At 32.5% G+C, this 72,089-nt stretch overlaps 2 protein-coding genes across 2 annotated transcripts; one reads left to right on the top strand and one right to left on the bottom strand.

Moving 5' to 3' along the window:
- Positions 1-18,549: 18,549 nt before the first annotated feature.
- LOC134701159 (uncharacterized) lies at positions 18,550-22,208 on the bottom strand. Its single transcript, XM_063562302.1, has 2 exons — positions 21,987-22,208; positions 18,550-20,608 (listed from the first exon to the last, which is right to left on the bottom strand). Exons 1-2 carry the CDS (start codon positions 22,206-22,208, stop codon positions 19,115-19,117), a joined length of 1,716 nt encoding a protein of 571 aa, XP_063418372.1. The 3' UTR covers positions 18,550-19,114.
- Positions 22,209-23,525: 1,317 nt separating this feature from the next.
- LOC134701158 (uncharacterized) lies at positions 23,526-24,368 on the top strand. Its single transcript, XM_063562301.1, has one exon. The coding sequence runs from the start codon at positions 23,526-23,528 to the stop codon at positions 24,366-24,368; it is 843 nt and encodes a 280-aa protein (XP_063418371.1).
- The last annotated feature ends 47,721 nt before the right edge of the window (positions 24,369-72,089 follow it).

The following is a 72,089-nucleotide window of genomic DNA, read 5'->3' as shown; positions in this document are numbered from 1 at the left end:
GGTACCCTCAAGACACAAATAAAATCCATGTAACACACTCGTCAATGAGACTGTACCCTAAAGACACGAATAAAATCCATGTAACATACTCGTCAATGAGACTGTTCCCTAAAGACACAAATAAAATCCATGTAACATACTCGTCAATGAGACGGTATCGTAAAGACACAAATAAAATCCATGTAACATACTCGGTATTTAGGATACCGTCTCATTGACGAGTATGTTACATGGATTTTATTTGTGTCTTTAGGGTACCGTCTCATTGACGAGTGTGTTACATGAGTTGTATATGTGTCTTTAGGGTACAGTCTCATTGACCAGTATATTACATGTACACATTTTACCAGTACCCTTCAGACACAAATAAAATCCATGTAACATACTCGCCAATGAGATGGTACCCTTAAGACACAAATAAAATCCATGTAACACACTCGTCAATGAGACGGTACCCTAAAGACACAAATAAAATCCATGTAACATACTCGTCAACGAGACGGTACCCTTAAGACACAAATAAAATCCATGTAACACACTCGTCAATGAGACGGTATCATAAAGACACAAATAAAATCCATGTAACACACTCCTCAATGAGACGGTACCCTTAAGACACAAATAAAGTCCATGTAACACACTCTTCAATGAGACGGTACCCTAAAGACACAAATAAAATCCATGTAATATACTCGTGAATGAGACTGTACCCTTAAGACACAAATAAAATCCATGTAACACACTCCTCAATGAGACGGTATCGTAAAGACACAAATAAAATCCATGTAACATACTCGGTATTTAGGATACCGTCTCATTGACGAGTTTGTTACATGGATTGTATTTGTGTCTTTAGGGTACCGTCTCATTGACGAATGTGTTACATGGGTTGTATATGTGTCTTTAGGGTACAGTCTCATTGACCAGTATATTACATGTACACATTTTACCAGTACCCTTAAGACACAAATAAAATCCATGTAACATACTCGCCAATGAGACGGTACCCTTAAGACACAAATAAAATCCATGTAACACACTCGTCAATGAGACGGTACCCTAAAGACACAAATAAAATCCATGTAACATACTCGTCAACGAGACGGTACCCTTAAGACACAAATAAAATCCATGTAACACACTCGTCAATGAGACGGTATCATAAAGACACAAATAAAATCCATGTAACACACTCCTCAATGAGACGGTACCCTTAAGACACAAATAAAGTCCATGTAACACACTCGTCAATGAGACGGTACCCTAAAGACACAAATAAAATCCATGTAATATACTCGTGAATGAGACTGTACCCTTAAGACACAAATAAAATCCATGTAACACACTCCTCAATGAGACGGTACCCTTCAGACACAAATAAAATCCATGTAACACACTCGTCAATGAGACGGTACCCTAAAGACACAAATAAAATCCATGTAACATACTCGTCAATGAGACGGTACCTTTAAGACACAAATAAAATATATGTAACATACTCGTCAACGAGACGGTATCCTAATGACACAAATACAATCCATGTAACATACTCGTCAATGAGACGGTACCTTAAAGACACAAATAAAATCCATGTAACACACTCGTCAACGAGTCTATACCCTAAAGACACAAATAAACTCAAAAGTGGCAACAATCAATAAGACAGTACATTTACTAAATGAATGTAATGTTGCACATCCAACAATGCTTTGTCGGAGAGTTCAAACACAATCCGTTTTGAAAGTAGTTAAAGTTTCTTCTTATTCTATAAAAATTAATAGGCAACTAATGTACTCTTTCATTCATTTTAGAATCATTTTCAAAATTATTCTTATACGATTGGTTCGAAAAGGGTTAAATTCCTATAGAATTAGACACTATAGAACTAATGAATTTCAAAAATTGACTTAAGGATGTTTGCTTGTCATATTTTGGATTTTTGTCAGATTTTCGAAATCCTCTGGTTTTATCCATTAAATGCTTTACAATTTTTTGCCAATGGACCCCCATTTTTCTTTTTATAAATCTTTTACATGTATAATAGTTATAAGCTATTTGTAAAAGTCTTATGAATTCTCATTTATTTTTCAATAGTTTTTGAGAACTTTAACTGGTCAATGATAAAGCTTTGACAAATCAAGATAGAACATTTTCCCGCCCAAATTCCTATGGCTAATATCTCGAAAAACAAGCACATTGACCCCTATATTTTTTTTGCTATTTTGATTCCTCAATTAATCCTCTATCAGTATATATACTAGTGTTATGGAAAGCTATTTATTTTGAAACTGAATTAAATCTAATTGTAAAATTATATTTTTAAAATAGCTGCAAATTTCAGAAAATATAGATTATAAGAACGCATTCCTCCTGAAACTTTGTCTTTTTTTTGGAGGAACACAATTTATTCAAAAGTTGCAATTGGCTCAGAACTATCTTTCCGTATAAATTATGAGTACTATTATTTTGATGCCTTGATTCTATTGTTTTTTGTTAATTATTTTTCTGGCTCATATCTATCTTTTGATTAAAGACATGTAACTAATTATTAAAGATTGTTTTCATGGTGTGCTTTTACACCACTGTCCTAGTATAGTGAAATGTCGAATAATCACAAATTCTATACCCAATCACATACGTTATGTGCCTGTCCTAATTTAGGGGCCTGTAGTTCTGTGGTTGTCGTTAGTTCGTGTCTATCATATTGTTTGTCGTAAACTGTTTGCGTACTAATAAGGCATTTGGTCTTCTCGTTTGAATGTTTCAAATTTCTTATTTTTCAGGAGAACATTTTACACAAGCTATAAATACACCAGAAGGGATTTATATTACAGAAAAACAAAATAATATTCATAACCTTTAACCCCTGTTTATTATGCTTTCATGTAACAATTAATTAAAAAGACATGAATATGTGAAATATTAGCTGTTTGTGGGTGTTTGATTTCCACTGTTGTCTTGTTAGAAACATGATTAAAAAAAGACAATAATGTGACTGTCAAATATCAGATTTTGTCAATGATTTTCATTGCTGTCCATATTTGGAAAGTAATTGTGACATTCACCAATATGTCGAACATCTGACGTCTGGCAGTTAATGGCTGCCGCCAAATCTGTAGGAATCTCTGTGTGGTACACGGATACATTTAATACCTGAAATATGTATAAACAGTATCTTAATTGTTTACAAATCTATACATTTAAAATGAAATATATTGAGATTAAATAATCTGAATAAATCTGAATTTTCATTTAAAAGAATACATTTTATTTGTTTTTAAAATTGGCATTTTTTAATATGGGGATATAACTCTGATATATTACATTTTCTGAAGGAATCGACATATAATTTTGCAATTTTGTATTTTAGCCGGGGAAAACGTGCGGCACCCTATCTTTTCTTTTGATATTCTCAAAGCTCTTTTATCTTCTTGTATTTCATCTTACAATTATATCATTTAGTTAAGCGTTTTATCATATAATGGTGTTTTTTCTTGTATAAACCATACAAAATGTATCAATTTGTCAACCAGTAGCTCCAGAAAATGCCCGATAACCTATCATTTGTATTATATTTTTGAACATATCACAATATTATACTTCGTTTTGGCAAAGTATAAACAAATTCTATCATTTTTAATGTATACTTCTATACCACCTTAAGATAAAATATATTGAAGAACTTCACAGAATAATAGAAGAATATGCTCTCGCTCAATCTTTTTGGAATTTTGTTTGTTACAAAACTGAGGATTTTCTTATTCCAGGGGTATATTTCCTTAGCTGTATTTGGCACAAGTTTTGGAATCTTGTGTCCTCAATGCTCTTCAACTTGTTGGATCTGAGCGTCACTGATGAGTCTTATTTAGACGAAACATGCATCTGGCGTATTAAGGATGTTTTCTCCTCTATTTTAATGAATTTTTGCCATTAAAAATATTTGCCCACTAACCCCTAATTTTCTTTTCATAATTTTATTACATAAAGTTTAATAAGCAACATTTTAAATCTTATAAAATCCTTGTTATTATTTCATATTTTTTTAAACAAAATAGAGAGATTTATATCCCGCCAAATTTTCTACTACTTATATCTCAAAAATGAGCACACGGACACTCCATTTTTGTCTGCTTTTTCAGTTTCTTTATTCATATATTATCGAGTTAAAAAAGTGTATTTTCACATTTAGTTCCCTGAATATATTTATATTCAGAATTACTTATCATATGGGCACACTGATCATGCTGATACTTGACTCTGTAGTTAATCTTTAAATCTATATGAAACCTGAAGATGAAATAAATCAATTATAACACACCGCCCCTTTTAATTTGAAATCCATTTAAAATTTCTATACAACGTCGATGTTCGTCATACAATGGTTTTGATGTAGACAAAGAACATCTTGATATTTTATATTGAAGACAAACAAATTCAAATGTGAAAAATTGTTTTGAAAAGCATCACTAAGGAGATCGGGTAAGTTATAAAACTATAACACTTAATGCAAACATTACGCTTCAATATGTAAATATTCTCATATATCCTATGTACACATCTTCATCCAGCCTGTTTAAGTCTTTTTGACAGCTTCCAAGAAATGGACAACTATAAATATTGATAGGAAATAATTGGAAGCTTGTTTTTAAATGTGTTATACCATAATTTTGTTGATAGATTAAAATTAAAATAGAATTACTGAGACAGTAAGGTCCCTTTTAATTCAGGCGCCATTAATTTGACGTTCAGTGAACTTTGATTTCAGCACTTATACACCAATGTCTCTAAAGCTTCATGGTTGTAGCATTCTCACTGACGTAATATCAACAAAGCATATCGGACGCGCGGAATTGATCAATTGTTTACTTTTTATATTATTTTACTGTCCGTATTTATCAAACTTGCACTGTAAAACCGTTAATGTCCGGTTATTCTATAAAAGGAGACTTAAAATATCGATCACAAACATTGGTCATACTAACAATTTCCATTTGTTGTATTGCGATTAGTATAAGTTGAATGGGATAAATTTTCTACGAAATTGTATATGAAGACATCCAACTTGGCGATAAAGAAAAAAATGTCCTCTAACTGAGTCAATCGAAAACTCTCAGCCACATCTAGTTCTTTATTTTCATTTAACCAACTTTACATAAGTGCAATGTTGTCTCTGATTTTTGGTCGGACGATAATCTTCTTTCCAGTTGTGTATTTAAACCATGCTATTGGAATCTATGTAAGATATATATTATTGTTTAATATACGAATGTAAAAATTACATATTCAAACCAGTTCATAGAATTTATTTTCTTTGTGAAAATAAAACATACCTGAGATTGAAAGCTGTGAGAATTCAATTTCATGTAAATTTATTGATAGATTGAATGATTGCCGTAAAGTATAACCTTCATCGATAATTATAGAAATTGTTTAAAAAATAAGTAATACCTTTCAGAGCAAAAGTTGATCTTAGCCATATATTTTTTGTCGGGATCGTGGCATTCAAATAACTCAATGTTCGCTTTGAAAGTTCCATACACAAAATTGTAACAGTACATCTTGTTGTCTCCATAATAATGGATAAATATTTCTGAATGTTTAAAAGAAAAAGGATTGGATTAGGCAAAAATTAAAGTTGCTCCAAACAGATGTTTTACTGGTTTGTTATCAGATTAAATAAACAGGTTTTGGTCTACACATTTCTCATGTTAAAGGATACACACAATTGTTGGTTGTATGTTCCAGTGTTTTGCAAAAGTTAGTGATCAGTCTAAAAAAGGTATGAGCCTTAAAGAAAAATACCGAACTCCATGATAAATTCTTGTTACTTCCTGACTTTGAAGTTTACCTCTTTTGTTTTTCTTCATGTAAATTCCCAGACAAGATCTTCATATAAATCAACAAGGTTTAAATCTAAAAAGAGCTCTTGATTGGAGGTTTTGCAATGTAACGACTTTTTTTTCAATTTTAATGGAACCTGAAAAAATATTATCATAGAGAAATATAATCAAAACAACCAACAATTATCAGCAAGACGAGATCTTCAAATAGGTCTACTGATCAGATTTGTCAATTTATTCTTCTTGTTGGAGAAATTGCTCTTTAAAGACGTTTTTACCCATAGTGAATACTCTGCTCCTTTTTTTTTGGAAACCATTAAAGATAGATAGTCACTTTGAATAGTAACAATTATCAGCAAACTGAGATCTATAAGTAAGTAAAATTTTGTCGAATTTGTTAATATTTTTTTTACAGGTGTGATTTCCCTTAAAGAATTTATTTTACCCTTCGTATTTTTTTGGACTAAAACTTAATAAGAAGATATTAATAAAAGAGGAACATGTAATAAAAAAGGGTCTCAGCAATACAGGATTTTTTTTATGAATCTTATCCTAATCCACGATGTTGTAGAGCGTCCATTGTTGAAGATACCGATAAGCTTTTAGTTTCAATCTGATACAAATTTGAAGTTGAATGTGTGTGTATTCAATGCTTATATGGATAATGCAAACATAATACAGAACATTACTAACACATTTTAAAAGTCTCGTATTTTAAAAGTCTCATACTTTAAACGAGGTCGTGTTAACTGAAGGATATGATATTATCGTATAACTTTGCTCTCTAATTGACAAAATAAACGTCAAAAATATAAAATGGACGATATTTAATATCAACCAAACAAGGCATTTAAAAGTCACCGAAAATATTAATTCAACAATAGTCTGTAAAATACATTAAGATTAAAATCGTCAAGAATTTACAAACTTAAGGTAAAATAACAGACCAAATATACTTTTACTACTGATTGATACTTTAGATACTTTATCAATCCAACATGTTTTTATTTTTGACACTTTTGTTATGTGATGCGATTCTTGTTGACGACTTTTTGGTTTGATTGTTAATGATTATACGACATTGAGGAGGGACAGCAAAAGTTTTAGAACAAATTCGGTCGCGTCGTTATCGATACAAAGTTGAAAAAAAACAACAAATATATATAAACAAGTTTAAATTGAAAACATCGTTCAAACCTATGATTGCGCTAGATAAAAACTGCAATGTTTATACGTGTTCATGTAAACATTTTTTTTAGTATTTAATTAATATTAAGATCCATTTTGTTACCACTTGTGATCAATTAATTTGGCAATCGTCAATGGCAGTCAGCAGGGTTTAAGAACATCAGGTGTTCGACCTACTAGTCAAATGCGTTTTTTCACATTTTTGGTCTCATGGAAAATATAAAATGATCACTACAATAAATGTTCTTTTGTATAGTTTATTTTTACATAGACATAGGAAGATGTGATATGAGTGTCAATGATATATATAGCTCGATTTTTCAAAACCATATGCTTACCTTCCATTTTTGGCATCACAATATTGTGGTTCTATGACATAGACAAACAATAATATGTCTATTGTATGAACTGCTCTATGCGTTTCTTTGTAAAAAAACGTAAATATTAATCCTGATGTGTAATATTCGAAAGATAAAACGTGTATATCAATTGCAACGAAATTATTATGTTTTTAATTTTGTCACAGAAATTATGTATTTTATCAAATTAAAAAATCCTTCACTCTACATTTCGGTACTGTTCATAATTTAGAGATGATAAGTAATACAGTTAACAATTAAAAAACAATTGTTCAGAGAACAATTGAAGGTCTTTCCACATCAATTTTCAAAATAATTGAAAAGGAGCTTGTTCCTGTTTACTATAAGTCAAAATTTGCATTAAATCCTAAGTTCCTTTATACTGATGCGAAGAAAATGCGAAAAATAAGTGGTTATTATATACTTATTTATTCATGTATAACAATCCGTTGCGTAGAGTTACAATTGTTTAGAAAGAATTTATTGAATAGTTATATCATGCAAGATTAATTGTGAAATGTTCCTTAAAAAGAAAAAAGAGCTACAAATGTGAACATATTAATGGAGTTAGTTGACATTCTTGAATTTTCAGAATGCTGAACTACAACTGTTCTATATCTTCAGCATTATCTATAATTCTTAAAAAAAAAAAAAAAAAAAAAAGAGATTGGAAATTAACTTACAATGTAAGCTGATTTAGTTCATTACAGTTCCAATATATAAAACACCACTCAAAATTTTAATTAGAAGGAGTCGTCTCCTTTTTCATTCTTACCCTCAAGGGATACTGGTCACTTTTTCTTCTTCTGACAGTAAAACAGTCCCTTAAACAGAGCGTTCTTTTGACTGTGTTGGAAATATCAAATACACATCCACCTCCAGCCAATAATCCGGTGCATTACGGATTCCATATGTGGCCTGTTGCTAGGTAAAATATTTGTCTATATCCACAATATCCTCATTTACAAGTAACCCTATTGTATTCATTTCTTATTTGTTCTTGTCGTGAACATGCATGCTCCCGGATTCAACCTTTGTGTGCATGCTCAAAGGTCAAGAGTTCTAAATAGATCGGCTAAATCGGATGTTAACAATAGGTGTTGAAAGAGACATGGAAGGTGTAGGTGCTTCTAGTACATACTATTATGTGTTGCTAACCGATTACAAGGTTCAGAGCATTGGAGTTTAAATACGATTGTAAAATTGAGAATGGAAATGGGGAATGTGTCAAAAAGACAACCCGACCCAATGAGCAAAAGTGCTTTTTTTTATCCATTGCTTATCTGGGATTTACATTTATTTTTTATGCTTAAATGTTGTTTTGAAAATTATCAGTTTTTGAATACTCCATCTTTGTTGTTATATACAAACAGCAAAATAGTTTTGTCTTAAGTTTGTAGTGGAATTTTTTGATCAAAATCATTTCTTTTATAAAATAAGGATATGATAGACTTAGGTATAAAGGTACAAACGTTAAGTGAAAATGTATTTCGAGGGGCATGTAGTAAAATGGTAAGTATTGTCTTCTCGGTAAAGTACAATGTATGTCTGAGGCGGATCAATAAGGGTCTCTACAAATTATAGTCACTGTGGTAAATAGGAATTAAATAATAATCACTTCCAGTCTAGTTTTCGTACTGTACACATCCTATTTTCAATCGGCATAAAGAATGTCAAATTTAGTAATTTGTTAAGGAATTTTTGTGATGATAAATGTATAATATATACATAAAGTATGAATCGTGTGTCTAGATTTTGGATTATATAAATTGCCAACATATTATTTGTATATATAAAAAACGAAGATGTGGTATGATTGCCAATAAGACAAATCTCCACAAGAGACCAACAATGACACAGAAATTAATAACTATAGGTCACCATACGGCCTTCAACAATAAGCACAACTCATACCGCATAGTAACAAAAGGTCCGGAAATGTAAATGTAAAACAATCCAAACGACGAAACTAACGGCCTCATTTATGTACAAATATGTAACACATAAACAAACGACAACAATAGTATTATAGGCTACTGACTTTGAACAGGCATAAGTGAGAGGGTTAGCGCTATAGAACCAGGTTTAATCCACCATTTTCTACATTTGAAAATGTCTGTACCAAGTCAGGAATATGACAGTTCTTGTCCATAAGTTTTTTATGCGTTTTGTTATTTCATTTTGCCATGTGATTATGGACTTTCCGAATTGATTTTCCTCTAAGTTCAATATTTTTGTGATTTTACTTTATACATACAGAATGTTTCGGGTTTGTTTAAACATGTTAGTGGGATTCCACCCCCCCCCCCCCCCCTAACATGGAACAATTATATAACAGTATAACATAAGACCGAACTATAAAATCAGTTGAAAAAGGCTTTACTCATCAGATGGACAAAAATGCATGCAGATGTGGTAGTTGTAGTTGCATATCTTTGACATGCAATTTTCAAATGATGTCCTTTGAATCTCGTGGCTGTGACAATATTTGGATTTTCCTGTTTGACCACGAAGCAGTGTTAAGCGTGTGTTAGATGTTGATATTTTGAAATATGATAGACGTTGTACACATGTCATGTCGTTGTTTCTCTTATTGTTAAAAGATCTACAGCTAAGAAGACACAAGCAGTGAACTAGTCAATAAACTTAAGTTGATAATTGAATTATTTATTTTATATAATTACTTATTGAACAAACCTTGTGAAGGTATATACGTATACAGAAGATAAAATGAATTGCACGTTCATTGGTTTCAATATAATTAACTCCTGCACATATTCAACACCAGTTTTTTTAGATGATATGATCTCATTAATTTTAAAGTCCATAACTCTAAATATATCGTTTCATATTCAAACAGTTGGACTTCTGTAGATGAAGATGAGATAACAAATTCCCACGATTATAACCAAGCTGATGAATAATTTATAGAGCTATTTTACACTTTTCAAATAGTTTATAATAACATTAAAATACAGACACTATTCTTATATAGAGATATCTGAGATATGACACTTTGTCATGCCTGAACACAAAGGAAAGTGTTGATGTATGCAATGTATGTGGTTAAATGTCTTGTCAATTTATTCAGGATAACCCAACACGATAAAAACACACCTGTTTATCTCGTTTAAGTATTCTATTTATACCGACTGATTAAATGTCGGTTAACAATTTATGTTAGGACAACTAATATTAAAGACTCTGTCAAATATACTGAGTGCCAATGAAAACGCAACACTTGGTTTTTCAAAAATAAAATTTATATTAGAAATGATAATCTTTCAAAATAAATTGTTCTTGAATATTAACAATTCTAACAATAGATCGATATCAAACAAAAATGTCTCATTGTCATCTTTCAGACGCTATTGGTAGACGAACCATCCAATGTCGAATCATCAACTTACAGTCCTAACAAAACATGTTACAATCCCGCTGTGCAGCGCAATCTCGATAGCGCCGTAGAACTAATCATTCCGAACGCTTAATGTGATCTCGAGGAATGTTGTTCCCCTTGTTTCCTATATCAAACTCAAGCTGACTTTAGGATATTGGTGGTGGTTTTCATCGTCTAAACCATGTCCAATCTGATGCAAAATTTGATCTATCGGACCAAAATCGGGAGAAACACGTGACTTTTGGCCAAGATGGGTGCCACATGTCTATGAAACCACCACTGACGGTTTTTGGTACACAATGAATGATTTTTGGTCTACAGAATTCGATATTTACGCCTTACGGCCGTTTAGATGTCACTAAAAAAGACTTTGGTGCTTTTTAACAATTTCTGCACAATGGTGCTTTACTGAAATTGCTCCAAAGGATCTACTGTGACCACCATTGAACTCTCGTGACCTTTGTACACCAATCAGAGTCAATATCGAATATGTTTAAGACCAAATGTATCGGTCTTGCTGAGCGTTTCTTGCTTTTTGTACCCCGGGATGTCGCTTATCATTAATTGATCATTTTGGTTGAATTTGTTGATGATTTTGGTTATTGTAGAGGCAACAACTTCAGTCTTCTCGTAATTGTATGCAGTGATAGGCTTCAATGGATCATGCCCAAAACTGCATGTTGCTGGTTGTCAGAAAGTCCTGGCATTTACTCAAATGTTTATTGCAGTTTCCTTACAATAAGGGCGGGAAAATTCATGACATTAGCCAAGCTTTAAATGACAAAATCGTGAAAATGGTGCTTATGTTGAAAAGCGGTGAACTCGGTTTATATCCGTTCAAAATAGTCCTTACTTCGCATTTGTTCCAAAAATCACTCAACCGTAAAGTTGTCGTCAATTGTCTCAAAAGTCATTTTAAACCAACTATACAAAGTTCAAAAATATAAATAAAATAAAAATTGAAAGATTTTTTTTGAAAAACAAAAGTGTTGCGTTTTCATTGGCACTCAGTATATAAGTATTATAAGGTTATTAGAGGATTAAATGCCTTTTCAGATGCATTAGGACAAAAGTCTTTGGAACTCTTACGATAAGTTTGTGGTCATTTGGTCATTTGGTTCTGTTTAAACTCGAATAAATTCAATTAAAATGCGTCTAATCCTTTTTTTTATGGCAAATGTTTAGGGAACAAACATTAAACTTGAAAAGGCAGTCGGTTAAAGAGCTCTTAAGAGCTCATGTTCTTTGTTATTATGTATATATGAAACCCGACTTTAAATAAAGATTACTTTACTTTACTTTACTTTACTTTAGGGGTTATGCTATTTTTCCTGAAAAAAAAATATTCTGATTCCCAAATTGATGAATAAAAAATCTGTTCAAGCATAGGACAAACAAAATATTTTGAATCCAGATCTTTACCAAAAATGATTTTATCTTTCAGATATGCAAAATAAATTCAACTTTTATATATATCTAAAAAATATTAAAACTTCCCAAACCGCACATGTCAGTCTGTACACGGTATTTTTTTAGGTGATAATAAGGCCGTATTTGCCCATTTGTTATGATAAAACTTAATACTAGTGTTCAATTTTGTCTAAATAATTTTAATTGATAGCGTAAAGTGCTTCAGTAATAAAAATCTGACTCGAATAGAAAAACATTTGTATTTCTGATGATCTTGTTTCACCTCAGTTTTGTACTATTAAATTCAGAGTCGGTTTTAAGTCATTTCTTGCATATAATTTTTTTGTTACATGTACATGATGTACATTTGTAGCTTACTTTTCAAGTTCTTATATGACAGCAAAATAAAATTGAGAATGGAAATGGGAAATACAAGCATGTCAAAAATTTGCTTTCGAGTAATGCTTAATCATGTCATAGTTGTTTTCAAGAAGACACATTTGGTATCAGACAATAACTTGAGTATAAGTTAATGGATCTCCATGAAATTTTTCTAGGAGGTTCAATACACAAAAGGAAGATTAAAATTGATTCTAAGGTTAAAGTGCAACATAATTGGGGGTATTTTTTCTTCTTCAAAATTTTGAGTTTTTCTCCTACTGATTTGGGAGGAGATGCACTCAAAATAGGGTGTTTTAAATAATTTATCTGTAATTTGTGTATTTTTCTTATGATATGTACTTCTTGATAATGCCGATGTGAGTATCATGATAAAGAAAATATATTTGGAAAGTATATATTCACAATACATGCGTCAGTGCGATGCAAAAGGATCTTCTTTCCCTTTAATTCCAAATATTGCACATGATTTTTATTTCTCACAGAAGATTTGGTAAATAAAACACTTGTCATCGTTTGACACTTTCAGTAATAAAAATTTAGTAACCTGTTTTATAAATGTTTCACTGATTGTGTAAAAAATTTAACAGAAAATGTACAAAACACTTGATAAAATTGCATTATCTGCAGAATTATCGATAACTTTCCTCACAATACATTCACAAGGACATATAACTAACATATTGCATTGAAGGATCTAGGGGGGAGTTTTTATTCATACATACATGTTTACTGGCATGGCTGGTGCTGTTTCAAGTTGTCTTCTTTTTCCATTTCTTGAGAAGTATTTGTTTAACCTGTTCAGCCACTAAGTGTTACAATTCTTATATAGACATAACACATAAATAGTGACCAAAAAGGTACTGCTTTCACATGAGAAAAGCTATAAAAAAATGTACAATATTTTTGTAGGACTTACTATCATATGAAATTAAGGAGATATGTAGTTAGAGACTTCTGCTGAATAGAAATATGTGGATTCACCTGATACCTGTTTTCAAATTAGTCCGCTATTGAAGTTTAAAGGATCCCAAATTAAAATATGTTTGATTTCAACTGACATAAAAAAGTTGGTGTTTTTACATGGTTAATTTACATATGTGGTCGGATCAGGCGATGCGTGGCGACACATTTTATTGCCTTTAGTTTTGTACTTTTTTTTGGTTTTGGTCATTAAAATAAATTTGTAGTTCTGTTTTGAAGTTGCTAACATAAGAATACCAAAATTGCACCTAAACTGTCAGTTTTTTTACCCACTTTTTTTATGTACCAGACAAAAGTTTATTCTGTGTTTATTTTGTAGACTTTCCTTGTTTACAATATAGTTACACCAATTAAGTTTTGAGTGTATGTAGAGTCATTGAAAAATGGGTTTGAAATTACATCCAAACAATCAATGATACTGTAATGAGGTCAGTACCCAAATTCAATACATCATTACATGTATGGTTAATTTCACATCCGTAAAAATGAGATATAAACAGAGATTTTGTTTTATTTCTTCAAATATTTCGAACAATTAACATTATTTCATGCTTTAACTATTACGTTTTGAAGAAAAGGATGCTGGTAACAAATTTAATTTGCTCATTTTAAAAAGATGATAATAAGATAACTTCACATGGTGAAAGAAAACTTGTGAGATTTTTGCAGTTTTTTTTGGTTGAAAAGGTGCAATTTGGTTACTGAGTACAATTGTGTACTGTGATGTTATATAACCATAAGTGTGTATTGCTAAATAGTTTGAAATGTGAACATGATATACAAATGTAGTGATAAAAGAGTGAAAATGTTTTGATTTGACAGGTTTAAACTGATGCATAAAATATGCAGGCGACTATTCTGCTGTAGCTAGAATTTTAGGATGTACCCCAAACACTTCCAAGTAACATGCCCTGTATATACCTATCAAAGTCATGATATTCTCATGGGTTATCATAAGAACTCCATCTTCCCATAAAATCCAAATTTGGACAATATGGGAGCATACATTATATACAGTAGTCAGTTCTAAATGTACTACTCAGACTCAAGTCTCCTTTTATGATTAAACTTGAGAGAGAGAAAACAAAACAGTATCCATCTCCTGGGACTGTATACATATGTAAGGTGTGATATAATCAATAAAATTTGAATGATTTTTTGAGAGTTTGCCAAAGGAAGTACAGAATTAGAAGATTGTGAATAATTTGAATATTTTTTTATGTTTTAAACTTTTAAGTTTTAAATTAGTCTGTGGGCTACCATAGGTTGTTAAGTTTTGAATTAGTCTGTAGGCTACCATAGGATCCAGAGGGGGGACTCCCCCTTTTCTTGGGAAACATTGTTGACTACATAAAGAATAACTGAAGCATGACTAGAGCGCCCCGTCAGCAGGCCCTCCTTATGAAAAATCGGACCACAGACACTTGATTCTGTGTCAATGTGGGGGTTTACTTTCCATACCAGTACAGTAAACCCCACATAATTTGACAGAACCAAGTGCCTTTGCACCGAAGTTTTATAAAACAAATCCGAAATGTATTGCCTGCAGAGGTTTTTTCTGTGTTCCCATGGCTGGACGGAACTTTTACGCTAAATATGTTATCGTTTACTATGATTTTGTGACTTTTAAATGAAGTACCTGTGATTATGTAGGTTATTTGTTTTGACCTCACTGATAATGGAATGTTGAAGTAGACGAAACGTGACGTCAGATGTTGTTGTCCGAACTTCGGTAATGTCCGTGGTACAATAAAATTTAAATAAGCTACACAAGTTACCAAAATTTCTGAATTCTTGTTTTATCAAACAAATAAAAATTCATGTTGTATTTAACATCGAAATTATTCCGATCTGTCCCGTTTTTTTAAGATCGCGTTAAAACGTTAAATTCGGCCGCCATTAAAAAAAATAATCGTAAAGATTTTACGAGAGTGACGAAACTTTTCAGATGGGTCGTGTAGAGAGAGTTATCGTTCTTTTTTCCAAAACGATGCTTCTACCATAAGTGCCAGCTAAAGCTAGCATATTAATTATTTGTACACGTCTGTATATGTGGTTATGTCGTTAAATTATGGGCGCATCATCTTATATCATGTGGTTCGTTCGGTTTTTTTTTTCATTATATGATGTCGAAATATCGTTATATGATGTGCTTTCATCGTTGTTATGGTCAATGAACATGAATATTTGATTCTAAATTTCATTTTCAGATGGGAAGCAAAAAAATGTATTTCATTAAAAATAAGGGAAATAATAAAACAAACTATGAAATAAAAAAATATGTTTGTCTTGAGCACAAGGAACACACGTGCTCCTGCACACACTATAGATGAAGAATCAGTGCCTAACTATTCTGATTAAAATTCAATATATGTCTGAAACTTAACTTAATTGTTGGTGTGCATACTAATATTTCATCGTATTTTCTCTATATCAATGAATAATCGTTTTCTGAATGAACATGTATGAGGGAACGGTTCCGATTACATGGATTAGTTGAAAGTCAAAACATCGATTAAAACACAGTGTTTGATGTCAAATGTGCTATTTTTAATTAATTAAAAATATATAATTGGCGACTGGGAATAAAAGAAATAGACTTTATTATTTATACTATTCGAATTATTTCGGTTCTTAACATACAGCTAATGATACAACTTGTTATGAATTTTATAACATAACAATGCATTTTGATTGGTTCTTTTATATACTTGTGATTTAAAGAATTTCAAGTTTTTCATTCTGCCGTCGATAGCCGAAAACTAGTGTTGTGTTTTCCGTTAAAAGTTCATCCTGTGAGGCATGGCAACTTCTTTTGATTTATTTGAGCTTTGAAACTTTTGTATCTTTATTTTTCGTAAGTACTTATTTTGTTGACTAATTTTCCTTTTGTGTTTTAATTTTTGTATCAAGTCGTTTGTTGGCAAGAATTTATACAAATTTGTTTTAAGTTACCCTGTCTTACACAGGAGGCTTACCATGCTTAACACGAAATAAAGCTAGAAAAAATTATAAACCGTTAAGTGAATTTGATTTTGATCAGGACGTACTCGATGTTTCGGATCCAACTTCTGACATTTTTGATCACGAAACTTCACCTGACGATGAAGTAGATTGGTTGGAACATCGGATCCACAATTTAGAGATAAGTATTTCGGAAAAAGAAAGAAAACTTGAAAAATCTGATTTTGAAAAACAAGGGGCTATCCCTAAAACGCGTTTAAAAAATAGGGAGTCGTGTAAACTAATTGATCCGGTCAAGGAGAAAGGTGCAGGTGAGAAGTCGAACAATCCGCACAAGCCACAGTCGAGTGCACCTAAAGTGAAATCTACTGTAATACCCGGTAAAAAAACTAAGTCAGCGAAAACAAGGGACTCCAAGGAATCCAAAAGTGTTAAAAGGAAGGGTGAGATCAATTTAGAAAAATTAAGAAAAAAGGAAAGTGTTGACAAAATTAGTAGAGAAACAATTATCAGATATTTTAAAAAAGAATAATTTAAGAGGGAATGCCACGAAACATCAAGCTTGGGCCTGAAACTTGAAAAAAAATTTCCCTTGTTTTTCTATTCTAAATTTACCATCTTATTTGTACTAATCAGTTTTTTGGCATTTGAATAATTTAAAGTCACATTTATTAATGATTTCAGAAGTTTCCATGGAAACGGCTTATAATACCAAAATAAACTCATTTTCTATGATTTTCATGTATATTTTATTTGCATTTTCTACTACTGAACACATTTCAATTTATAAGTAGAGTAATGTAATATAAACAAAGTTTCTAAACTAACATACTTTAGAAAAAATAGTTTTGGTTATTGGGTTGCTATGGTAACCAATATTTGAGACATTTTTGAAAATAACAAAATTCTAAAATAGCCCTCTTACATAAAATTGAATATTTCAACTCTGCAACAAAATAGGCAAAAAATGTATGTTGCATACAAATGACCAAGAGTATCTTTATCAAAATAAAAAATAAAAAAGAGAAGCCTTTTTATAAAAATATTGGGAAAATCGTGTTAAAAAATCACATTTTTGCTTAATTTTCATTTTTACAAATTTTGAATGCTTAAGCTAAATTCATTTGCAGAATAATCTTTTTTATAGGATTAGTTGTAATAGAAAGAAAATAACTTGCATAAAAAAGACAATATAGCTGAAAAAGTCCTTAGCAACCAGTTTTACACCATAGCAACCCCCCCCCCTTTTTCAATAAAAATGCAAACAATTTTTTTTTGTTGCATTCAAACTTTTTACAAAAAAAGAAACATGATAAATGATTTAATTGAAAAATAATTTCTCCCTAGCAACCATCTATACAGTTGTATGCCTTAGCAACAAATTCAGTTCCATAACAACTATATTAAAAATAATGTTTTTGTCTTGGAAGAAAATGGTAATGTATTGCAAAAAACATAACACATTTGCCTAAGATCTACATTAAAACATAGCAACCTGTTTTTTGTATACAACATTAAAAATTTGTGTCCATAACAGTGGTTACATAAGATTTAAGCTGCTTCAGATCAAAATCTAGACATCTGTTAACCTTTCCTACATTTTCCATGCACATTCAAGAACTTTATGACTTAAAATAAGAACCACATAAAAAGCCAAAACTCGTCTTTTTATCTGTATTTGAAAGTTTTAATTCAATCAAAATCTTATACATGTCCATTTTTTTAACTGCACTTGCATATGTTGGAGTTTTATCAACAAATGTGTATAGAGCATAACACTGAGAAGAAATAGTCACAAATTTTCTAATGCATTAGCGTCTCAGGGGCGGATGCAGGAATTTTCGAAAGGGGGGGTGTTACCCAGGGCAAATGGGGGGAGGGGGGGGTGTGCAAAACATATGTCCCTATACAAATGCATTGATCGGCAGAAATAAAGGGGGGGGGCGCACCCCCGGAACCCCCCCTCTGGATCCGCCACTGCGTCTATAATCAAAATATGTTTTTCTATTCTACAGACAACAGTTATCTTACATTAATGAACATTTTTGAATTTCCTATATTTTTTATAGTAAAATTATAAAGGATACAAGAAAACTACAAGATTGTTTTACATTGTCTTATCGGGGCCTTTTATAGCTGACTATGCGGTATGGGTTTTGCTCATTGTTGAAGGCCGTACGGTGACCTAAAGTTGCTAAAATTTGAGTCATTTTGGTCTTTTGTGGATAGTTGTCTCATTGGCAATCATACCACATCTTCTTTTGTATATACACATCATATATGTGTGTGCATTATTAAAGGTGTATAATTTTTCATGAATGAAATCTTGAAACTCTTTATTTAAGTGAATAATAAAGTCAAAAGGGGCTATTGCTCCACCAGCAAACATCAATCTAGACAATGTCATTTATTTTGATGAGATTAAGTCAAAGTAAACTTGATTTATCATTCAACTTTTAGACAGATGAACAGAACTACAGTATATATGTATCTTTTGATGTATATATATGGTATTTGCCTAAAATCTTGAATAACTTCTTAATCTGAAAAATACATGTATCAATATACTATTAATTCATATTTATTGTCAGGCTTCTGGCATCAATTATATTGTTTTCATACTCTTCAGCAACAAAGTCTTCACTTTCATAACTGTTTTGTGCTGATTTTCTTTTTTCTAGTGATAGTCTGCTGAAAAAGCTCGAAATCTGTGATGGAGTCAGGAATAAATCTTGAGAAAACCTTCTCTTCCCATTTTTTTTTATTGTTCTCATCATAACTGATACCTCCTCGGGGTCATACTTATGTCCTGTCATTTCCCCCTTTTGGAACATTTTTTTCAAAAACCCAATCTGTTCACTGGAAAATCTCTTAACAGAACGTTTGTTTTTTAAGGCCCATCCTCTAACTAAGGTAGAACATTCAGCTGAAGGATTAACTGAGCTTCTTACAAGCATAGATTGCTTGGTATCTATTTGCCTAACATACTCGACCTTAGATTTGTCTGACAGGGATTTCAGTTCTGTCTTGCATTGATGGTCACCTTTATCAAGATGGTTACTCAAATTTCCATATCTCATGAAAGTGAGGAGGCAATGCGGTTCCGGACAGGTGAAGATGAAAGAGCTATTGTCTGCAATTTGAGTATTGGTATCATTGTTGTTGCTCATTCTGTTGGATACAGCAGGATTTATATCTTCAGTACATGCAGTAGCAGCTATTGGTTTAGGAACCTTTACAACGTCATCTGTAGAATTTGATTTCAGAATTGTAACAGATGGGAAATTGTCATAGATATGAGCAGATGTGTTTAGGATCTTTACGCCATTTCCAATCTGGTATTGCTTAAAAGCCAATACATAATCAGCATGATATTGAAAATTGTTTAAAGTTGTAATATCTTTAATTTTCACTGCCTTTTTTACAATAATTCCACATGGTGGTGTTGCTGTAACAACTTGAACATTCTTAATGTTAGATTTGATGACAGCACTCAAAAATTCATTTGAAGTAGTGACATTATTCCCTTCATTTACATAATTTCTAATGGACCCTTTGATATGTGCAGCTCTCCTATCACATATACTTCTTCCACCTTGTGGGTCAGCGAAATCCACTTGTACAACCTTTAAAGCACTCACTTCATTCAGAAGAGGAATACAAAAAATTGCCTCCACACTATGAAAGCAACCAGCATTGTCTGATCTTATAAATGCTTTGGTCAAATTTTGGTTTTTCTCTTTTAATTTTAACACGGAATCTTTCAAAACTGCATTGGATGTTACAGCATCCTGACTGGCATTGTCAAATATATGGACAATAGTGTGACTGTGTAAAACACTATCAATTATGTATGTGCCAACTGTTATGTGCCAATTCATTCCTCTTTTGGCAAGCCACTTTGATTGTGATTCCCTGTACATCATGGGAAGAAGCTTCATTGCCCAATCCCTCTCTATAACTACTTCCCCATCTGATAAATTCTCTATAACATGACTTCGAGCTCTATCTTGATTAACTGATCTCAGTAAGTGCTTTTTCCATTCTTCCAACGCCTTTACACTCTGAAAATTTTTTTACATATACAGTCATTTGAATATAAGGTCATTGCTAGAAAATATAAACATTAGTTCTGCTTGTTCACATTTCGAAATCGTGCAGAAAAAATATTGCTAACGAAGAATACTACTTTCTCTAAAGGTAATATTATACAAGATAAATATTTAAAACAATTAAATTAAGATCTGCTCTCAAAAAATTATACCACCTGGTTGCTCATTATTATAAAAATATTACAAATTATTTCTGACATTTGGTTTTTGGTGGAATTATGTTGTTTTCATTATTTTCATTTTTTGTGTTAGATGTTGATAGCTGTTATCCTCTGATTTTCTGAGTATTTGTTTATGAAATGAATAGATGTTTTTGACATCAGATAATAATTTAATTTTGGATGTAACACGTCTTCTGATTGGTTGATGTTATTTTGTTATGAGCCCATAGACATAATTTAGTCATGTGACCATGACGTCATCAACGTTTTTTCATGGTTTTCTACGGTTTAAAATGGAATTTAGAATTAAATTATAAGAAATGACTAATATTTTTTCTGTCTATTCGAAATGACATAAAAAAACTGTGGTGTACACTGTTAAATAACCCGCTACGCTCGTTATTCAGTGTGCACCAAATTTTTTATGTTATTTCTTCATAGACAGAAAAAATACTACAGTTATTCCTTTAATAAACCTAAGCTTTATGAGGCAAAAGTGGGGGAAATTAAGAGATATAATGGTATTGAATTAAATGTTTTGAGGACGTTCCAGTAGTTTTACTGTCCCTAATTTAGTAGCAGTGACATGTAGGTACACAGATATTTTCTAATGCAAACCAAATACATAATTCAATTTCAATCATTATTTTAGTGTAAAAGTTTCATTAAAGAAAGTCAGCTATTTTAGTTACAGTAACAAGAAGATAGAAAGTTTACATTTACTATTATCCAATCAGAATCATCTATACCAATAATTGCATTAGAATATCCATAAGACACCAACCGATGTCAGATATAAGATTTATTTGACAATGGATAATTGTCTGATTTCTGATTTATTCCCCAAACAGAGAAATGTAAAATACTTATTGCATCCTTGGATCAAATAAAATAGTATATGTAGTTTCAGTTACTTATATATATATATATAAAAAAAAATGTGTTAGCAAAGTACTGGCATGACTGGTAGGGGTTTTACTTCTTCCTTTGGTATTTTTTAACCTTGAATCTATGGGAGCAACATTCAGACTTTAACACTGCTTCATGATTTGCATGCTGACGTCATATAGCAGATTTAAAACTGAACCAAATATTTTCATACTAAGGCAAAGAACTTAAATTCCCAAATTTGGTTTTCGTAAACATAAATGTTGACATTTTCTAAATACCTGAGACAAAGAATATTGAATGTCATCTTTCTGGTCTTCACTTTCAAACTCCACTTCTCCTGCAGCCTGTTTGATTCCTTCAATTACATGATACAAATCATTACAATTTGCACATGCAGCATCATGGGAGTGTGAACATGCTACACTGTACTCTCCACTGTCAGAGGAGAGAGCAAACTGACAACAATGGTCTGGTATATCAGTTTCAAGTGATATATGCATCTGAAATGAAAATATTTTTTTTTTATCAACAAGTAAATATGTCTATTTTTTATCAAGTAAATATGCCTTACTATTTAGAATTTAGTTTTCTCATTTTTGATTTAGTTGATTCTAGTGAAATTGCTCAAGATAGTTCTACTAGTGAGAATGATGTTTCTTTGCATATACGTAAACGTAAAAACAAATCTTTGAAAAAGAACAGTTCAAAAGTTCCTTTACAATATTCTGATTCCGATTCGGAAGACAGTATTTATGTCCCGAAGGTTAAATCGGCTAAGGCCAAAAAGTCGGGTAGCTCAAGGGTGACAAAACACAAGTCAAGAGTAATATCAGAGTCATCTGATAGTTCTGATTCTGATTCATTCGAGTCTAGTACTGATGATGATACTTCTAGTACATCAGGTAAAGATTCGTCATGTAAAAAAAAATCACTTAAAAAGCGAAAGGTTAAATCTGCTATAGTTGCTAAAGCAAGCGATGACGTGCAGTATCCACAAACTTCGCCCAATACTACACTTCCGTACGAATATATAAATAAATCTGTTTCATTTCAAGATTTAGATTTAAAGCTGATTGTTGCAGGGGAATTAGAAATAATTGGGTCAAGCAAAGTTAAAGCTAACGAGAGAAATACTAGATTGTCTCTTTTGAAAAAAAATGTATATTACAGTTCCATTTATCAGTGGAAATCTTTACTCGACTTCTACGCTGCATTTTTGAGACAAATTGAAATGGGTGTTAAAACCTGGAAAGATACTCCTGATAATTTGGAAGTTCCTCTTTTGTCTAAATATGTTAATCAAGAGTTCGATAAGAAGCATTCTTTTGGGGCCAAAAAAGAGACTAAGACACATACTTTATGGTATTGTTCGTTATTTCAGAAAAATAAATGTTCAAAAACATCACCACATAAAATTCTGATTAGAGGTGTAGAACGTGAGGTTAATCATTTTTGTGCCACTTGTTATAGATTAGACAAAATTAAAAGTCATCATCCTGAATGTTCTTCCTCATGTCCTCATCATAATGAATGACTTAATCAACATGTTCTGTTACCTAATTTTCAAAAGACATTATGGGGTTCTAGACATTCACTTAAATGTAATCTTTGTTGTAAAAGTAATTTGGGTATAGATGATATGCAAAATTTTGTATCTATTCATAACATTTTTAAAAAATCTGGATTGTACAATTTTCAAGGTTGTAGAATTCCAATTTACTCTAAAATTAATATTCTTTTTTTGAGAAGTTTGTTACAGAATTATAGTGACGCTCAGGTTTGTGACTTTTTGGAGTATGGATGGCCGGTGGGTCACGATGGGAGCCCGTTCAGGTCATCTTTTTTTCCGTAATCATTCGGGGGCTATTGATTTTCCAGATGATATTGCTAAATATTTGAAAAAAGAAAGTTCGTATAAAGCTATTGTTGGACCATTTAAGGCAAATCCGTTTAGCTGTCCTTCAGCTTTATCTCCTTTAAATTCCGTTCCTAAAAAGGATTCAATAGAACGCAGGGTTATTGTTGATTTGAGCTTTCCAGAGGGCGAGGCGGTTAATTTTGGTATTTCCAAAGATCGTTATTTAGGCGATGAGATTTCAGTTTCGTATCCCACGGTTGATGATTTTATTAGGTTAATTAAGAGGAAAGGTCAAGATTGCAGAATGTTTAAGAGGGACCTGAAACGGGATTATAGACAATTTGTCGTTGACCCCGGTGATATCCATCTCCTAGGTTACAAATGGAGAGGCCACTTGTATTACGATCGTGTATTAACAATGGGGTTGAGATCTGCGGCATATATATGTATGCGAACAACAAATGCTATTGCATTTATGTGTCAAAACCTGGGTATAGATATTTTGAACTATTTAGATGATTTGGTTGGATGTGATAGTCCTTCCAGCAGTGATGATGCTTATTGCAAATTGGGTCTTATTTTACAGAATTGTGGCATTGAAGAATCATTTGAGAAAGCTTGTCCGCCTAGTACAAAAATGATGTTTATTGGCATTTTATTTGATTCTGAGAACATGACAATTTCTATTGATACTCAAAGATTGTCAGAGATTCTGCAGTTAGTTTCTAATTGGCTTTGTAACACAAATTGTACAAAGAGAGAACTACAATCATTGCTGGGAAAATTAAATTTTGTATCTTAATGTGTGCGTTCTGGCCGAATTTTTGTGTCAAGGCTGTTAAATTGGTTAAGAGATTTCCCCAAAAATAGGAAAATATTAATTCCAACTGATTTCAAACGTGACTTATTCTGGTGGCAGAAATTTTTGCCCAGTTATAATGGAATTTCTATGATTTTATCAGATGAATTTGCAAACCCTGATCAATTGTTTTCTGTTGATGCATGTTTGAAAGGATGTGGCGGATGGATGAACGGAAGATATTTTCAATGTTCAATTACGGAGTTTTTTTTAGATCAAAACCTGCATATAAATTTGTTGGAGATGTTGACGAGTGTAGTAGCCTTGAAATTATGGGGTAAACATTTCACAAATTGAAAGGTGATTATTTATTGCGATAATATGGTATCAGTACGTATTTTGAATACAGGCGCCACCAGAAATGAGTTTCTGTAGTCGTGTTTGCGGGAAGTTTGTTGGATTGCAGCTGTACATAATTTTGAGTTAAAAGCTATACATATTTCAGGTTGCGATAACCGTTTACCAGTTCTTTTGTCTAGATGGGATTTTGATTATAAATTTCAGTTAGACTTTTACGAAAGATCAAAAGGCATGTCCCTATTTAGAGATTTGATTCCTGAAGAATTGTTTCAGTTTGAACATATTTGGTAATTGTTTATCCGTGTTTTTGTAGATTTCGCAAATTTAAAACCTATAGAGTTGTTCTACAATTTTGTTATGTTAAAGAATACACATCCATGTTGGTATTATGTGCCAGTGTTTTGCAAAAGTTAGTGATCTGTGTAAAAAGGGTTAAAGACAAATACCGACCTCCAAGGAAATTCTTGTCGTTCCCTGACTTTGGGGTATACCTCTTTTGAGTTTCTGCATGCTATTTCCCAGACAATATCTGCATATAGATCAACATGGTCTTAATCCACAGACGACTCCTTATTGTCGATTTGCGCTGCAACGACATTGATTATTTGTTTTTTGCATCTAATAAATTAACATAGATAGATAGAATTAAAACAAAAATACGTTACCAATAAGACGAGATCTTTCAAAAAGTAAAATCCCAAAAATGCAGGAATCCGAGGAAATTTCAAAATGAAGAGTCCCTAATCAAATGACAAAATCAAAAGCTCAAATACATCAAACGAATGACTGTCATATTCCTGACTTGGTACTTACCAGATTTTTCAAGTAATTCTCCTTGTTGTAGTAATTGCTCTTTAAATGAGTGTTGTGGCCTATTATGAGTGTTCTGCTTCTTTTTTTTTGAATCCAATAAAGATAGATAGTCATTTTTAATAGTAAAAATTATCAGCAAACCAACATATATAAGTAGGTAAATGGTTATCAAATTTGTTAGTACAAGTATAGACATTGATATAAAGGTGTAATTTCCCTTAAAGGATTTGTTAACGTTTCTTTTTGGTTTTGGCAATGTCGGAGACACGCATACGATTTAGTTTTAATCTGAAACAATCATAACGAAATTAAATGTGTCTGCATTTAATCCTTATTTAAACAATACCAACCCGATTTAAACAAGATTGTAAAAGTCTCCTTTTTATATTATCATAAATTAAACGCATTCGTGTTAACTGCAGACTGATATTATCGTATAATTTGTTCTGTATTTGACAAAATAAACGTCAAATATATATAAAGCACGATATTTCATATTCACCAAACAAGGCATTTAACACTCAGCGAAAAGATTAAGCAAACAATAGTCTGTAAAATACATTAAGATAATAGTCGTCCCGAGGTAAAAATTCATTTAAAAAAAATCAGACTAAATATACTTTTACTACAGATAAATATTTCAACTTCTTCATCAATATGTTTTGTTTTTTTTACACTTTTGTCACGTGATGTGATTCTTGCAGCTTATCATCCATGAAAGGTTTGGTTTTATTGTTGATGAAATATGTGGCAGTGAGAAGGGACAGAAAAAGTCTGGAACTAATTGGGTCGCGACGTTATCGATACAAAGTTGTATTAACACATAGTCCAGCAGCTAAGTCCAATATTTTGGGACAATTGATCACTTTATTGTAAAAGCATGAAACTTTGCACAGTGTTAGTTATGATGCTTATACACATTTCTGAATATTGAAAATAAAAAAAAATCCATAATGGCCGCCATTTTTTAAAATGGCCACCAACAGTCATGAGGCAGAGTCCCAAACTATGGTATAATTTATCATTTGAAAATAAAAGCACAACACTTTGCATATTGCTGTTTATGGTGCTTAATAATCTCTAATGAATATGGAACAATCAAAAATAATTCCATAATGGCCGACAAATTCATAATGGCCACCGACAGTCATGAGGCATAGTCCAAACAAAAAATGGTATATTGATCATTTGAAAATGAAAGCACAATACTTTGCGTCTAGGATACGTCATTTGTAGACGCGTCTGTGATACAGATGTTATCCACAAGGAATATATAAACCAATTTACGATCATAGTTCTTACAACATGGCTACTGAAAGACATTCAGGGTATCAAGTGTAGAAAATGACAAACCGACTAAATCAAATAATATTGCCAAGAAATTATAGATGAAAAACTTATATGCCAATTTGATTCTAAACGTCTCAATGTTGGTGCTGGTTATCAATCTTTAGCTGTCAATATTAAGAAATTTTATGAATAACGATTGATGCCTGAAGGCATTAATGTGTCCATTTAAAACTTAGATGAGGGATCTGGAATAGCACAGTCTTTCTTTGACCAAAAAGCATGTTGGCACAAATCTTGCAACTTAGAACTGAACTGAAAAAAAGTTGAATACAGCAGAAAAACGATCCTCACATGAGAGGAATAGATAACAAAGCAACCACATCTAAAAGAAAACTAAACATAGCTTTTCCGTTTAGTCCACCAGTAACCCGTCTGTGTGCTTTTTTCTGTAATGAAAATGGCCAGGAAGCCCTTCATGAGTCCTCAAAGTTTGGACAAGACACACGTGTGAGAGAATGTGCAGTGAAATTAAATGACACATTTGTTAATTTTAAGTGCTGGTGATATAATTGCACAGGAAGCAAAGTACCACTTTAAATGTTTAGTTTCCTTATATAATCGTGCACCTCGAATTGAAATGAAAAATGATAAGGTCGAATCTAAGAAGGAAAGTCAAAACCATGGTACTTTAGTATTGCATTTTCAGAACTAGTCTCTTCTATAAATGAAACAAGGTTATGTGATTAGACCATAAATGTTTACAACTTGTCAGATCTATGTAAACTTAATAAGGAAAAAATAACATGTCTAGGTGCAGATGTTTCATTTCGAGTTAATAGTACACGACTGAAACACAGAATTGTATTTAATTTTCTTAACTTAAATGCTTACAAACAAGACATTGAAAACATTCTTGCTTTCAAAGGTTACATTGGGTTTCCATTGAAGAGAGTGTGCTTAGAGGACTATGATAATCGAGTTTGTCAACATATCAAAGGCAGCTAGGTTTGTTCGAAAATATCTTTTCGCATCAAATTCAGAATTTAAAGGAACCTTTTCAAAGGGATGTCAGGAAGATTCTGTATCCCAGTCATTTTTAACTTTGGTCAGTATGATTCAGTTTGGACCCAACATTCAGGATCGTTCATATTCTCAGTCGACATTAACAATAGCACAGCTTCTGATGTATAGTTGTACAACACTATCCAATCGTCACATGAAAGATCATGAACCTCCAGTGTGTGCTTGTTTGGAAACCATGATCCACTGTAAGACTAGAAAACGTGATCTAGTAGATACTTTCTTCAAACTTGGACTGTCTGTCTCCTACGACCGAGTGTTAGTAATGTCTACTTCCATGGCCAATGATTCTTGATGTCGTTATCTCCAACAAGAAGGTATTGTTTGCCCTACCAATCTACTACAAAAAGTATGTACTTCATCTGCTGTATACAACATTGATCACAATCCAAGCAGTATCTCGTTAAAAGATTCATTCCATGGTACAGGTATATCTTTATTCCAACATATTTCAGAGGATGTTCAAGGCGTTAATTAAACATTTGACCAATCTGATTCTTTGTTGAAATGCCAGTCACAGGGAGTGTCTCTTTTACCAGAGAGTTATTCAAATCTTCAACTAGCATTACTAAGATTCAGCGAACCAGATATCTCATTAGTTGAAGGAGAACTTTCAATTGATATGTCATTATTCCAAGCCGCATGAAAAGGGGAATTCAAATGGCTGAACAGCTGTGGATAGGATTTGGCACTGGAAAGAACTTCCCATATATTTCAATTCATGAATTGTGCCTTGTTCTAGGACCATTGATATTGAAAGTCTTTCCACTGTTTCATTAATTTATTGGTTGTGACACAGTCTCAGGTTTTTCTGGGAAATGTACGAATTCAGCTTGGGACACATGGTCCGTATATGAGGAGTTGTCAGAAGCATTTCTGCAGGTTATTGAGAATCAAAATGAAGTGGAAATTATAGAACGATATGTTGTGCTTTTGTATGATCGGTCTAGTACAGCTAATATGATGAATGAGTTAAGAAAACAGTTATACACGCAGAAGACAAGACCAATTGGCAATTCCTCCAACACGAGATGCACTTCCTCATTGAACATACGAAACGTGCAGCTTACCAAGGTAATGTTATTTGGGGCAATTGTTTAGTTGCAAATCCAAGTAAGCCATCACCAGATTTATTTGGTTGGCTAAAACTTGATGGTTCCATTTTGGTCTGTGCTTGCTGAAGCTTCAATGTCATGCATGTAAATTCTTGAAAGCAGCATTAGAATGTACAACATTATGCAACTGCTCACCGGACTGTGAAAGAGAAACTGATTGAGACTGTCCTTTCTTTTGATTTTTCTGCATTTGTATCATATTTTAATTATAATTTTAATCTGTTGTTATGTTGAATAGTTACATGTGAGGTTTTTTTTTTTTTTATTTCTTATCTCATTTCTAAAATAGAAATACTCTTTGCACTGATTCTATACTGCATATGTTAGATTTTTTTTCATTTCTGGAAAATTGTGAAATTGTCTAAGGTCATTACCTGTAACTGTGAAAAATAAGAACTCGTCAAAGACGTTATTTTGAGTTGTATCGGCCATTTTTATTTCATAGTCAATGTCACCTGTTACATTTATTAATAATATGTTTGCATATACGTGCTTGTATTGAAATAATTGATCCATTTATTTTTTTAAATATTTGTATACCATATTTTAAAACAAAAGTCAAGTTTTGACATGTTAAACGGTACCATTTTGAATATTGCCGCCATTTTGAAAAGATTATCTATGCACCTTGGTATTAATGCTACATTGTAGTCCTTTGTCAATATTAAATGATCACTTTCACGGATTTGGTAACTTTTTATCAAACAATGATGGGGTATATATACGAATACTGTCAAACTCAGACATTTTGACGCGCCATTTTGAATTTGGACGCCATTTTGATGATTTCTGTAGTATAAGGTTTAAAAAAATAATAATTGACATACCTTAATTGTATTTCCTTAAGTTTGTAACATCTTCTGAACTCATTAAAATTTGAAGACTTCATCAAGTGAATAATGTTATACTTTTGTCGGCCAACTTGAATTTAGCGGCCATATTGGATTTTTTTTTCGTGGCTCCATATCAGAATTTTGTCTATTCCCCTTAATCTTTCACTATGCCAAGTTTCATGCTTTTACCATAAAGTGATCAATTATTCTGATATCCGCTGGACTATAACATAATGGTTGCTCCTTTAGGCAACGTTTGGACTGATGCTTGTAAAAAGTATATGCATTTATGTAAAGTAGTCCTTTGTTAATTGATTAGCAATGTCATGTTGATTAGTTTCTTCTGTTTACTAGTCTGACAAAGGATTTGGATTTCTTTTCAAGTGCGTATTGCTGTGTGTTTGTTTATTCTATATTGGCTAGAGGTAGAGGAGTATGGTTATAATCTAAACAATCATGTTTAACCCCGCCGCATTTGTGCGCCCGTCCCGATTCATGAGCCTCTGGCCTTTTAAGTCTTGTATGATTTTAATTTTAGTTCATTGGTATATTTTGTAGTTTAGTAGGACGTCTAATATCACTGAAACATCACTGAACCAGTACGCTTATTTTTTTAGGGACAAACTGAAGCACGCCTAGCACAACGTTCATTTGGACACCATAAATGTAGTATTCCTTCCTTATCATTACTTGGAATTGAATTAAATCATAAAAGGCAATACAATTGATAAAAAAGAAAACATAACGTTTCAAAAATAAATTGCATGCGAGCGAAGCGCTTTTCTGGATCTACCTTCGTCAGGAACGTCAAAAAGGCGAATAATACTATTTGGCATTCTTCGAGTGTCACTGTTACTTCTAAATGTTTGGCACTGGGGACACCAAATAGCTCTGAATAATTTATCTCCCACTCTAACCTTACATGTATATAAGAGATTTAAATATTTGATGCCGATTTAAATAGATTTAAAAAATATATGTTTAATAGATGCGCAACCTTAAAATTTCTTGACACTGTTATACAATGTGATGTCTAATTAATAAGTTTTATAAAAAAACGACTTCTTTTTTTAATTATCTATTTTGTAATAAAAATGATTTGATATATTTCATGCTATTTTTTTCTCACTAAGAATGTTTATAATTAGAGCCTTGTTTTGCAGATACCCCTCTCTTGCCCCTTTTCTATGTTTGGTATTTTAATCAAAAAAATAAAAAAACAAACTTTCAAAATGTGAAAAAATCAAAATTGCACGTTAGGTTTAATATATTTCAAATTTGAAAACGATATTTAGAATTTTAATATTTTAATTTTTTGGTTAAAATATAAAAATTTCAAAACTTTTACACAATTTAGAATTTTGATATTTTAAAACTTTGATCAAATTTCCAAAAATCTAAAAAATTACAACTTTTTAAAATTTTGAATTGATAAGGGTTACATCTCAATGTTGGATTTAATTGTAAAGGCTTAATTTGTCCATTATTCAGGGGGGATATGTCTAATATCCTCATCCATGTTATACCCGCTTTTACCGGAACACTATAGATATGCATAAGTAAGTTTCCCACAATTCTCTTGCGTGACAATGCATTGATGTAAACCGTAATTCCGTGCTATTATAGAGTTGTAGAAATCTGCTTTTTAACGTGTTCTTTATTTTACTCACATGCATTTTACAATACAAGGAAACTAACGGCCTTATTTATATACAACACATGAATGAAACACAAATATGTAACACATAAACAAACTACAACCACTGAATTACAGGCTACTGACATGGGATGGGCACATACATAAATCATGTGGCGGTGTTAAACATGTTAGCGGGATCTCAACCCTCCCCAAAACCTGGAACAGTGGTATAACATTTCAATATAAGAAAGAACTAATATCAAACTTTTTAGGGCTTTACTTGAAATTTGACAACCCCGTCGCCTTAAAGTAAAACAAAATAAATACCGATCTCTGAGGACAAACGCAAGAAATCAGGCACATAAGGTACCAGCTTCGTATTACATTTCCAGTTTCCGGTGCATGTCAAAACATGGAGATACATTAAAAGTGGAAGGACATCATTTTACTGGAAGTGGTGCGGCCTAGTAAAAAAAGTCCACAGAACGTACAAAAAAACTTAGTTTTGACTCCAAGGTTACTTAACTTTTTAAAATTCTTTGTGGCAAACCCCACTTTTTTCGATTCAATCGCAATTTCACTTTACAATATACATGATTTGAACATGAACAAAGTTTTCTATGCAAATTTTTTCTCTAAAGATAAACTTTTTTGCATGTAAGAATATGGAGCAGTACATTGTAACCTGATTTTGAAAAGACATATACAGAATTTGTTGGGGTTTAACATTTTGTTAATCAATTGACCATTAACTTACTTGGACAATATTATAACAACAATACATATGTAACACTCCCACACGTTTTCGATTCCCAAAATGTGTCTTTTTTCCCCCAAACGTGTCCGTAATAAACAATATCCCAAAACGTGTCCGATTTCTGAACCCCCAAACGTGTCCGGTAATTGTTATTCACCAAAACGTGTCCACTATTACACGCCAGAACATCTCACGTCTTTTTGTATCATGAATTAACTTTTGTCTGTATTACTTATTGGCCAATTGCTAGTATTTCATTCTCATTTTGAGCGAACATAAAATAATTCTTGTTGAAAAAAGACACACGAACAAGAGACGTAACGTCCAGTGTCAAATATTTCATGAATAATTCGAACGATGTTATGTTAGCACAAATACATTTATCCTTTCCGGGGCCTTTTATATCTGTTTATGTGGTATAGTCTTACTTATTGTTGAAGGTTGTACGTTAATTTATGTGTCATGTGGTCTCTTGTGGAGAGTTGTTGCATTGACAATCACACCACATCTTCTTTTTGATACTGTAGATAGGTTCTATTATCATATTAGGAATTGAGGATTGAACTAAATTCTTACGGCTTTTCGGGTTTAACGTTTACACTAGTTTATTTTTTAATTTAATAAACTCAAGAGCGAGTAAAAACGATTTTTTTTATAACTTTAGTTATAATTGCGCAGTGAGTTGGAAATGCACCCTACACGAAGTATCTGATTTTATATCTACAATTAAACTGAGCATAGCTGCTTACATTTACATCAAACATAGCTTAACGAACGTCCCCACTTTTACCCAGGTTATTCTGCCGGTTAAGAAAAACAGGTTTTCTATTTTTTAAATAAAGTAGCACAATGAGTATTTGTTAATGAAAAAGCAATAAACAAATAATCTACGTATGTAAAAGGTTGACAATCAACCGGATTTGAAATCACATAAGCAACACGACGGGTGCCGCATGTGGAGCAGGATCTGCTTACCCTTCCGGAGCACCTGAGTTCAACCCTAGTTTTTGGTGGGGTTCGTGTTGTTTATTCTTTATTTTTCTATGTTGTGTCATGTGTACTATTGTTTTTCTGTTTGTCTTTTTCATTTTTAGCCATGGCGTTGTCAGTTTGTTTTAGATTTATGAGTTTGACTGTCCCTTTGGTATCTTTCGTCCCTCTTTTGACAGTCAGGGGCATTACTTAAACAAGTAACAATAAAAATTACCTATACAAGTAATGTTGAAAACGAGGCTAATTAAATATAACTTATATAAGTTATTTTTCTGAATATTATTTTTATAGGTGTCCAATAATACAGATTTTACTAGCTTTAAATAAATTTCACAGTCATCTGGTTATTTCTCCCTTGATATGTAAAAACTAATTCTTCCGAAGCACCGAAAAATCTTAGACTGATATGAATGGATAGATACTTGTCAATTAATTAAGACCTGAAGTTATTTATAATTTGTAACCCAAATCAATTACATATGTGCCTAAGATAAGTGTAATTGCTATTTTTTTTAAATGTATAAAATAGCTTATTCAAGTAATATTTTTGTCATTATTTTTAAAGTAACCCTTTTACTCTATACTCCTCTCAAATCTGATAAATTCTTTATTTTATGATATAAAATGTTGTTTAAAATCATAAAAACTACATTTAGTCTCTGTTTCTATTCTATTCTACTCTTTTAAGTAATTTTATTATTTTTTAAAACAAAAATTACTTAATATAAGTAATTAAAAAAAAAACTTGTTTAAGTAACGCCCCTGACTGTTTGACACGAATGACATTTTCCATTAAAAAATAAAATTTGGACACATTTGGGGGATTGGACACGTTTGGGTGTTTATCAAAAATGAACACGTTTGGACGTTTATACAAATGACATGTTTTGGCGCTGTTAACAACTGGGGGAAGGACACGTTTCTGAGTGTAACACATATAAGAAATATTTGTAATAAAAACCCGACTGACTCATCAAATATGCATGAATTGCATAAACAACTATCATAGAGAAAAAAGGCACAATGTACCGATACATAAGTACTCGCAGTTATATAATTAGGGAACAGCTGGGGGTATGGCGGCAGAAATGTGTTTCCTACTTGACATTTTTTTTCATCTTTTTCATTTGTTGCTACGTATGATTTTTCCGCGGCTTTCTAAATCGTTTTATTTGAATATTTTGATCTTATTTTTATTATTACTTAACCTTGTTTTGTTCACTGATCAATGAAATTAGGTACAGACTCAGGTGAACCATATCTGACAGTCATATACAACTGGCTAGGATACAATAAAATTCGGAATGGAAATGAGGAATGTGTCAAAGGGACAACAACCTGACCATAGAAAAAAACAACAGCAGAAGGTCACAACAGGTCTTCAATGTAGCGAGAAATTCCCGCATCCGTGTCATTCAGCTGGCCCCTCAACAAATATATTACAGAGTTCATCAACGTGCAAGATATGCAAAATGTGGGACACTTCTTTATTAAAGAAATTTGAGTCAAACGTCTTATAACTGTTCGGTAAAGATCATATTATTTATTATTCCGAGGCGTCTGAACTTATAAATAAAGGTTTAAACTTGATACAATTTTCTAAAAAAAAATAGCTCCATTGAGTGGTTTTGTCAATTTGTGTACAAATTAATTGTCAATTAATTTGTCAATTTGTGTACATTAATTGCTTGATAAACGAATTAGGTATAGACAATTCACTTGGAAACTCCACATATACCCTCACGACACTTACCAAAGAGGAAATCCTGGATAATCATAGGTCTGTTCTTTGTTCCTTTGGTATTTCAACCAAAGATAAAGAACTAGATCTTCCATCACTGTATTGGATACCTAAACTACCTAAGTGTCCTTACAAACAGCGGTATATTGCTGGGTCTTCCAAGTGCTCCACAAAACCTCTTTCTAAATTATTAACATCCATTTTATCAGCAATCAAAGACGGGCTTCAAAGTTATTGTGAAACTGCCTATTCTAAAGGTGGCGTGAATCAGATGTGGATACTTAAAAATTACAAAGATCTTTTAGAGTACATACAATCTAACTCTCTTTCATCTTGTAACAGTATTAAAACATTTGACTTCTCTACTCTTTACACAAGTATTCCACATTCCAAACTTAAAGACAAATTAAAAGAGTTGGTATTACTTTGCTTCATAAAAAAGAATGGCCAACGTAGATACAAGTATCTTGTCTTAGGGAGAGATAAATCCTACTTTGTAAAGAATCACTCTGATTCAAACAAAAAATTCTCTGAAACCGATATTATCAAGATGCTTGATTTCTTGATTGACAACATATTTGTTACGTTCTGAGGACGTGTTTTTCAACAGACTGTCGGCATCCCAATGGGAACAAACTGTGCCCCTCTACTTGCTGACTTGTTTCTTTATTATTATGAGGCTGACTTCATGCAGGAACTTCTTAGGAAGAAAGATAAGAAGTTAGCAATATCCTTTAACTCTACTTTCCGCTATATAGATGACGTTCTTTCACTAAACAATTCAAAATTTGGTGACTATGTGGAACGCATCTATCCCATCGAATTGGAGATAAAGGATACTACAGATACAGTTAAGTCAGTTTCATATCTTGACTTACATCTAGAAATTGACAATGAGGGTCGGTTGAAGACAAAACTTTACGACAAAAGAGATGATTTCAGCTTTCCAATTGTGAACTTTCCATTTCTAAGTAGCAACATTCCAGCAGCACCTGCATACGGGGCATATATCTCTCAATTGATACGATATTCCCGTGCTTGCATTTCCTATCATGATTTTCTTGATAGAGGGTTACTGCTCACAAGACAGCTATTAAATCAAGAGTTCCAAATGGTGAAGTTGAAATCATCCCTTCGTAAAATTTACGGACACCATCACGAGTTGGTTGACCATTATGGAATAACCGTTTCACAAATGATATCGGATATGTTCCTTACGTCGTAACTACAATCCCCTTCCCTTTCATGAAGTTGACCTACCGAATTAGACTATTTACCGGATTGTAATAACATAAGCAACACGACGGGTGCCGCATGTCGAGCAGGATCTGCTTACCCTTCCGGAGCACCTGAGATCACCCCTAGTTTTTGGTGGGGTTCGTGTTGTTTATTCTTTAGTTTTCTATGTTATGTCATGTGTACTATTGTTTTTCTGTTTGTCTTTTTCATTTTTGGCCATGGTGTTGTCAGTTTTTTTTTTATTTATGAGTTTGATTGTCCCTTTGGTATCTTTCGTCCCTCTTTTAACGACGGACGACGGATGACGACGACAGACGCCAAATGATGGCCAGGTGAGCTAAAATTATGTTGTGTGTAAGGGATGGTGAAAAAGAAAATTGACCGAGAAGGGAAATAAAATTGACAAATTACTAACATGACGCATTGACCTTTCGCCCTTTTTTGAAATCTAAAAATTATTAACTCCATCAGGTTATATTCTATGTCCGTTTCGGTCATATATAGATATAGGAAGATATGATATATCAATGAGACAACTCTCCATCCATGTCACAATTAAGTAAACAATTATAAGTAATACTTAAAATGAATACGAAAACCAGTATGGCAAAACATTTTATTTCCCAGATGTCATTTTTCTAAATAGACTCATCATAGATACCAGGATTAAAATTTTATATATACGCCAGACGCGCGTTTCTAAGATGCGTTTTAATATTTTGTAACAAAGAAACTCGTTATGTCTTAAATACTTTAGAATATGTATCATGTGTATAGAACAAATCTGTGTTTAGTCACCTGTTCATAAGTTTTAACTTTAATAAATATATGTAATTGGGGAGTAAAGCATGTATTGGTTAATTTTCAACATCATTTTTTTTACATGTTAGGCAAGTACAAGTATTCTGAAAATACATTTTAAGGATAAACCATCAAATAGGTGTAAAAAGAGTTTATATTAATTATAAATATTCTATTTAGTTACAATTTTGAAAAAAAAACTTATCCATAATAAGTCATGATCATTTATAGAGGTAATACCAAAGCCGAAAACCAAGTCAATTGAAACATTAGTTTTGTTTTGCCATATGATAATAGTGATAACAATCTGAAATTCATGTTATTTATGTTAAAAATACCAAGTTAAGTGTTTAATACATAAACATATTTGATTTTTCGTAATTTTCCGCATATAGTTGTTTAAATTTCCAAATACGTGTAAATGATTAAAGTTGTGAAACACATGTGTACGCTATCAATCGAATCGATTACTTCACCTCATACCCAACGTTATTGTTATACAAATCCGTTTCAAGCTCATTGGTACACCTAATACCAAATGGCAAATCGGCTGCTGTGCATAAATCAAACACCTTTTACAGATATGATATGGACGAAAACATGTTCATTTTATTATGCCCCATTTATGGGCATAATGTTGTCCGGTCTGTACGTCTGCTTGTCCGTTTGTCAGTCCGCTTGTTCGTTCGTACGACCGTCCAGTCGTCCGTTCGTCTGTCCCGTTTCAGGTTAAAAGTGTTTGGTCTTGATAGTTTTGATGAAATTGTAGTCCAATCAACTTGAAACTGTGTACACATGCTTCCTATGATATGATCTTTCTGATTGTTATGCCAAATGAGAAAATTTTACCCTTTTCACGACCCATTGAACATAGAAAATGATAGGGACATCCTTGAACTGGGGACTCATTCTTGTTTATTAAATGTTGGAACAATGTTCTTTTCTAGAGTGTAAACTTGTGTGGCATGTATACCTTAAATTCCCGTTGGTGGGTGATATGGATGGGTAGAAATCGGGAGATGTGGTATGAAACACTCATTCATCAGGAAGTTGAAAGATTTGATTAATGATCAAACGTACTTATTTATTTTAAATTTGATTAATTAAAATAAGTGGAAAAAGGTACAACATATAAAAAATATAATGATTTGTAAAAATATGCAAGTGTTCGGTAAACAGGAAGTTATCGAGTGATGAATCTGAAAACGCATCACACGGTATAGCTGACTTATATAAATCCTGAAACCAAATTTCAGAAATCGTTGTATTGTAGTTCCTGAGAAAAGTGTGACGAAAATTTTTAACTTTGCTATCATGTGTAAAAGCATACAAGTGTTCGGTAAATAGGAAGTTTTCAAGTGATCAATCTGAAAACGCATCACATGGTATATCTGACTAAGATCAACCCTGAAACCAAATTTCAGAAATCCTTGTATTGTAGTTCCTGAGAAAAATGCGACGGAAAATATTCATGGGACGGACTGAAAGACTGACGAACGGACGGACGGACGGACAGAGGTAAAACAGTATACCTCCCTTTTTTAAAGCGGGGGTATAAAAATTTGCCAAAGCAAATTTACAGATTTAACATTGTTGGGCTGATGTTTAGACGAATTGTATATATATTATGTACACAGCCATGTATCACCATCATTGATGGCGATCCGATGGATACATCTGTTGTAGAGTTGTCACTGACTCCGACGTACTTATAAATATAAGAATTTTCTGTGACTGTATCTTACATTAATTTGTAGGATCCTTTACTATAGATAATTTAGCTTATCTGTAACAATAACATCTTCATGCCTTAAATAGCATGTACTGTAGTACGCCGCTAGATTAAAACTGACGAGGAAAGGTAACACACGGCCAGCGAAAGCTATATTAATGTAGAGCACAGTTGGTCTTGTGGTCTAGCGGGACGGCTGCAGTGCAGGCGATTTGGTGTCACGATATCACAGTAGACTCGGTTCGAATCCCGGCGAGGGAAGAACCAAAAATTTGCGAACGCAAATTTACAGATCTAACATCGTTAGGTTGATGTTTAGACGACTTGTATATACATTATGTACACAGCCATGTATCACCATCATTGAGGGCGATCCGATGGATACATCTGTTGTAGAGTTGTCACTGACTCAGACGTTCTTATAAATATAATTATTTTCTGTGACTGTATCTTACATTAATTTGTAGGATCCTTTACTATAGATAATTTAGCTGATCTGTAACAATAACTTCTTCATGCCTTATATATCATGTACTGTAGTACGCCACTAGATTAAAACTAACGAGGAAAGGTAACACACGGCCAGCGAAGGCTCTATTAATGTAGAGCCCAGGTGGTCGTGTGGTCTAGCGGGACGGCTGCAGTGCAGGCGATTTGGTGTCACGATATCACAGTAGACTGGGTTCGAATCCCGGTGAGGGAAGGACCAAAAATTTGCAAAAGCAAATTTACAGATCTAACATTGTTGGGTTGATGTTTAGACGAGTTGTATATACATTATGTACACAGCCATGTATCACCATCATTGATGGCGATCCGATGGAAACATCTGTTGTAGAGTTGTCACTGACTCATACGTACTTATAGGGGTAAATTCAGTAAATAAATATATGTCATCAGGGACCGCCCATTTAGGGGAGAGCTTTCTGTCTAAAAGTGAAGTCATGTGCTCTTCTGATAGGTAGATAATGTTTGTAATACATATTTTTTGGTAGATGGATCAAAACTAGAGTTAAAAAAAAAAATGCTGAATGTACTAATTTTGTTCCCTACAGGTTTGAAAAGTAATGGGGGTCAGTATAGGAATTCAGTACGAATCTACATTGTTTGTGAACAAGGCCATGTGAATGCCCAAAAATGCCGCATGACCCTATGATTTTATTGTTGCAAAAGATAAGGCTACATTTGTACTTTTATGAATGATATATGAAAGTTTTTAATTTCTTAAGGTATATCAGGTATAAATTTATTTCCACACACAGATTAGCATTAAAGTCAATGTGAGATTATTTACTGAATTTACCCCTATAAATATAATCATTTTCTGTGACTATCTTACATTAATTTGTAGGATCCTTTACTATAGATAATTTAGCTGATTTGTAACAATAACATCTGCATGCCTTATATAGCATGTACTGTATTACTCCGCTATATTAAAACTGACGAAGAAAGATAAAACACGGCCAGCTAAAGCTCTATTATTGTAGAGCGAAGGTGGTCGTGTGGTCTAGCGGGACGGTTGCAGTGCAGGCGATTTGGTGTCACGATATCACATTAGCATGGGTTCGAATCCCGGCGAGGGAAAAACCAAAAATTTGCGAAAGCAAATTTATAGATCTAACATTGTTGGGTTGATGTTGAGACGTGTTATATATATATTTGTATATATTTAGATAGTCAATACGAGTCATTTGAACACTTTAAAACTGGATCTTAAATTAAATGTGTGGTCAGAATTCTTTTATTTGCATTGCCGAATAAATCACAGTTAACGTCTTCATTTCCATCGTACATATCAGTTGTGTTCTCTGCACATGCATACACACATAACTCGTTGTGTCTGGCTAACTAGTTACTGGGTTTCGTCTTACTCAGTCTGTAGATGTATATGTTGTGTTTTGAGCTCTATCATTTATTTGTTGGTCAATTTGTTTTAGCCGTTTTGCTATAATTTAATTTTCTATCTTTGCGTTTGAATGTTCCTTTGGTATCGATCGTCATGGATTAGTATCCCTCTGAATTCAACCTTTTTTTCAAATTTATGAAAATTTGGTCTATAATATTCATTCACGTTTCAAGCAGTCAGTCCTACAACTGTCTTTTTTCAATCCAATCATGATGATATTTTTGAGAAAAAAACATGACAATAAGAATACTTCATTGAACATTTCTTTACAACCGCATTTAAATAATTTTGATTTAAGATCTGTTGCTCCAGTTCAGACGTGTAAAAAATTACTATGGGAGATGTGAATAAAAAAAACATTCTTTTAATTTTCCTCGAAATACAATCAAACAAATCTGATTTCCTTCTATTTATAATGATTGGTGTATACAAATTGTCATCTGTTCTTATTGAATATGGCAATGACCTTATATTGTATTCATATTCTGAAAGGTTTACATGTATTATATGCTACATCACGCTATCTCTTCTTTAATTATTTAGTCTTAGATACATGATTTTTGTTAGTTGTTAGAGGCTTTGAATTAGCTGTCAATTAACTGCTTGTACTATCAGATCCCTACCTATTGTCTTTTTGTGTTTGGGATGTACAACTACCCGTCCACTTACACTTGATTGATATCCATATGACGAGTTAGGCCTTTTTCAACTGAATTTTATAGTGTGTTCTTATGTTGTACTGTTCTACCACTGTACAATGTTAGGGGGAGGGTTGGTATTCCGCTAACATGTTTAACACCGCCACATTATATATGTATGTCCAAGTCAGGAGCCTGTAATTCAGTCGTTTGTTTATGTGTTACATATTTGCTGTTCGTAAACTTTTTTACATTTATTATGTCGTAATGTTTCTCTTTTGAATCGTCTTACATTGTAATTTTGGGGTCTTTATAGCTAACTACGCGGTATGGGGTGATGGTCGAAGGCCGTACCGTGACCTACATTTAAAAATGTGTGTGTCATTTTGGTCTCATGTGGAGAGTTGTCTCATTTTGAATCATACCTCTTCTCTTTTTTAGATTTAAGCAATGAGTATTATCTCTAAAAATCAGGTACGTAATTAGACAGGTAAATTATGTCGTCAAGGTATTTCGTGATTCCCAGAAACGTAGATATGAGTTGGCAAAGATTTACAGAACGACAATAATGTCACGTAAAATTTAAAAAAAACAAACTATTACAAATCTAATTATAGAGAATATTTATTTAAATATATTTATGGAATGACTGTAATATTTTTTCTGTCTATGAAGAAATAACATAAAAAATGTGGTGCACACTGAATAACAATTATGAACTCTTGTAGAAAACATGGAAAGGGTATTTGGTTTTACTGATGCAAGGAAAAAATATGTCCCAGTCCAATTTTTCCTAATTTTCCAGCAGATGTTTAAATTTACACGAACTTCCCTGGATATAAAAAAAACAGTCAATAAATGTATTTGTTGATTCTGCATCTGCCAAACAAGAATAAAACAAGAGTATCTAAAAACAATAAAAAAATAAATTCAAACACAATCTGTATCTTGCGATTGCAAATATACAACTTAATGTATTAATTGAATGTATTGACTTTTCAGATATATGGAGTAACATTTTATGAAATTATATGTATGATTTATTTAATAATATTCCAGTCTGAATAAATGTTGCAAAATAATTATAGAGTTTTGTCACTTAAACCTATGGGTGAATTGAATGTGAGAAATTGCGCTAAAAATAAAATTTTTAATTCGGCTTTTTTTGGAAATACTTGAAATAATCTCCTCGAGACACAACCGTTTCACGTTGTTGTTGTTGATACGGCGTAAAGTTATCAACAATCAATCAAGATGTTAATTATCATAATTCTGATATTTTCAAGTGGCATATTTAAGTAATGAAGACAAACTTTGATGGACATCTTAATATTACTGACTGTCCTTCAGGTATGTATAATATAACAATATCACATCTTACTATAGAACGTTCTTTCTTGTCTTCCGTTTGATTCCTTCCTAAAAGGCACATTTAAGTTTACCATGATGTGTTCATATCTGCTTCTTATTTTGATGCCAATTTATGGTTCCATGATCATCGAAATGGAACAGTAACCAATCAGTAAATTTTCAAACTAATGTAATATCACTATGAGCCTGGTAACAAACTTCTCTAAAATTGTCCGTTTATAAATGTTGAAATTATTCAGAAACTAAGGTTTCAACTCCCTCAGGCAAAATTGACTTTAGATATAGCTCTTCGACGGTTTCGGTACTTATACATCCTCGGATTTCAAATGTGTGGCTTTGAGCGTTCCTGATGAAGGTAAAGTCAGAAAAGCGCTTCGGACGCATTGACGTTATTGAACGTGTTGTTTTCAATATTTTAGTGGTTGTGGTTCCTCAGCGTTTCTCGTTTTATATCTAGATTTCACCGTTGGTGTCCTATTTGAAATGTTTAACACTAGTCATTATGGGCCCTCCTTATAGCTTGCTGTTCGGTGTGATCTAAGGTACCGTTTTGAAGGCCGTATTTTGACCTCTAATTGTTTCAAGGTTATGGTTGTCTTACTGAGTACTCGCTCTTGGCAAATCAAATTATATGCTTGGTACCTTTGATAACCAATGACATTCAATCCCCTTGTTTTATTAGGTCTTTCACCTTTCGGATGAAAGACCTATTGTTTTTGTTCTGATTATTAGGTCTTTCCACTTTTCTGTGGAAAGACCTATTGTTTTTCTTCTGATTATTTTTTTTTTTTTTTTTTTCTTCCGCCTAATTTTGTTCTTGCGATAAACATTTGTTTCGCAATATGTGGCTTAGATATTTGGTATATGATATCGAACAGTTTATGCGCTTTTGAAATTTACCCTGCGTAAACGAATACTTTTCTTTGTAGGAGTTATCTCCCCAAACACTGTTTCCCTTGTTAGCGCATCTCCTTCGCAACCGTAAAAGATTATGACAAATTTATTTTACAAAATTGCTCGTTATATCCTTCGCATGATTTGTCCTATTTTGACCGAAGCGATATGACCGCTCCATATGAGAGTTATTTCCCCTTATGCATCTGATATAAGTGATATGAATTTCTATCTTATAAATCATAAGTGATAGAGACCTAGGATCTTTTGATTTGAGGTCCTTGGTCCAAAAAAATGAAAATTAGGTCAAGGTCAAAGGTCAAGGTCATATTCTAATATTTGAATTTGGCTTATTTTCACTTATATCCAAAGACTGTATAAGATATCAACAAATTATTTTTACTAAATTGTTAGTTGCGACATGTCGTAAGATGTAAATTTTGATTGCAAGCGTACGTTGAATGTAAAAGGGAATTTTCTCCCCTCTTGTATTTAAAAATACGCGTTTGGTGATATAACTCATTAACTAAATATAATAAAGACCTATGGTCTTTTGATTTGAGGTCCTTGGTTTATGACCTTGAAATTGATCTCAAGGTCATAGCTTAATTTGACGTTCTAGATTTTGACCTTTGCTTTTATTCTATATGTATACATGATAAAGATATAGAACTTTTAGAAAAAGGTATCAAACCATTTAACCTTGTAAAAAACAACCGGAAGTGACCTTTTGTAAACCGGAAATAGCTATTTTTTTGTACTTTTAATACAAAAGTATATAGAACCAGATATTTTTGGAATCAGTGTCAAGTAAATATTCAAATATAATCGGAAGTAACATTTTTCAAACCGGAAGAAACAAATTATCTCCCTTATTTAAAAAAAATGTATGGAAACAATATATTTTTGGAATCAGCTTACTAGGAGCTATCATTTGACGATTGAAATGACATTTTAAACTTAGTTTCACAACTTTTCATATCAAAATACATTGTTTTGATGGAAAGACCTTCAATTGTTCTCTGAACAATTGGTTTTTAATTATTATTATTATTATTATTTTTTTTCTTCCGCCAACTTTTTTTTCCTTCACTGTTTTTTTGTTTCACAAGATGTCGCTTAGATAAATGAAATATGATATCGAACAGTTTATGCGCTTTTGAGACTAACCCTGCTTAACCGAACACTTTCCCATATAAGAGTTATCTCCCCGAACACTGTTTTTCTTGTTATCGCTTAATCTTCACAACCGTATAAGAAACTGACAAATTTATTTTTCCAAATGGCGCGTTACATCCTCAGGATGTTCTGTTTTATTTTGACCGAAGCCGTATGGAGATTCCATATGAGAGTTATTTCCCCTTTTGTTTTTGAAATTTTGAAATGTATTTTAAACTGGAAAACCATAAGTGATAGAGACCTAGGGTATTTTGATTTTAGATCCTTGGTCCAAAAAAATTAAAATAAGGTCAAGGTCAAAGGTCAAGGTCGTATTTTAGATTTTTATTGGTCTTTGATTTCCCTATAACTTTGGAATGGTTATAGATACAGAAAATTTACATAGTGAAAAATGTTTGGTACCTCAAGGGGCAACTTTGTTACATTTCGACTGTATTGGTTTTACCATTGTGTAAGGGACATAATCCCCATTGATGGTTTATATAAAGCCATTATAAGACAAAACTCTTAAACCAAATGACCTTGACCCATAGGGTCTTTTGAAATGACATTGTGAAGCAATGACCTTGACAAAGGTTACAAGGTCAAAGGTCAAGGTCATGTACATATGTGATTTGGGGCACTACTTGAAGAGTTTTATGTGTGTTTGCCAACCAACCAATCAATCATGAACATGATTAATCAACCAATAATGATCATGATCATGATCAATCAATCAATCAATCAATCAATCAATCATGTTTCCCAATCAATCAATCAATCAATCAATCATGTTTCCGTCTCATGTGTTTATCATAGGGTTCAAGATCTTCTTTGTTTCTTTTTCGCTGTTTCAATTGACCCTATCCAACGTGTTTAACCAACCAACCAACCAACCAACTAATCAATCAATTAATCAATTAATCAATCAATCAATCAATCAATCAATCAATCATGATCATGATCAATCAATCATGTTTCAGTCTCATGTGTTTAATATAGGGTCCAAGATCTTTGTTTCTTTTCCGCTGTTTCAATTGACCCTATCCAACGTGTTTAACCGTTTAACCAACCAACCAACCAACCAACCAACCAACTAATCAATCAATTAATCAATCAATCAATCAATCAATCAATCATGATCATGATCAATCAATCATGTTTCAGTCTCATGTGCTTAATATAGGGTCCAAGATCTTTGTTTCTTTTTCGCTGTTTCAATTGACCCTATCCAACGTGTTTAACCGTTTAACCAACAACCAACCAACCAACCAACCAACCAACCAACCAACTAATTAATCAATCAATCAATCAATCAATCAATCAATCAATCAATCAATCAATCAATCAATCAATCAATCAATCAATCAATCAATCAATCAATCAATCATGATCAATCAATCATGTTTCATGAAACATTGAAATTTAATATTGTTCTTGCGTCACTTCTGAAAAAAAATCCACATGTACTCTGAAACTACAAGTACAATCGACCTCAAAATTTGCAGTCAGCAGGGCATACATGTACTAAAAGTTTATAAAAAAACTTGGTGCAGATATCTCTCAAAGCTTTTCCTAGAGAAAAAAATGGCAATGCCGTAAAAATCGCTTGCTAGGTCCGTAAATCTCAGTGAAATCCTACAATAAAAATGTCCGCTCCTGGATTGAAAAACTTATCTGTTACAAAACTCGTGCTGAAAAATGTACATTTTAAGAAAATAATCCTTAAACGTGTTTTAAAGTTACACCGGATCAATTAAATCCAAATCATGCACTGCTGGTGAACTGTGAACAAAATGTCAATTTCCTACAATGACAAAAGAAATTACATTGTGTACATTTCATCTCTATAGATGTTGTCTGTTTAACGTCCCCACCTAAAAAGAAATAAAAAGACTAAGTTTTTCTTAATATAAACCCAAGTCACGTGGTGTCTCCTCAATCTGGCGCGCGCGCTGTACCTAAAATAAAATAAAAACTTTCCAAACTAAACATGAAACTTCTCCGGTAACACAATAATATAGACCCCATACCGAAACAAACAAACAAACGAACAAACACCCCCCCCCCCTCCCCCCCATATAATCAATTTCAAAGGGGGAAAGACCGTTTACAATTGCTTTTTGAAAGCAATTGATTTATATTTAAATATGTATTCTCATTGTGTCTTGCATCAAATCATTATTCGTTCAGTGTATGTTCTCTTGTTCTTGTTACTATATCTATTGATTACGATAAACCATTAAACCCAATACAACAAGCTATTACGGGCCCCAATAACGATTAGTGTAAAATAATTCAAACAAAATTCCAACGGTCTTATCTACATTAAGAACGAGAAACACTTGAACCACATCAACAAACGATTACCTCTGAGCATTAGGTTCCCGATGCATAAACAGATGCAGCGGGTGTTCACCTGAACATTTGTGTAACATCACGACATAAAAGAGGGACGGAAGATACCAAAGGGATAGTCAAACTCATAAATCGAAAATAAACTGACAACGCCATGGCTAAAAAAGAAAAAGACAAACAATAGTACACACGACATAACATAGAAAACTAAAGAATAAACAACACGAACCCCACCAAACACTAGGGGCGATAATAGGTGCTAAAAAATACACACTTTAAAATATCAATTGAAATGGCTTATGATAACTCAATTAATTTTAAAGTGTGTCTTTCTATGTTAATGAGTAAATATGAACATGTGCAATTGTATAGTGTGTTTTTTCTATGTAAATGCGTAAATATTAAAGTGTGTAATTTTATAGTGTGTCGTTCTATGTAAATGCGAAAATCGACATTTACATTTTGTTCATGTAAAATCCAATGTTCCTTACTCCAGTAGTGCAGGATAAATAATCGTACTGTAATTGAATTATTATTCTTATTGAACTAAATGTATTCATATCTAGTATTATAACTATATAATTTTATTGTACGCCTTTGTAAAGTTCTAAATTTTCAACTTCGTACGTTCGTCTTTTATTCACATATAGATTTTTCTTATCATAACTATTTAATTTGTATAAAAATGAGTATATTTGAGGTAGATTTTCAACAAAATATGGCATTCCTAAAGAACTAAATGTGCGCCGAACTTCTTCTGATTTTTCTCTGAGTTCAGTATTTTTGTTATTTTCCTTTTTTTATAAGCAGTCAACTAAGTACTAGAATCTGTGCTGTTGCACGCGGCACTATCTTATTGTAATATAATAATTGTCCCACCTTAGAAGCAATACACCAACTGCACTTGGATACGGGATAAACATCTCCCAAATCACTTGTCCAAGAGCCTTCAGCTGCATACTCATAAAACTCATCTGTTCCTGAGCAAATTAAAAAGTTGATACACCAGGGGTGGTGTTCTCGAAAGTATCCTAAGATTCGTCCTAAGACACATCTCAGACCAATTTTAGGATGGACTTAGGATCAACTTAGGACACTATTAAGTTGTGTCTCGAAGCTATTTCAGATGAATCTTATGTTAGGACGTCCTAAACATATCCTAAGTCGAAATTTTAAATCGTTTAAGATATTTTTTTATAAAACATTTATTAATGACGAAATTATGTAATAAAATTGTTTACTAATTTTATAATAACATGTACAGAATTAAATGCATAATTACCAATGTAATTATATAAAAAAAAGATTGTTATTTGAACTGGAAAACAATTTATTTTGATATGAGAATTACATTTGTAGTGTAATCGTATCGTGAAACACGAAGTTCAAAGTTTAAAATCATGCTCAATTTCTTTATATACGAGTTAATAACCGATGATGCGTTTCATTTCATGTTCATTTTCACGTAAAATAATGAGCAAATAGCGCAATCCAAACCTTATTTCAATAGGATTAATAAAGGATGCTCTTAAAGACACCTTATTTGGTGTCCTGAACTTAGGACGAAAAATGTGATTTATCGTAAGTTAAGAGAGCTTCGAGAACACGACTTAGGGTACAGACTTGTCATAAGATAGACTTAGGACACGTCCTAATCCTAAGATAGCTTCGAGAACACCACCCCAGGTTTATGTGAACATGTCTGTTTCAACAAAATATTACTGTTTTTCTTTAAGGTGGTGGAACTTTGGATTTGGCTATTTAACAAAGGGCTTTCCGTTTTACATTTTCTTTGCAGTTCGTTTTCTTTTGTGACTATTTTACTTTTTACTCATACCTGACAGTTTTTAATAGTACTAGTGCATCTGTAGCGTACGTAAATATGATTACTAATTTTAAATCAGATGAAAACCGTACAAGATCAAACAGAATTCTAAAAGATGAGTACATTGAACTTTCTGATAAACGGTGTGTATGGTCATAAAATCATCAGACACGAGTTTATATTACTATATTGCATAGTTTTTGTTGTATATCTTAAGTTGAAAGAACTGCAATAAAGCGAAACTTTATGAAAATAAATAAATAAAACAATCATTCCGTCAGACAATTCCCAGAAATGTTTAACAGAGTCAAATTAACTGACGCCATTAGAGTTGAATAACATGATAGGATCTGCTTACCTTTCCGGAGCACCTATAATCAATTCAGTTTTGGATGGAGTTAGTCTTTTGTTTTCTATGTATGTAGAGTGTACTATTAATTGTCTATCTGTCTGATAATATTCAACCTTGGTGTTGTAAATTTATTTTCGCCCCTCTTTTAGTAACATTCTTAATCTTTAATAAATTGCAGCTGACTCTTTAGCTCTATTTACGGAATTAATTCATTACAGTTCTTTCGAAATAGAAAAGTGTTTCAAAAGAAAACAAATGATGGAACTTATGTTCAATATAATATAAAAGAGAAAATGTGATATGATTGCCACTGAGACAACTCTCCGCAAGAGACATAATGACCCAGAGATGAGTAAGGCTGTACTAATTTGTATTAGTTTTGAGGTACCAACTGTTTTAAAAGAGGGACGAAATATTCCAGAGGGTCAGTCAAATTTGAGCGCCATTGACGTGTCTGTAAATGTGTATCTGATAAACAAACATGGAACGATGGTGATATGTGCGTCGGATACAATACATATCAAAAGTAAAATCATCAAAAACTAAACTCCGAGGAAAGTTCAAAAAGAAAAGTTCCTTATCAAATCAAATTCACATCAAACGAATGGATAACAGCTGTCGTATTCCTTATGTAGACAATTGAGAATTGAACTTGGTTTAATGGCTAGCTAAATCTCTCAAATTTGCTTAATATATTTATGAATATAGAATTATAAATTTTGTAGATGGTGCCATTAACTGGTGCATACGAGTTCATCTGTCCATCGCAGTCACACTGGAATCTTCGAGCAAAATCCATGTGTAAGCAAACAACAAACTATACTTGCTTATTTGACATTAACTTTCAAATAAATGTATACAGAGATAGATGTTACAGACCTAGAATTTTAGGTCCTGGTAAGTTATTTTCATGAATATTTGTTCTGTTTGGTCATGATGGTAGCATGTCAAGCTTTTTTCAGTTATGAACTTTATTTGTCTTTTGACTTATAATTAAACAGAAATTGTCTTCAATACATGGCTATTAGTATTAACTATATATTTGTCATTTACATAATATAACTTTGTAGTGAAAGTATAATCCGAGTTTTGAATTGACAAACTACAGATATAGCAGAATATAACTAAAATAAATAAAAACCTTTATTAAAGTAACTTGACCTAAATATTCATGTATATCATGTATATTAACCACTTTTATTTTATTTTTACAGGATATAAATACGTCTTTCAACCGAACTTAAACAGAGCATCATGTAGTGGTAATCGATATCAGCCTTTTAATTTTGAGACAGTTGGCTATAGTGACTGCACCTTTAAAAAATCACTTTGCAGCAGTTTAGGTCAGACGACGTATGAAAACGGCGACACTACGGTCGACAGAAAATGTATATGTAATACCGACAGAGGATATACTTTTATCATGAACTCGACAAACCAATGTTACTGTAATCCTTCAACTGAAGATTGCTCCTGCTATCTCGGAATGAACCCATACAACGAAACGGTCAGACTAGAAGGTTAAGTACAATTATCCTTTTTTCACGATTTAAAAATCATCAATAATTAATTTTGCTTGTTTATTAAAAATCCGATTCGGTTAAGCGAATTTGATTATCTGTATTGATAGAAAAAGACGATCTTTATAACTACTGGTGCTATTCCATTGCTGTTACCGATTAACATTTAGTCCCTGGGATATTTTAAGCACTTATTTTGTATTAATTTGATACGTTGATTGTATATAAATGTTATGTATATGGACATGTTGAATTATTCGAACTACTAAAATTTATTGAAACGGGCGTACGGAGTATCACATTAAAACCTGATATACTTGATAATTTCAATTAATTCGCAACATGTTTATTGTTCCTGTTTTAGCTTTACGTCAGGAATCCAGTCTGTGCATGTATTTGTTCCTGACTTTAAATTGCCTTTTATTTGTCTTTATGTTGTCATCTTAAAGTCTTTATGTTTACCCCTATCTGTCTCTATGTTGTCCTCTTTCTGTCTTTATGTTGCCCTCTAACTGACTTTATTTTACCCATTTATAGTCTTTAAGATGATATGTTATGTTTGCTTCTAACTATGTTTATGTTGGGTTGTAATTGTCCTCTTGCTGTCTTTTGTTGATCCCGAAATGTCAGGAGGCTCCCATATCCTGCCTTTGTCTTTCTCTCTTACTGTCTTTATGTTGCTCTCTAACTGCCTGGTGTGGCCCTATTATTGTCTTTATATTTTCCTTTAACTGTCTTGATATTACCCCTTTACTGTTTTATTATATTTCGTTTCTGTATGTGTTACAATTTAATGTTGTGTTGTTCATGTTGTTGTTCTCTTATATTTGATGCGTTTCCCTCGGTTTTTGTTTGTTACCCGGATTTTGTTTGTTTGTCTTAATCGATTGATTAGTTTCGAACAGCGGTATACTACTGTTGCCTTTAGTTATGTTGTACTCGTTCTGTAATAAAGCTTCCCTCAAATGGTCCTAATATGTTCCTCTTGCAGTATTTATGTTGCCCACGTGCTGTAAAAGAGGGACGAAAGACACCAAAGGGACAGTCAAACTCGTAAATCTAAAACAAACTGACAACGCCATGGCTAAAAATGAAAAAGACAAACAGAAAAACAATAGTACACATGACACAACATGGAAAACTAAAGAATAAACAACACGAACCCCACAAAAAACTAGGGGTGATCTCAGGTGCTCCGGAAGGGTAAGCAGATCCTGCTCCACATGCGGCACCCGTCGTGTTGCTTATGTGATTACAAATCCGGTAAATAGTCTTATTCGGTAGGTTTGTTGCCCTCTGACTGTCTTCAGTTGGCCTCTAACTGTCTTTATGTTACCCTTTATCTGTGTTTGTGTTGCTCCCTGACTGTGTTTAGGTTGCTCTCTTACTGTGGCATGATGTAGCGATTTAACTGTCTTTGTATTTCACTTTGACAGTTTTTTTGTTGCCCTTTGACTATCTTTAAAAGAGGGACGAAAGATACCAAAGGGACAGTCAAACTCATAAATCTAAAACAAACTGACAACGCCAGGTCTTGAAATGAAAAAGACAAACAGAAAAACAATAGTGCACATGTCAGAACATAGAAAACTAAAGAATAAACAACACGAACCCCACTTAAAACAAGGGGTGATCTTAGGTGCTCCGGAAGGGTAAGCAGATCCTGCTCCCCATGTGGCATCCGTCGTGTTGTTTATGTGATCACAAATTCGGTAAATAGTCTAATTCGGTAGGTCACATTCATGAAAGGAAAGGGGATTGTAGTTACGACGTAAGGAACATATCCGATATCATTTGTGAAACGGCTATTCCATAACGGTCAACCAATTCGTGATGGCGTCCGTTAAATTTACGAAGGGATGATTTCAACTTCACCATTTGGAACTCTTGGTTTAATAGCTTCCTTGTGAGCAGTAACCCTCTATCAAGAAAATCATGATATGAAATGCAAGCACGGGAATATCGTATCAATTGGGAGATATATACCCCGTATGCAGGTGCTGCTGGAATGTTGCTACTAAGAAATGGAAAGTTCACAATTAGAAAGCTGAAATCATCTTTTTTGTCGTAAAGTTTTGTTTTCAAACGACCCTCATTATTAATTTCTAGATGTAAGTAAAGATATCAAGCCGACTTAACTGTATCTGTAGTATCCTTTATCTCCAATTCGATTGGATAGAGGCGTTCCACATAGTCACCAAATTTTGAATTGTTTAGTGAAAGAACGTCATCTATATAGCGGAAAGTAGATTTAAAGGATATTGCTTACTTCTTATCTTCCTTCCTAAAACGTTCCTGCATGCAGTCAGCCTCATAATAATAAAGAAACAAGTCGGCAAGTAGAGGGGCACAGTTTGTTCCCATTTGGATGCCGACAGTCTGTTGAAAAACACGTCCTCCGAAGGTAACAAATATGTTATCAATCAAGAAATCAAGCATCTTGATAATATCGGTTTCAGAGAAGTTGTTGTTTGAATCAGAGTGATTCTTTACAAAGTAGGATGTATCCCTCCCAAAGACAAGATACCTGTATCTACGTTGGCCATTCTTTTTGATGAAGCAAAGTAATACCAACTCTTTCAATTTGTCTTTTAGTTTGGAATGTGGAATACTTTTGTAAAGAGTAGAAAAGTCAAATGTTTTAATACTATTACAAGATGAAAGAGAGTTAGAATGTATGTACTCTAAAAGATCTTTGGAATTTTTAAGTATCCACATCTGATTCACGCCACCTCTAGAATAGGCAGTTTCACAATAACTTTGAAGCCCGTCTTGATTGCTGATAAAATATATGTTAATAATTTAGAAAGAGGTTTCGTGGAGCACTTGGAAGACCCAGCAATATACCGTTGTTTATAAGGACACTTTTGTAGTTTTGGTATCCAATATAGTGATGGAAGATCCAGTTCTTCATCTTTGTTTGAAATACCAAAGGAACAAAGAACAGACCTATGATTATCCAGGATTTCCCTTTGGTAAGTGACGTGAGGGTATATGTTGAGTTTCCAAGTGAATTGTCTATACCTAATTCGTTTATCAAGCAATTAATGTAATGGCTTTTACAGACAAAAACGATGTTATTTGGGGCTTTGTCTGCGGGGACAACAACATATTTATCATGGAGGTCGGATAGGAGTTTATCAACATTTGGGTCTTTAAAGATTGACGTAGCATGGGCATTGATGGACCCATTCAGTTTCTTAATTCTGATTTGTATTAACGACCTCACTGCCTTAATCCTTTCGGATAGTGTCTAAGTCTTCCTTCTCGCGCTTAGCCCATTGCCTGGCATAATCCTCGACTGAATCCATCAAAATTTTAAAGTTGTATTTCCAATTGATGGATTCAGCCTCACGATATTTCGGACCTTTCGATAACACATTTAGTAGAGAAGTGTTATTAACAATGTTATGGTCACCGGTAATAACGTGGCCAGCAGGATTATATGTGAATTGGGAACTAGCACAAGTGCAATCAGGAAGTTTAGACTTGAAGTCGTCAATATCGAGATCCTGCAAAACGCGTTTGTAATTGAAAATTTTAGTTGCAATAGGTTTGGTATAGGTATAAGAAATTATTGGTACAGACTGGTCCTTGAAATAAGGAGGTATTTTCGATTGAACTAATTTATGATGAAGGATATTGCCTAGGTTGACGCCATCGAGACCTTTGTTGGCAAAGGAAATATTTTTTCTCTTTTTCATCTTTTCCAATGCGAACTGGTTTGAAAAGTCTGTGACTTGCAATATCCGAAATTATAGCTTGAAGTTTGTATTGGTTTGAATGCGGGTTTGTAACAGTGGATTTCAAACATAAATTGAACAGAGAATAAAGTTTTGAAAGGGGTAATGAATAAAGTTTCGTGCGAATGTGATGAATACCTAACGGTATTTATTGTGGCCCATGACTCTTTCAGTTGCAATCCACATTTCCGCGACCATATAATGCAATTGGCATAACTGCTGGTAGGATATTGTAGATGTTGTGCAATTTAATATGTTACTGACCATTTTAACTGATGGACAAAGTTATGCATGTGTGTGCCGCTTACATAAGAGGAACTTTTTATTTTACAGATACAAAATGCTATCAAGAAATAAAATTGACAAGAGGCCCCTACTCAGTAGATATGTGAGTCATTGATTATATATCAAACTGTATTGCTTTGTTACGTCCTTTTATTATTACTAATAAATTCAATATATTAATAACGCTTCAAAGTAGTAATTAATAAAACCAGTGGTAAACTGAGGAAATATTATGCATAGCTTCGTTTGATTGTCAGTTTATGTCAGCTCAGCGTCATGATTCGCAAATAAATATAGACTCCAATGATTGAATGTGTTAATAAACAAATACCAAAATATAATGGCTTTGTATTTATGTTAAGTTTCAGAAACTTCATAAACTACATTCTTTGAACTTTTGTATTATTCATAAAATAAATTCTGATGATATGAATATTTTTTTAAATGTTTTGTACGATCTATGTTTTAGTAACCGTATATGTTTTTATAGGTTTAATATGTCGCGGACAATAAAGATACAGGAGTTTGACAACTACAAATACAACATCAACCATCTTCAAACCGGTAAGTTTATTTTTGATATACAAAGGGTCAATCCAAACTCATAAAGTAATTTCAAAACCGTTTAACTGTTGTTTTGTACGGAAGTGTGTCACTTGATTGAAAGAGGTAGAAACAAATCAAATTAAATTTGGAAGCTTTGATTGTTTCCAAATAAATTATAACACATGATACACACTGGGCTGATCATTCGTTTATTAATGTCAAATATATATTAAGCACCAACAAAGATTTGATATAGCTACTTTTTTCGCCCCTCAAATATTAGATATATAAGATCAACCAAAATTTATCCTTCAGATAATCATTAGACATGCGACTATAAATTATATTTGGATTACAGTTTCATACTTAATTCTGTTAGCTCAAAAACGCAAAAAACGCCAAACGTAGTCCAATTTTGAGATCAAATCATTTTTTTTAGAAATGAACAACAGCTGTTCAAGTCTTTTCGAAATATAATAATTTATCAAAGGTACCAAGATTATTATTTAGTTCGCCAAACGCGCGTTTCGTCTGCATAAGACTCATCAGTGACGCTCATATCATTTTTTTTATAAAGCCAAACAAGTACAAAGTTAAAGAGTGTGAAAACTATCTTTTGCTTTCTGACCTTTCTACAAGTGTTAAGTTTATATTGACCCGTGTATTAATTACTAAGGTTAACATAATCTAAATATGATGGCAAATTATTTTCGGCAATCATGTGGGTTTCAAACATGACTGAAACAGCTCTTTAAACTTAATTTAAAAAAAAACCTTGAAAAATCATGTATACCACATTAATACTACCAAACTACAGGACATAGGATGCCTTCTTTTATACTCTTTAGAAAAATTAGAGTTTGCAATCTGTAATCATAGAGCAAATCATGTTAAGGATCAATTGTTGTTTATGTTCTATTTTACGATCGACGCATGACAAACGATGTTGTGGTATTCAATAAGAACTGATAATAACATACTTAACGTTGTTTATCACATTTATGATAATTTATAAGATTTATTTGTGACCCAAACCGACCAGTATGCTGCCCATTGTGTCAAAAGTATTCGATACTTGTGCTGACATAAACTGACAATCAAACGAAGCTATGCATAATATTTCCTCAGTTTACCACTGGTTTTATTAATTACTACTTTGAAGCGTTATTAATATATCATGATTGCATAATTGAGTTTCAAAATTATGACTTTAAATGATTCTTCTAATTATCAATGATTATCGAACATGGAATCGAGACACCTAAATTAAACATTTAAATAGCTTATGATTTCAATAAATAGTTAAGATAACAGTCTTTGTATATAAGATTATTCATTTATTCAAAATTGGAAATATGAATGTAACTAAATACACAACGCTTTCAACAGATTTATTTCTTCTAATTTCAGATAAATATCGTATCGAAGCAGCTAAATTGGTTTTGATGTTGTCATTAGCATACGGTTAGTACGTTATCATTATTTATATATGAACAGTTTAGTTAGAGAAAATTTTCTTGTTCTGCTCTACTTTTTATTCATTATGTTTGTGTAAAGATTATCATAGCTTTTCAATGAATGGTCCATACGGCAATGCTCGTTTACAAAGCTTTAACGTATCGCTCGTGTTAAAATATTCAGCGTAAAGGGATAACCGTAATAAAAAAAAGTTTAACTAAAAGCCCTTTTTCGAACACTTTCAAACGTCTTTTATTTATACTAAGAAAACATTTTTAAATTGGTATATGTTATGCTTTCCTTCTAGTATCGTGATTGCATCCGTTGCAACAGTTCAAACATAATATAAGTTTAAAGTTTTAAGTAAGTTTGTAAAAATACTATTACCGCTCATATTACATTGGTTTGTCCAGTTCATCATTATTGAACGTCTTTAACATTACTGTGGAATTAGCATTTATTATATAACAAATCTTGCACCAAAATATATGCATTCTAAAACTTTACACAAACACTTCCTACATCTGTGAACACTCATCCTTGGCGATGTTATAAATTCTTTTTGCAGTAAAAAAGAAATTGTACCGCGAGTGACACTATTTTATCAACCAACTTCTACATTTCTTAGGGGTAGTTCAGTTCTTAGGAGCAGTTCAGTCCTTGTTAGAAAGTTATTGGTACGCAAATGATTTCCTATTGAATTCTATAAGTGTATACGAAATATACATCCACTCAGCCATTGCCAATGTGCCTGTCTATACGCTGGTTAAACATTCCGTAAAAGAATGTCGATTAACAATTTTGAGATTACACTATTGAGTTCTATTTTGCAGACAATGACAAATCTATCGTTAGCATGAAACCTTCATTTTTTTTATTTTGCAGGCTTTGTTTGTATTATTTTACTGATAATCCGGAGAAAATTGGGGCGATGTATCCAAATACATAGTAGTAAGTGCATACAACATATACATGTATTTGCTTATACTTAACTTGATATAGTAAGATGTGGTATGAGTGCCAATGAGACAACTCCTTGTTTTCAAAATTCTAATCATGCTAATAGGGAACATAATAAGAAAAATGGGTTTATCTATACAATTATATAATGAGACAACTCTCAATCCAAGTCACAATTAAAAAAGTAAACCAGTATTGTCTGTATAAGTTAATTGCTTCAAATCTAATGAAATCATTTAATGCACATCACGGATAAGAACAAATGTTCGATTACTGCAATATCCGGACCCAGATGACAGTTTGATAATCCCTAAATGATCGTTACAAGAAAAAAGAAGAAAAAATGATTTACAAGCTTGAAAATTCGAAAAGTGACTCTAGCAGTTGATTAAAAGACACCAAATTCAAATCACAAAATGATATAGTTCAACTAAAATCCGCGAATATTTTTTTTTATCCAAATTGTATTTAAAAAAAAATGGAAAAAAAATGGAATTGTTTCAGTTTGGGCACTGCTTATGGAAGAACATTTGTATCTTTAAGGGCATACGATACAGTTTTAATCCCATAATGTAATTTTGATGAAAATTTGCAAACAGACAATTTTTTTACCTGCTCAAATCAAATATGACCTAAAAAATATACATGTACCATCATGTGATTCTTTTTGTTTAAAATTTCAGATATTTTCATTAAAAGTTAAATCCGTTTGAATGATAACAATCAGTCGAAAATAGCATCTTTTCTCGATATGTCACAGTTTGACGTCGCGAAATTATCATTTTACGTTAGCAACGGTATAACCTCTCTTGTAACTGTATCGTATACCCTACAATGATAATTGTTAAAGTCATTCTGTGTTTGTATTTCCTTAAACTTTCAAAATTGCGTATTTGGTGACTTTATAGATCATATCTCACAGCAACTTATCCATCTCAAAAAAAATCATGCAGTGGTATGTTCTACATTGTTGTTTTAGCTTGAATAGGAACATATGTAACGTATACTATTGTTAATTACTTAAGCATAATACGACGCATACTTTCAATATCTTAGTTCAAAAATGCATGTTTTTAATACAACAGATATATCGCTCATTCAAACAAGCCAAAGAAATAATTATCATGAATATATTGTGTATAGTTAAGAAAAATAATCCAATACCAATTAATAGATTATTTCATAGTCGATGGAATGAGAAAGTTACCTTACTTACATTGACACTTTTATTTCCGTTCAATCTTTTTTGTATGTTGTGTAAGTGCCACTCAGCAAATTTTTGTTTTTACTAAGACAATTAAAATTGTCTTAAAAGTGCATGTTTTTAATACAACAGATATATCGCCCATTCAAACAAGCCAAAGAAATAATTATCATGAATATATTGTGTATAGTTAAGAAAAATAATCCAATACATTTTGTACCAATTAATAGATTATTTCATAGTCGATGGAATGAGGAAGTTACCTTACTAACATTGACACGTTTATTTCCGTTCAATCTTTTTTGTATGTTGTGTAAGAGCCACTCAGCATTTTTTTGTTTTTACTAAGACAATTAAAATTTCTGTATTATGTTAATCATCACCTTGATCACATTAGAGATATAAAATTATTTCAGTTTTGCCAGATGCTATTAACCAATTATCAGAAGACGATAAAATCAGATACAATCATATGATGCAAACTGAAAAAACAGAAAAGAGGTATTTTGTAAGAACTATGATAGTTGGTAAGGGTTCGGTTGGAAAAACTTGCCTATTGAGAAGACTGTTGAAAGAAAGCATAACCGATGTTACCAGTACAGATGGTGTTGATATTGTTGTTCGTAGATGCAAAATCAACATAGACAATGGAAAATGGATAATCGCCAAAGGTAAATTAATACTAAGTATACAACAACATGTGACATGATTACCAATGAGACAACCCTCCAAAAGAGACCAACATGACACATTAACTATACAAAACTATAAGTTATCGTACGGCCTTCAACAATAATTCTCGAAATGTAAAATCAATTTAACTTTTTTAAGTAGTGATATATAATGAATATTAATTTACAGGAAAATATATCTATAGAAAAGCAATCATTAATAATACATAGATTGGTGGTTATTATTAACAGTCAATTGTATTCTTGGAAATAACAGTAGGATTTTTAGAAGTATAATAATAAATGCCATCGATTTTGGAATCCTGGATTAAGAACTACTTTATACATTTTCGCGAACATGATATACGGACATCATTTAAAACGTGTGTTCTCTGCATAAGTTAACTTTTGTGTAAGACTGCCTGTGGCAAATTAACTTCGTCCAATGTTAACTTCAATTCTGGCCATGAACCTGTCCTGAAGTTAACTGTTCGGGTAATCATTAACAGTCCAAGGAACAAGTATGCTTTTAAAGTTAACACTAATTCTGTCCTATACAAGCAGTCATAAAACCTGTCATAAGTATCTAAGTTAACTAGATGAGGTCTGCGTATTAAGTAAACTAGCTGTACAGGATAGGACCGCACCCATCTTTATGTATTGTTAATTTTTCTCGTCCAAAAAAACTTCTGTGTGCCAAAGTGGTAAATCTTTGTTTACCAATATACATACTGATCTTTTCCCAAAACGTCTGTGTGGCAAAGTGGTAAAAGAGGGACGAAAGATAACAGAGGGACGGTCAAACTCACAAATCAAAAATAAACTGACAACGCCATGGGTAAATATGAAAAAGACAAACAAGCAAACAATAGTTTACATGACACAACATAGAAAACTAAAGAATAAGCAACACGAACCCCACCAAAAACTAGGGACAAAGTCAACTGAATGAGAGAAATGTAAAAAAGATGTATTTTCTGAGTACACAATTAAGGTTTACCGTTCGCTGTTTTTACTTTGTTCTTTTGCATTGTATTGTATTTATTTTTAATCACTTAAAAAGTGAAATTACAACAAAACTGAACTCCGAAGAAAATTCAATCGTAAAGTTCCACATCAAATGGCAAAATCAAATTACAACACATCAAACGAATGGACACCAACTGTCATGTTCCTGACTTGGTACAGGCAGTTTCAATAATATTAAATTGTAGATTGAACCTGGTTTTATAGCGCTAAACCTCTTACTTTTTATGACCGTCGCATGACATTCCGTTATATTTACGACGATGCGTGAACAAAACAGACATAATAAAAGTCGAAATATGAGTACATCAGTCATCACAGTGTTACAATTTAAAAACAAATACAGGCAACAGTAGTATACCGCTGTTCAAACTCATAATTTCAAACAATCATTTACAAAAAGAACAAAAGCATCTACAGTATCAACTTAAAAACACATTCATTGCTTAAAAGAGAGGCAAAAGATACCAAAGGGACAATCAAACTCATTAATTGAAAAAAAAACTGACAAGGCTATGGCTAAAAAACAAAAAGATAAACAGACAAAAATAGTTCACAAGACACAACATAGAAAACTAGACTAAGCAACACGAACCCCAGCTAAAGCATAGGGTGATCACATGTGTTCCTTCAGGGTACACATATCCTGCTCAACATGTGGCACCCGTCAAATTGCTCATTTTGTTACTAATCCGGTTAATAGTCTAATTCGGTAAGTTAAATTTGTGAAAAGGGAAGGAGATTGTAGTTACGACATAAGGAACATATCTAATATCATCTATGAAACGGTTGTTCCATAACGGTCAGCCAATTCGTGGTGTACGTAAAATTTACGAAGGGATGATTTCAACTTCATTATTTGGAACTTTTGGTCTAAAACTTTACTTGTGAGCAGCAACCCTCTATCAAGAAAATCATGATAGGAAATACAAGCCCGGGAATATCGTATCAATTGGGAGATTTATACTCCGTATGCAGGCGCTGCTGGGATTTACTACATATGAATGGAAAGTTCACTATTGGGAAGCTGAAATGATCTCTTTTGTCGAAAAACCTTGTTTTCAACCAACTCTCGTTGTCTGTTTTAAGATGTAAGTCAAGATATGAGTCATATTCAACAGTATCAGTTGTATCCTTTATTTCTAGTTCGAAGGGATAGATCTGTTAACTTTATTGAGGAAATGAATCGAATATAAACTTTACCTGTCTTGAGTAGCTGAACTCTAAACGTATGTATGTACAATGGGTTGATGTCTGATTTACATATACTTTATATCTGCTCTATTTCATTCATTACGTATTGAAGATCGTACTTTGACCTATAATAGTTTACTTCAAATTGTGACTTGGAAGTTGTCTCGTTGGAAATTTTACCACATCTTATTATACCACATCTTGGGATCCAATAGGAACCAATTGTGCCCCTCTTTTTGTCGACTTGTTTCTTTATTATTATGAGGCTGACTTCATACAGGAACTTCTTAGGAAGAAAGATAAGAAGTTAGCAATATCCTTTACCTCTACTTTTCGCTGTATAGATGTTGTTCTTTCACTAAATAACTCAAAATTTGGTGACTATGTCGAACGCATCTATCCCATTGAAGTAGATATAATGGACACAACAGATACAGTTAAGTCGGCCTCATATCTTTACTTAAATCTAGAAATTGTCAAAATGAGGAACAATTGAAAAAAAAACTTTACGACAAATGATTTCAGCTTTCCAATTGTGAACTTTCCATTTCTAAGTAGCAACATTCCAGCAGCACTTGCATACGGTGTATATATCTCCTAATTGGTACGATATTCCCGTGCTTGCATTTCCTGTCATGATTTTCTTGTTTGTTTTTTTTTCTCAATCGATTAATGAATTTCGAATAGAGGTATCACTTCAGGACGAAAAAACAACTGTCCATACCAGTAACAGTCGTTGTAAGACTGTTTTAGTCTGTGAAAGACTGGTGATGACAGTCAAATCTGTCAAATTTCGTTGCAACAGTTCATTTGTGTCTGTCCCAACTTTTTTACGGGTTGTGAAAGTAAAAAAATGCTACCAACAGTCATGTAAGAACTGTCGCAGTGGTTTACGGTGTTGTCACAGTCAAAATCTATTTACTTCAGTCTTTCTAATAGTTGTGGCAGTTGCATAATGTCTGTCCCAACCTTTTAATAGTTGTGACAGTTAATATTTGTTTGTGTCAACTTTTCAGACGTTGATGTAGTCGAAAAATGTTTGTCACAACGTTTTTAGAGTTAGGACAGTCGATAAGTGTGTGTTACAACTTTCTAAAGGTTGGCACAGTCATTAAATGTTTATTACAACTTATAAAAGGTTGACACTGTCGTTAAATGTTTAAAACAAACACTTCATAGGTTGATACAGTCGCTAAATGTTTTTAATACAATTTTTTTAGCGTAACGGGTAGTCGATCCGTGTAACAAAAATCACGTCTCAACCGGCTCTCAAGATTTGATATAGTTGTGAAATAGTCCATTACTTAATACTATTATCATCTATTGTGCGGTTGTTAACTTGTTTTGTTTTTTATTTATTTTTTTTGCGATCGTTGTTTGTCTTTTGTCGTTATCCGTTTATCGCCGTAGCATTGTCCGTTCATTTTTGACATGTGCGTTTGACTTTAAATAATCCTTTAGGAATCCTTACTCTATATTTTATAATATCTGTTTATAATATTTTTGTTCATAACTGGTTTTAAATACCAGACGCTTTCGTTTAAAATAGAGTTTTAATAGTATTGCAGAAGAATGAGAAAATGATAATGGATTCATTCAAAATATTGAAAAAGTTTTTATAAATTCTGCGGAATAGAAAATGTACCATGGGTGTACCTGAAACATGTGAAATTAATTTAAAGATTATGACTAAGTTACCAATATTGTACAGCATAATAAAACAGTTTTGATTCGAATTACTCCCTGAGGGACATTTCCGATGATTAAAAATATAATTAATCAAATCTGTAAAGTTTCATTAAAAACGGAAAACAATTCTACACCGTTTACAACTCTTTATTTTTTTGTCGGCAAAAAAAAAACCGGACCTCAGGTCGGCAAACTATATTTTTTACACAGTAAACTACTTGTTATACCACATTTACAATAATCTGAGCTGGAAATAACAATCGGTGAGTAGAAATTAACAACATTTAAAGCATGTTCATCGAATAATCATGGATCCATAATTTTGAAGAGAAAATGTGCACATTTGTCAGCTGTTTGTTCTTCCTATGTAGATATTGAGATACTCCGATAGGCTATGCATCGACGTTCTATATCACCACACTCGTACATAGTTGCATGTTCCAGGGCAAATATAGGCTTTGAGCTTGTTAAATTTGTGCATCATTGAAAGTCATGAAGGACACCGTTCCCCTCCCCCTTTTATCATGATTATCATGTGTATGTCATTGTATTCCTTATTTATTTTGCATACATCACCCTGAGTGGAATGAAAAAAGGTTACCCTTGATCTTCATCCTCTTACTGTTATACTCTAACATGTGGGGCATTGTTAAACTTTTTTTGGGGGGATGGCCTTTTAAGTGACCAATAGGCTGATCTCCATCCCCCACCCCCCCCCCCTTTTCGTGAAAAAAATTTGGTCGATTATATAGGGAATCACTCAAGCATGACTGGATCCGCCCCCCTGAGGTCAGTCAGTGGGTCCCCTCCCTTATGAACAGTTCTGGATCTGCCACTGTGACCTATACATCATGTAGTGTATTGCTAATTCTGGTCCTAAATTTGCATGAAATACTTGTCACTGGACTTTTTATAACAAACAACCAACCAATCTTTACATGTACGTATCCATGTAAATGTGTTTCTTATACTAGATTACTAGTATTTCCCTGGTTTTGCTTTATCAGCTGATAGTTTTTTGTTCTATTAAAATGCATTGTGACGTCACAATTTCCATTGAAAAAACATAAAATTGAGAATGGAAATGGGGAATGTGCCAAAGAGACAACAACCCGACCATAGAAAAAAACAACAGCAGAAGGTGACCAACAGGTCTTCATTGTAGCGAGAAATTCCCGAACCCGGAGGCGTCCTTCAGCTGAACCCTAAACAAATATATACTAGATCAGTGATAATGAACGCCATTCTAATTTCCAAATTGTACACAAGAAACTAAAATTAAAATAATACAAGACTAACAAAATGCATATTACAAAAACATATGATTCGATTATAACTGTTATGAAAATTATAAACTTTAACATTAAATATTGACTTATTTAGCAAGTGTGCATTCTCATTCAAATTATAAATAATTCCGAAATCATGGAAAACAAAACATTTTAATATATTTGATAATATAAGGCATTGAAAGTTAATAGGTATTAGAAAGTTTAAAATAGCATTAATCATCAAAATAAAACAGTATTATTAAATTAATGTTCCTGAAACAATGGGGTAACCCCGCCACATTATATATGTAAGTGCCTGTCCCAAGTCAGGAGCCTGTATTTTAGTGGTAATCGTTTGTGTATGTGTTACAAATTTGTTTTTCGTTCATGTTTTTATATAAATAAGGCCATTAGTTTTCTTGTTTGATTTGTTTTACATTGTCTTATTAGGGCCTTTTAAAGCTGACTATGCGGTATGGGCTTTGCTCACTGTTGAAGGCCGTACAGTGACCGATAGTTGTTAATGTCTGTGCCGGGGGCAGATCCAGCCATTTAAAAAAGGGGGGGGTCCCAACCCAGGACTAAAAGGGGGGTGTTCTAACTATATGTCCCCTTTCAAATGCATTGATCGGCCCAAAAAAGGTGGTTCCAACCCCAGAACACCCCCCCCCCCCCGGATCTGCCAATGAGTGTCATTTTGGTCTCATTGGCAATCATACAACATCTTCTTTTTTATATTATGTAGGTTGTTGCCTCTTTTCTCAAAAATTACAATGAATAAAATATCTATAAGAATTTCATCATGTTAATTGCTACATTGTTTTAAATTAAAAAGAAATAAAAAAAAACACATTAAAAGTGCAAAGTTAGTATCATAATTTTATTCTTTTTAGATTTTTTAGATATTTATTTATTTTATTTTGTCATTCCTTTTAATTTTCCTTGTCATGTTTGTAGTATCAATATATTTCATATTAACATGAAAAAAAGAAATAACTTGTTGTGTTTTAGAGAGGAATAACTATGTCCATGATGTCTGACCTAAAAGAATTGATGAAATAAAGTATGTTGTGAGCCTCAATAAGACAGTAACCCTTCAATGAAAGTACACAATCACACTTAAAAAATCATTAAATGTAGAAAAAAGACAACACCATATACATGATATATAGAATTTAGACGTCCTTCAAAGATTTATTTGTCTTGTTAATAGGGACTTGAAAATAGAATTGTATAAGTGCTGAAAAAATTTTGGTCAATCAAATGAGGATTGCTAGTTTTATCTATGTAAATACAGTTATTGTAATTGACTTTTTTATTGTATATACAATGTTTATACATGTAGTATTATTTATTTATTATTAGTTAAAAATTTACTGTACTTGAGTCTAAATGTATATTTTTTTTTTTGTAGAATCATACTGAGTATGTATTGGTTTGACCATGATTCACACTTAGATTATGAAGCCTGCTACATGTGCACTTTGATGCATAGGAAATATAGATGTCACCGAGTCACTGTTATAGTGGGAGATATTATGGACATAATTGTGCAAATCGTGATACAAGCATGACATTTTATATATAGGCGAAGTAAATAATTATTAAAAAAAATCCTTTTTTCAAGATGGCCACCTCTCATTTCGAAAATGGCGTCGTATCCAATTGGTTACATTTCGTAACACTTTTGAAAGATGTTATAGGTATAATCTAATTTAAGTTTGGATGAAACTTAAATTACAGTTCCTAAAGTACGAAGAAAAAAGTGACTTCCATTCCTAAAATGGCGGCAAAACGTGGAAAATGTCAATTTTATCATTTCTATCAACTTAACAAGATATATCACTGACCTTGTTTAGTTCAATCTGGAAAAAACAGGCTTTATAGAAAAGGTGTTGGCCATCTTGAAAAAATAAAATTTTCTTATGGCCAGCAGTTTTTTCTTGAAAAGTATATAATACTGATGCTTCGTGCTAACGTTCTTGCTTGTATCATCATTTGCACAATTCCCTCGATTTTGCTTGCTAATATCTTCCACTATTATAGCTGCAAATTGTGAAACAATGGATTAATTCATTATGTTATGCTAGTTATCTATTGTTTTTGGAAATAATGAATAGGGCGTGCAGCATTATTCCATGGTGATGATGTGATATTCTGATTCAATTGGACAAGAAGAAATTTGTGCCTTGTACAAATAGGAAACTCACAAATTGTATTAAAGGAGGACCAAATTGCTGGAGGACTAAACACCTTAGATAATCATGATAATTATTAATTTGCTATATCAATAGTGAATTTGGAATAATAAAATTTCGTAGTTGCAGTGCATATAGTGCAATCATACATGTACATACACTAGTAGCACGATTTCAGTCTGAAACGGTCATTTTGGTCTGATCACATCTTGATTGACTGGATTTACCGCTAGAGTAAATCGTCGAGACTTTTTAGACCGTTTCAGACTCCGTTACGATCGATAGTCACATCAGGTAAATCAGTCCGTTAAGGCATGTCAAGATTATCAAGACTGAATCTCCTAGCGAGCTGTTAAGATCCGTTACGACAGTGTCAGACCGAAACAGACCATGGATACAAAATTACGTTAAGATGTTGTCAGACCGTGTTTAGTCGTGTTCAGATTTTATTAATTTGGACAGAAAACGGGTAAAACTTTCCCAGTGTTTATCAGGGGTTGCTCCCCTTTTAAGAATAAAATTAAAATTAAAAAGAAGACGGTTTATGTTAACTGAAAGTCTGCCATGTTTTAATTAAATAAAGAAAATAATCAATGCTAATTCATACCTCTTCCTATTTAATTATTTAACATTTTCTATATTAAAAAAAAACATAAGTCATACTGCTGCACAAACCGTGGTGAATTGAGTTTAAAATCAACAGATTGCCGAAATTATATTTAATAATTATTCATTGAATATACACATCAAAAACTTTATATTTAATGGTTTACAAGTGATTGTAAATAAATATTTATGCAATTACAGACTGGTGCCGTGGGGGAAAATGTGTCAACTTGACGTTACAGATAATTTGTATACCCTTAAAAATTACGGATGTCGGGATTAACACTTGAAAACGTAATCTAAATATGTTTATCTAAATATGTTTAATTTATTAAATTGTTGATGTTACTTTTCTTTAATATTGTAAATAATATGCATTATCATTTAACTTTTCATGTTTTCTATATAAATTTCATTTAAGTTATTGTAAACTTAAGACAGGGAAAAACTATAACAGTACTATGTATGTCTTTTGTCGTTTTCTGTTTATTGTCATAGCATTGTCCGTTCATTTTTGTCAGACTTGTGCGTTTGATTTCCATTTTTTTTTTATTGTGTCTATAATCCAAAAACCATTTATAAATTTCTTACATACCAGATTTAGAGGCGTTCGTTAAAAAATAAAGGTTAAATATTATTGCAAAAGTCTGTGGATTATTGAAAATATGACGTTCCGAAAACACAAGTCGGTATATTAAATGCTTGTAAATCTCCATTACATGTGGTGCGCTTTTATTCAAATACCTTTCTGTTACATAAAAAAAAGTGTAAAAACAGTTATTGAAATCCAGCTGAAAAAAAGGGAAAACAAATAGTGTCTATCTAACTTATTTTTCAAATATATCGAATACACAAATAAATCTCTAACCATCAACGCTTGCAATTTGTTTTTACTGACAGGTGTCTGCTGGCATTCGATTGGATATCAGTTTTATGTAGGCGTAACAATTCATCACACTTATCCAATCAGCTGTCTTGTGTGCGATCTCATAAGGTCCACATAGTTTAGTTTTTTATACATGTAATGGTAGCGATAAAAAATATTCGTGCAGAATATACATAGACTATGAAACAAACAATATCCTGTCCAAAAATGACTTACGTGACACCATGTTATACCAAATAACTATTTAAAAACTGAGACAGCATACATACATGTATAAACTATTATCATTCATAACAATTACTATTTATAAAAGTGAAATATTTTACTATTAGTATCATGGTCCTAGCAATTTAAAAAAAATATCATAAAAGGACGTTGTTGCAATGGTGTGACAGGGACTTTACGGTGCGTCTAAAAACAACCTTGGCCGCCGTGGTGCACTAAGGTCTCGAAACTGCACTAAGACCATGATGGAACACTATAGCGAACTTTCTATACTTATGAAATGTCCATGTGTGGAAAAGAGATCTTACTATACACTGTACGGACATTTAGACTTATTCACTAGCTGTGATATACCGGTACGTCTAAACACTGCTAAGGACTCCTTAGTGCACTAAGGACTATACAATGCCACTAAGGACTAGAAAGAGTACTGTTATACGTGTTATTTTTACATATTATGTTAAAGATTGATATTTAATGCATAAATTTCAAATTTTATAGAAAAAAAATCATAAATAAAAAAGATATTCAACATTTTCTAGGCACGTGCCCATTTTTCTTTGATATACCGAAAATGAATGAACCGATTGACACGTGCCAAATAATATAACAACTGATTAAACAATCATAATATTCTTTAATCTAAGCAATTAACAATTGTATCGAAAAGATTAATACTTGATTATTTTAATAAAATGTGTTGTTCTTATTTAAAAGTTAAAATGATTAAAAGGACAAATAATGTTGCTTTTGTTTCATTTATTTCCCGACATAGTTATTTGCCATAGGTATTAATGTTGATGTGCGCCAACTAATAAGTAAGAGTGTGGTCAGCTTGGTAAAATGTTTATGTGAGAGACATGAAGACAAAATGAATATATATATTTATAACTTTTTTGTTTTTATTTTAATTCCGACAAAGATGCGTTACAAATGGCTTCACTAAAACATGAGTAAATTCCGAAAAAAAACCCACCCTATAAATTAAAATCATGATTTTTATTTGTCCACTTTCTATTATGAATGTTCCACAGTGTTTAGTACATTATTTACGAATTATTTCCTGCATTTGTCAATTTAAAGTTAAAGATATAATGTTGACAGAAAAAGAGAGTGCTTTGTAAAAATTACTCACTGTTGAAGGCCATATGGGTAACTTAAAGTTATTAATTTCTGTGTCATTTTGTCTCTTGTGAATAGTTGTCTCATCACCAACCCGGTTTTTGGACAATGAATAGAAGTTAAAAGCTACTACATACTTTAAATTTGGAAGTACCCATGCAGCAGCAGCAAAAAAAAAATGTTACACTGCCGGTCCCAAGTCCGAATAAAGGGGTAGGGAAGTAATTTTTCTTTTAACTGGCACAATCGTATGTTTTATTTTTGGCGCATATGATACCATCTAATTTTAAAACATGTGGCGCAAACGTAACATTTGAGAAAAAAAGTTGTGGCGCAAAAGGACGCATTTTTGGCGCAAACGGATATCTCCCACCAATCCTACCACATCATTTTTTATATTGGTTGCACATTTTTTTTATCGTATTGAACTCGTATTTGTCCAGAAATATATTGCTCAAACGTGCTCTTCATATGATAATAAATTTTGAAAATGAACCATTATAGCATACGCACAAAAAATAATTTCTGTCTAAATCCGTCTGTTTACTTGTAGCTGGCATTAAATAAGTTTGGTTACATGTAGTAAATTTTTTTTATCAGATGGTTTATTTTTGTCCTGAAATACATTGCCGTTACGCACAGTGTTCGGTTTAGTAATGGTAACGTTAGTCGACGTAATTTTCATTTATTTCAACCGACTTTTGTCTGTCACAAATTTAAAATACCCTAAATTAGCATTGTAATGAAAAATCTCAAACAATGGCTCTATGGTAACATTTAAGGGAGACAGCAAAAGATTGAGCAAGGATAGCAAGGATACAAAAATTACGATTTTAATAATGCTAGAAATTAAAAGGAAAGTGTACGGAATTCGCAAAAAAAAAACGTATTTTAGAATCACGAAATAATTGAAATCGAATTTAGATTAGATTTGTTGGAATTTATTAAGACTGTTTAAAATATCGATTTCTTTATAATTATCTTGTTTAGATCGAAATTAATGAGGTTCATAATATCATATATATATATAAGTATATATTAGTATTGAATTGGTCTATACTCATGCAAATAACCCTTTCAATAAAAATACTTATAAACTGATTTGAAAGTAATCAAACGGAACACATACTACAGGAGATGTGGGATATATTTCAATTTGACAGCAACCAAACGACAAAAAACATAGATGAATCAAGAGCGCATGTTTAGTCTTCAACAAGAAACAGGTGTCTATGCAAAAGGTCACGGTCTGAATGATCAATCGTCATAAGTTTGTATAAAATTTGTAAATACAATAAATAAAAACAATTATATGAAATAGTCTTAACAACTTAATATCCCTTATTTACACAAGTTCGAATGATCTAAATAATCTACATTGTTTTTATCGTTAGAGACACGTTTGTAAAGCTCATTTTCTGTTCTCTTAAATTTTTTTACGATCTTCTCTTTTTTCATTTATAACCCACAAAAGTTGCTCAACCTTTCATTCTGACAGCGTGAAAGACCAGAACCAAGGTAACACACTAATATAAGTTTTCACAAACCGGTAATTTCTTCGCCCAGGGATATGAATTTGACATTTAAAGTCCCTCAACAGCTTTACAATACCCGGCCGTGTCAATTCCGCGTATATTGTAGATGGAACGGATAATATACACAATGAATTTCATACACCAGAAATACTAATACAGGGGAATTTTACCTTTTTGGAGGACTCCGAAGAGGTGGTGCATTGCATGTGCGCTAATTTTGAACAAAAATCCAAATTTTTATTTGGGGTACGTCTAAACACCGGTAATGACCTCCTTAGTGCACTCAGGACATACAATGTGCACTCAGGATCCTTCATATTCATCCTATTTGCACACGGGACGGGATGGGTGAATATATTCATTACACGCTGCTTATTTAAAAGTGTAATATTTTTTTTTTTTATATAAGATGACCGATAGTGCTGTCTCAATTCAGAGATTGAACATTAAAAAACATGATTACGTATGTATATAGTACAGAATAGTATAGAACGTGAAAGCGATTCGTTTGATATAAAATTTGCAGCAATTATCCAGTATAAAATGTCTGTCTATCTATAGCTACATCCAACGCTTTACATGTCATGATATAATGATATTCGTCAACTCTCAATCATTTTTTACAGCCTTTTTTTTATCATAATATAACTTCTATAATAACTTTATGGAATTATACTGAATATAAAA

Source organism: Mytilus trossulus, unplaced genomic scaffold, assembly GCF_036588685.1.
Source record: "Mytilus trossulus isolate FHL-02 unplaced genomic scaffold, PNRI_Mtr1.1.1.hap1 h1tg000233l__unscaffolded, whole genome shotgun sequence".
Classification (NCBI taxonomy): Eukaryota; Metazoa; Mollusca; class Bivalvia; order Mytilida; family Mytilidae; genus Mytilus; species Mytilus trossulus.
Note: the sequence above shows the minus strand (reverse complement) of the source record. Positions and strands in the feature narration are given on the sequence as shown.

What these genes read in the sequence shown, in the direction of transcription:
- LOC134701159 (XM_063562302.1), bottom strand. Translation starts at nt 22,208, where the DNA reads ATGCATATATCACTTGAAACTGATATACCAGACCATTGTTGTCAGTTT. An exon ending in TTCAATATTCTTTGTCTCAG is followed by an intron (nt 20,609 to 21,986) that starts GTATTTAGAAAA and finishes AAAAATTTTCAG; the next exon opens with AGTGTAAAGGCGTTGGAAGA.
- LOC134701158 (XM_063562301.1), top strand. Translation starts at nt 23,526, where the DNA reads ATGGGAGCCCGTTCAGGTCATCTTTTTTTCCGTAATCATTCGGGGGCT.